The following is a 60,948-nucleotide window of genomic DNA, read 5'->3' on the forward strand; positions in this document are numbered from 1 at the left end:
TGGTATTAACCAGGTATTAACCTCTGTTCCAGTCCAGACGTCTATTTACTCACATGGGGTTTCACTGGTTCGTTGCACACTCCATCCCATTACTTAACGCTCTGCTTGGCCATGACCTCAGCTGTGAGACAGGTCATATCTCTCTCTTACACGGTTCACCTTTTACCCAGAAACCAGGAGGGAAACCCAAAGTGAATGAGACTCTGGAGAAAACACATTCAACACAAGTTTGTTTTTGCTGCACCAACATGTACATAGACAGATCTCTAAGTGGTGATTTGGGCTTTTGTCTAACTGATGAGTTTTAATGTTTTGTAGTTTATGGTGTTTGTATTTAGAGAAATATGGATGAGGAATAAGGTCATCTGTATGAAATTAATCGTCAAATTCTGACAAAATATTCATAATTCTTGTTTATTCTGACTTTACAGTTATCATTTATTCTCCTATGTCTTATAATATTGATTATTTTTCTTATGGCTCTAATTGTTTTTCAGTTTTAAATGCTGTTGACAATTTAACTCCATTTGGTGATTTTTAAATACATTTTATTTCCTTTGTTACAGCGAAAAAAATCCCCTGGGGAAAAAAAAGATTAACGATCAAGAGACTAGTGCAAGCTAATGCAATATGCAATGAAAAGTTTGTTTCCGCTGTTTTGAAGGAAGAACAATCATCACTTGAACAGCACAGTTGGCTAATGTTTCATAAAACACTAACATTGATCTGATGCATTGGATCAAAGCCTAACCAAACCAAACTCTGGCTCTAGAGAGGACCTTTCATGTTTTTACGCTACGTGGAGGCCACAGCAGATCGTCCTACACACATGGAAAGGGGGGAATGAGGTGAGGGGTATTTAGTTGGTTGCAATCTACAACCTCACCACTACGTATCACTAAAACCCAAGACACTGGTCCTATAAGCTAAATGCCAACATCAGCATGATAACATGCTCACAGGTACCTGAAATTATGATTTTTTTGCAGGTAATTTTTTACCATGTTCACATAGCATGTTAGCATGCCAACATTTGGTAATTAGCACAAAACGTAAAATGCAGCTGAGGATGATGGGAATGTCAATGGTTTGCATGTATTTGGTCATAAACCAAACCAAACTAGCAAGTTCTAACTTGTCAAATGTGAAGATTTGCAGCTTTTTTTCTGATTTCACTGTGAATTGAAAAACTTTGAGTTCTTGATGGTTGATCAGACAAAAACACCAAAGCAAATGATTAGTTGATTCCTAGAAAAAAAAAACAAATAATCAAAACAACAGATTAATCAATAATGAAAGTAATCATTAGTTGCATCTCTAATTTTACAACTGCTTAAACCTGTTTTTCTCAGACTAAGTTAATTTCCCTCCTCCAAGGCCTTGAACCAATGCAAATGTGTTTATGACTTTTTCCTGTTTGGCCCAGCCTGGACTCTCCTTAAAGAAAACATGTTTTGTTGCCAGCGCCTCTGGACTTTGATGCGTACTCAGAGCTGATGAACAGGTATCCTCCTACCTCCATCCTGTCAGCACCACTCACTGCTCAGCGGGGAAATTACTTTACAGGTTATTGTTCTGATAAAGATCTGCTGGTGTTTGGCCTCCAGCTCTGTTTTTCCTCCCCGGTCAGCCACTATGTACAAAGGTTTCCACACATGAAATGGTACTCCAGCACAAGCTGTTCAGCTGATGCTCTTGTTCATCGTGGATTACAGTGAGTGAAACAGAAGAACTGACTTGAAATCACAGCACAGCAAGAAACTGATGAGAGATGATTGAGGCGAGAGGTCAAACACACACTAATAAAAGGTGTAAAATGTCACCTGATGGCAGATAGTAGGTAGGAGAGAGCAGTGGTAGTCTATAAAATCCTTCCTAAAGGAAAAGCAGCAATACAGCAATATAAAAAATACCCCATACCAAGTCCTGAATTCAAAACCTTACTTCAGTGGTGAGCATTATGTTTGCCACAAACAGAGAAACCCATCACCCTTAATGGCTAACGTTATAACTTTAAATTTACTTTAATGTGCTGGAGGTTGACTCCACAACAACAACAACAACAACAACAACAACAACAACCTGGCAACCCAAAGGTTGTTGTTATTATCATCTTATAAGTGATCTAGAATTATTAGAAAACACTTAATTAATCATTAATAAAGCCATTAATTATAGCTTATAATAATATAATGTTGTCTAATCAAAAAAGTGGTATTTGGGGAGATCTGTGAAAACCTATCTGTTAAGAAACTTGGCAACCAGCAGGCAGGATGATGATTTCCTGGCTTTGTCAATGTTTTGGTGTGTTGAATAAAAAACCATCTCACTCATGGAAATGATGACTCAGACTGAGTGCAACAACGCCAGTTCCAGTTTTTCTCTGTGAAGATGAACTGGTTGTTCAGCTCCCCTGGTGCATTTGTGGGAAGCATTTGTTGCTATAATCCAGTTTTTTTACGGTGACAAAATGAGACAGGGTGTACTGTGGGTCTTATATTCCCCAACAGTTCATCAGTATGTATGTCTTTCTATGGCATTGTTAAAGAACAGTGATTGCTACCTCAGTATATCCAAAGGGGGTTTCTTATCAACAGTGAAATGAGGTAGGTCTACTTCACTTAGAGGAGCGATAAGTGGACATTGTTCCTGTCTTATAACAAAATTATCATAACAATCAGCCAGCAATGGTAGGGGTTGTTGATAAAACTCACTTTCCAGCCTGTATTCTCCCTGCTCAGCTGAAATTCAAAGCTGTTCAAAGCTAATAAATTCTCAATCCAAACAAGCAAATACTAGTTTCATTATTCAGTACAGTGATGAATTAACTCTTTGTGAGATGTTTCTGTTGCTTTGAGTAGCCACCAAAAACAGAAATAAGTGAAACTCCCAACAACAGGGGACATTTTTATTGCACATCACTTCACCAATCGTCTACTCAATACTGTTTATGTATTTCTCACACTCACATATTTTTGTATTTAACAATCAAGATTTAAAATGTTAAAGTTTCAGTGAGAATTAGCTGACGGCCGCGAATAGTAGTTAGTAGTATAGTTTGGGAGGATGAGGGTGTGTTCATGTCTCTTGGGTCTGATCCAGGATCAGAGGTCACGTAGACCAGGGTGAATGAAGTCATAAAACGTCTCAGTGCCTCCAACTAACCACAACTTCCACCATCTGTATGGTTCATCAGACAACTCCCCTCATGCAAACTGCTACATGTTTGTCAGGGTTACTGTAGGACTTTCAGTGGCAGGAAAACAACCTGACTTTAAAGCTAAGGATTATCTTCAGTCATCTCCTGACACCAGCAGTCATACCAGGAGCAAAGAAATGAGTAAATGTAATAATTTACTGAAGTAAAGTAGCATGAATTCTATGACCCCAGAGGAATTAACAACAAAACGCAATTAAGTATCAAAATAAAATAAAAAATGTCTAGTTGTTAACTTGGCTTTTTTGATGCCTGCAGCTGGAAATGACACAGATGGGCTTGTCACTGTATGAGTCACCCTTTTCACATTTTACATTGTTATCTGATCCATTGTTAATATGAAATAATTTTATTAGTGCAGCTGAGGTCACCTTACCTGATCTTCACAGCTGTTCAGCGATAGTCGAGCTGGTGAGTCCACTCATCGTGAACGCAGATTGACACTCAACAGTTACAGGTTTTTAAAAAAATATATTTTCACATTACATTTAGGAAAGAGTTTGCTTGATGGAAGTATCTGACTATAGCTTCATCATTTTATGATTCATCAGTGGGAATTTTTAGTGTATCAGAATCAGTTTATGTTCTTCCCCAAAGTTGCTGTGATGACAGAGCAGCCTATATGTAGTATTGAAGTATCTGTATAAGAGTGGGACAGTTTGACCCCAGAGGTTTAAACTGTTGCACCCATCATTGTTCCTTTCCTGGATCTGTGGTAGTGCCTGGTGTTTTAACAGTTTCACATTGATCTTTAAATCATTTCTACGTGAATGTCCTGTTGTTCCTGCTGGGTCACGACGATCTGCCAATCCCTGCATTGTTCCCTCTGGTCAGCGGAAAGCTGGGGCTTCCTGCCCGACAACGCTGCAGAGTAAAAGTCTGCACACATAAAACACAGTGTCAGTGTGTTTTATTCACACTCCTACTCATGTTACTCAGATGTAAAGAAAAGATGTGGTTGTCAGTTCATAGTTTTTCCTTTCTAAGGAAGCTTCTAGAGTTCCTCTGGTAAAATCCACAGAGGTCCAACACAGAGTTGAAGACATCTTACTTTAGTGGCAGTGAAAAAGTCAAACTAGGTTAACCAGAAGTTTATAGATACTGTTGAAACAATAAAAATAACAAACTTGAACTTATAACTCAAGGCCCACTTACCAGCTTTTTCCTGAGCTTTCAATCACATCTCATGGGCCAGTATGTGGATTTTGCTTTAATCATGTGATAACAGATGGTAATAGAACCCTTTTTTCTGTCCAAAGGTGGTCTTTGGTATCTGACGTCAACAGCATTGAACAAATTCCCTTCACCAAGTAGAACAATGAAGAAGACCATGAACTGTGATTGAGAGCTCAGGATAACATGGATAAAGTGGACCTTGAGTTAAATTACTATGTACAAGATCAAGAATGAATTAGATGCTCAATTTGACGACCATATTCACTCTCAAATGCTCCAAACAAGGGGCATAAAAATATACAATTTGATAGTTTTCTCCCAATAGAAGAAAACTTTTTTTACACACAAAATAAAATGCACAGAGACCTAGTGAATATTTCTATTTAAAGAAATGCTAATATAGTTACTGTTTAAGAAGCTAGACAATTATCAACTGAATACGTGCCTTCAAACATCAAAACGAAACTGCTTCAGCTGCAGGCAGTGGAAACTAAAACTAAAAACTAAAAAATGTTCCTGTTTCTCTGGCAGTTCCTGTTGCTTCCTAGAGCACCTGATAGAAACCAGATGCTGGAAAGTAAGATTTCTCCACTGCAGGGTTGTGGCAATTTCTAATTCTACACCCATTTAAAAAAACAACATTCATGACTCTAAAGAGAAAGAGCAAGGGTGGGAAAGCAAGATAGCCAAACTGAACTGAAACTAAACTTAATTTGACACCCTGCATTTAGACAGTGAGGTTAGATGCATGATTAGGCTCAATAATAACAGCCTCTCATGTTACATGTATGAAATTTCAGCCTGCACTCATCACATAATGACACCACCTATAATACAGTAAATTTTGGGCCTCCAACATTTGTGTTGAGGTTGTAGGCTTGCTGTGGCTCCGTTAATAAGATGAATGACTAAAAGGGTATAATGTTTCTTAGTTTGACTGTCTCAACCTCGCTGTCTTCAGGGACAATGAACACTGACACTGTGACTGTTTAGTTGGAGAATGAGCTTTAAAGTCCTCACCTGTATGGGGACAGTGGTTCTTTATCTTATGCTTGTTGTATTTTTGTATCGTTATAGTTATATAGTTTGTATGGCTTTAGTTTTGTAGTTTTTTTTTATTGTTTTTCTAAATCAAAATTGTTCAATAATCAGTTTGTCTCATTTTGGCTTCAAATCTCACCTTCCTGTAAGTGAGGTGTTTCTTCAGGAATAAAAGAAAAACATTTTTTAATGCCTGTATCAACAAACCACTCAGTAGAAAATTTACAATTTGATGAAATAAAACAGTATTTGTATTTGTGTTGTGGTGCCAGGTTCAAAAATCCCCTGACAGTTCTCAATCTTAAACACAACAGCGCCCTCAGCTGCTGGAAGGCAGATAATGCAGTTTATGAGGCTTCAGCTGTTTATTTCCCTATTAATCAGTATCGCTTTGTCTCTGCCCAGGCTCCCCTGACCCCCATGTTTACTCCATATCATTTTGGTCTTCAAATTTAATTAATCTCTAATTTGTTAGGAATTTGCTCCGCTAAAGTAGCGTACAATATCAGTTATGACAGGTCTTTTATCCTCCATCTTCTGACCCTGTCACTAGTATTATTCCACCTTGTAAGTACTGTAAGATTGCAACCAACAATTATTTTCATTATAATACATCTGACAGTTATTTTCTTTAATAATCAATTGATTGTTCAGTGTATGAATTGTCAAAAAATAATGAAAAATAACCCATCAACCCATCATTATTTCCTTAGCTTCAAGTTAACATATTCACATTACTTTTTTTTTGTCTGACCAACAGTCAAAAACCCAAAGATGATGGATTCACTATCATTGAAAACTGGGAAAACCAGCAAAAGTTCAGATTTTATGCCGATACAGTGAATTTTTGGTATTTTTGCTTAAAACATTTACTTAAACTATGACTTATTTATCAAGAATGTTGCAAATTAATATTGTCGATCAGCTAATCAAATACTTTAGAATAATAGTTGCTTTCTGCTGTAAACTGTCAAGTATGTTGGGGGTCACACGGGCCCCAACAACAAATGTTTGCCACAGTGTCCCAAGTAGGACCATGACCGTGACCAACAGGCCATAAAAAATCTTGTATGAGCACTGGTTGACGTTGATATGAACAGAAGAATCACCTTATTATTAGAAACTGAGACTCTTTGTGGCTAAAAACAAAGGCAAACAGGAATTATAAAATCAGATCAATGGGTGAGGTCTGTGAATAATAACTCCAGGAAAAACTAATGTAAGGGTGGATCAAAGCCGTTACCTCATATATTGTATAAATAAAATGAGACAACTTGTCACTTTGGCGCCATTTGACCAAACTAATAAAAGGCCCGCCCCTCTGTCGTCACCACCCAGAGCCTCCGGATCTCATTCCTCATTGGAGGATTCAGCTGTCTGTCGTTGATTCCTTCAAGCTTTAATCAGTGACAGTCTAGACAGCTGCGTCAAATACAACAAAGTTTGTTAGGAAATGACCGGAACAAGCATGATTTTGTCTTCAAAATAAAAGCACACAGTGGGGCAAATGAAAGATGCTAAAATGTAGCCTTTTAGGGTGTCAACAAAACAGAAACAATGTTCATTCAGCCTTTCTGTTTTTTCTTCTGCAGCTGGTAAAGTGGCCTGTAATTGCCTAAGCGAATTGTTACATTGCTTGACAATGCTGCAAATGGACATAAATATTTGTGCCCAGTGTAGTCCTACACTTGCATTACTGCAACCTGTTTTACAGAACATGCTTATGGTCATATGGTCCATGTCTTGAGTGCAAAAATTAACTTCATGGCTGCCTCTTTTTGTCACACTTTCTCACATTGATTGATGTAAGAGACAAAAGAAAAACCAAAAACAGGTGCAAAACGATGACAAAGAGACTCAAGGAGTCACAAAAGAACCATGACCGGACACAAAATGACTACAAAGTGGTGCAAATTGAGTACATGTCTGTGTCCACAGCCCCACTGTCTCATAATCTGTCCATGGTGAAGTTCACATGATAATGCATGTAATATAGATAAACCCCTTGATATAGAGGAAATCTATTATCTACAATCTATTCCACTACTGTATATATTTTAAAATATACTTAGTATGAAATATTAAGTTCCAACATTGTTCAGTAGTTTGTGATCTGAAACAGAATATGATAAGAGGATGGCATTACTATTTTTTTGTGCAGTGAAGAAAATTAATCCAAGTAAGGCTGCGTAACTTTCATTGCTCAAACTACTTAAGTCCAGTTCACAGTAGCCTATAAGATTATCAAAATATGATAACCAAAATCAATAACCTAAGAGAGGAGAAGAGATTGGAATAGAAAGAAATGTCTATTATTACACATTACATACGAAGCACAATTACTGATAGAAAGTTCTTCAACAAAAGGAGAAAAAATACACAGAATTGGAAATGTTGTTAATGCACTACAGTAGGCTAGCCTACAATTCAACGTGGCAGTTTTATTTTTGAAATCCCAAACCGGAAACGCGTTTTAAATTTTACTCAACTTGACACTGGGGGTTTAGTCAGCGGGGTAGGAGTTTTTTCTTCTCCTCCCAAACTTTTCCTACCTTCTCTGAAAGTCATGACAAGTCCCAGTGTGACTGGACGAAGAGAAGCCATAAGGTAAGAAGAGACAGCCCGAGGGATCGATTAACACACATAATACTGATACGCATTGATTAGCTGATTATTGCCTGACTGTTCGATTTTCTGAACAAACGACAAAACGATTTGCTATGTTTGTTTTAGTTTGTAGGTGCCTCCAAGTGTTATGGTGTTTAATTGATCACAACTAATGTTATTGTCTCTGCAGCGCCTGTAAGAAAGACTTTCAAAACTTTCAAAACACTTTTTTAAATAAAAAATAATTGTTGGCTGCAGAAAAACTAACAAAACAAAAGTTAAATGCTCCTGGAATATTTTCATGACATTTAGTTTCTTACAGCAGTGGGTTTGTGATTTTATTGTTCTTTATTGTGTTTTAATGTACTGCGGTTGTTGCCATAATCATCCGATGTCTCAATAGAGACTTGTAGTTTCTATTTTGAATTTTTTTCGTTGTGTATGTTGGCTTTTCCAAACCGTATCTATAATTGCCAATACTGGTTCTCTATGCATTTTTAGGGATTTTCCCAACCCCATTTGACAAATTAAATAATTGTTTTAGTCTCTCAAAACACTTTTTCTCAGTTTCACCTAAAAAGAAAAGTCTCTCTCTATTCTTAAAATCTAAATTGACTTGTCGTGAAACTTGTGTTTTCGTGTGACAGTCTGAGAAGACACATGTAGTTTAATCAGTTATCTAGATTTAATCTTCTGAAGAGATATAGATAAAGTATTTTGCCTTTGTGGCTGCTGCTCCTCAACTCTGGGACGGAAAACCTCTCACAAAGTCTCATAAAGGGCAAATCAGTTCTCATTTTTAAAAAGCATCTTAAAACTGATGTTAACCGTGGCTTTCTATTGATTTGATACCTTTTATTGTGAAGTCGTCCACTTAATTCAGCTTGTTCAAATTCCATTCTTGCCCTCTTTCCACTTTTCTTTTTCCTGTAAAGCACTGCTTTTTTTAGCTTCTGTTTAGAGAAGTGCCTCATAAATAAAGTTTGTTTGCTGGCTAACAGATCTAGATCAGATATAAAAGAAATCTTTTTGTTCTCAGATACTGTTGTGGGTGCGCCTTTTACAGTACATGGGACGGAAATCCCCCCCCCCCCCACCCCACCCCCCCCCCAAAAAAAAAACCTCCTCTATTGTCAGAAGTGTTGACCCCCCCACCCACCACCCCCGCTCTGGCTGGTCTCAATTCTGTTATTATGCTGTGCATCATCTCGGCCTCCTCAGTTTTCTAGAGCAGAATTTTTCATCTGTGGATGTTAAGATGTTGAGTCAGTTACACTGACACTGGCCTCTGCAGACGTGTCACTGCTGCTGGTCATATTTCGTCTGATGGACCGTGACCTGCAGCAAAGGTCACGATCCAGATATTTCCAGAAGCTGCAGTGAAGTTTGATACCAGAAAATTATTCAGTGATGCAAAGTGTAAACAATGCATATCATGGGCTTCGATGCAATTATAAAAAAGCCATTAATAGTGGGAAAAATCCACTGTAGAAGACGCAGAAATATCTAATGAAAATAAGTTTACTCCCCTTCCCGAGGGGTGGTGGAATGGGATTCTGAGAAATGCAGGAAATCTGGACCTGAAGTAGAGGCTCCTGGAATACATTTAACATGACAGATTCACAAGGTTTGAAAGTGTTGGAGGATCTGATGGCAGCTTGTTGGTTGTGGGGCTGGAACAGAGGCTTAAAAATATCAGGCTTCTAATAAATGATAAATATAATATAATAAATATCATCTGCTGTAAGATGGTACATGCAGTGCCAATGCAGGAAGTACAGTTAGAGTTCATTACAGTTTACACTGTTTTAACTGCAACTGGGATCTTTACGTCACCTTAACCAAGTGAGTAGTTGCACGACCTTAACCATAGTTTATTTTCAATAACCCTTTACACTAAATAAACATGAAGGAGTTATTTGTAAGTTTTGCTATTGCTACATAGCCAAAATTAGCATTAACAGATGTTCACTTACCATTGTTGTGTTTACAATACAAGAGGTCATAACGCAGCGACACTTCTTCAGGGCAGTCTGGACGCTACCGTGACTCGGTATTGGAAAGTGACAAGATGGTCCAGCCAAACCGGGGCTAGCAGGTTAACATGCCAACTTCAGAAGAAAAAAAGAAGTAATAGAAATAGAAGCAAAACAAGAGTCAACATTGACGTGGCTTTCCACAGCTGGAGACAGCTCTTGGTGAGTAAACAAATGAAGTTTGAGGCTGCACTTGCAACTGTACTTGTATTTGTTAATTAACTTAATACAAAGTGCACCAAACAGAAAAAACCCTAGATCAAATCAATATTTGGTGTGACCACCCTTTGCCTTTTTAAAACAGCATCAGTTCTCAAGTACACTCGCACACAGTGGTAGGTTGTTCAAGCGTCTTGGAGAACTTCTTCTGTGGATTTAATCTGTCTCAGTGTCTTCTGTCTCTTCACGTGAACCCAGACTGACTCCATGATGTTGAGATCAGGGCTCTGTAGCTGCCAGACCATCTGTTGCAAAACTCCTTGTTCTTCTTGTCTCTGAAGAGAGTTCTTTATGACTCTGGCTGTATGTTTGGGGTCGTTGTCATGCTCCAGAACAAATATGGGACGAATAAGACACCTCCCTGTTGTTACTGTGTGATATGAATCTAAACATGTAACTTGCACTTATTGTAGTTCATCGGGGTATATTGGACTGTGACCAGCAGCATGCTGTTGGGTGGTATTCAGTGGACTCTGCTAGAAAGTTGTGGTATGATTGAGAGTATGTTTCTACCTCAAGTGATGAATTAAGTAGCATGGGGTCTTCTTTATGAGTAAGAATAAGATGGAGTATGAGATGATCTGCTGGATTGTAGTGGCACCAGCAGTGATGCAGGTGTTGTACCGGATTGAAGTCAAATCGAAGTTTTCAATTTACTGATGCGGTCCTCTTCCATGGTCATGAACTCTGGGTAGTGACTGAAACAATTAGACTGCAGAAAGTGATTAAAACGAATTACATTTGTAGGGTGTGTGGGTTCACCCTCGTGGACAGGCTGAGGAGCTCAGACGTGCTGAAGGAGCTTTGAGTAGAAACGCTGTTCCTTCATGTTGAAGGGATTCACACGTGGTTTTAGGAGAGGCTTTGGTTGTGTCCGAAATCACTCACTCATTCACTACTCCCTACTCACTATCCAGAGAGTTCAATGTGGAGGACTATATAGTGAGCTCATCCGTGAAAAAAACACTTTCGGACACTACTCGGGTAATTTTCTCCGCACCGTTTTTCTGTCTTTCAACCCGAGCACAATGCATGATGGTCTATATTGCTTAGTTAGTGACCATCAGTTGTACACTACTTTTCACGATGCATTGTGGGATACTATGAGTCCATTAAATAGGGTATAATTCTCACTATACATTCGGACAGTACCACAAAATGGCAATAGTGGACTACATAGGGAGTAATGAGTGATTTCGGACACAGCCTGTGAGAAAAGACGGATTAAATGATAGTAGCTGTAGAGAAAGAGGAAAATCTATTTGTACTGGATAAAAGGCTAAAGAGAAAAAATACATAAACATAATAAATATTATATTCCATTTTTGCCAATGGATCCCCCTAAATCCTACACACTGGTCCTGTAATGTTGTCTTGGGCGAAGAAGAAACACCAAATCCTTTTCCTGAACACAGGACAATCTAATGTACAGTGATAAGATGAGTAATGCAGGTGATGAACAGAACTTCAAACTAAAATCATCCTAAATTTGTGTTAAGCTCTTAACAGTTTTCCGAGGCTCTCTCAGGGCAAACTGTCTTTCTGCAACAAGACCCTGGGGTTTGACTTACTGCAGTTGCCTTAAAAATAGATGCTCTGCAAGTTTAGTTCGCAGAGGTCAGTGTAACACTCTGATACTCTGAACATTTCCTCTCTGCAACTTTTGAGAGGAGTATTAGTGCTGTTATTTTTTTCTGTCATAAACACTCCCCAATTCATGCATTCCCACCTTGTTTACACCTTGGGACAGATTGAGGACACTTTATTAAATTACAGCTGAATTAAATTTGGGTCGGTCCTCATGCTCATGAGTCCTGCTGCTTAATAAAATACATGCTGTCGTATTTTTAGAGCTATTACAAGTGGTTTTAATTTTAGCGCCTCGAGACTGTGAGTTACTCAATTCACTGAGGTGACATGATACAGTGAGCAAAGGAAAAGCTGCACTCGCTAGTGTTGGGCCTAGAGTTTAATACAGTAAAAAATAAAAAGATCCTGTTTTGAAAGGCAGTATAGTGGGTTAGGGTTCGGGGTTATACTGGGCTGCAGTTGCTACAGTGTTCTGCTGTATTGGTGGTCAGAACATTCACCTGTGTCAGCGCTTTGAAAATTTGGGAGTGCTCGAAAAAGAAGAAGATTTCAATGTGACAGATATATTATGTAAGTAATGCACAGTATTTTTAATCATCATTTGACCAATTAAGTAATCAAATGACCGTTGTTGTCCGATGACATGAGTTGTCAACATAGAAATGTTTCCCATCTCTACCATTTATACCTCAGAACATGAACGCAGCATGAGTTTGGCTGGAGATTGCGTTGTCTTTGTTTTGGATTTTGTCAGAATAATTTCAAGCACATCTCCTTCACTATGTCTCTTCAGTCATTGTCTGTTTGGTAAATATGAGCGTGCAGTGAGCATTTTAGGGGCATCACCTCACTGGAATCTTTTGCATTGAATTTCATGTTTTTTAAGTAGCTTTCAGTAGCAGCAGCAGCAAACTAAGTACCACTGGTTGAGTTAAAGGGGAACTCCAGAGATTATTACACATCAAAGTTTACAGGTCTTGGAGAGTACTACTGCATATGAGAGAAAAGTTGTATAAAGTCTCTTGTAGCTCAGGGAGAACTACGCAGAGTCTGAACTGCAGCGTTGGTTGGGTCTGAAGACCATAATTTTGAAAATGAAAAAGTTACAAAGAAGTGAAGCTCATCAGACCTCCGTATTCCGATCCTCATCTACTCTGGTGGCTTTAGCTTTTCTAGTATTAATGCTTTGTTCATGTCATATCATTTAAAACGTAATTGAGAGAAGATGTGGAGAAAAACTTGAGTCTGAGATATTGGGAATTTCCGACTGGTGATATCTCCTGTTTAGTGAAAACAACTACAGGCATGTTAACAGCTGGCTGTTACATCAAAATAAAATACAACATTCATACCATTGATTTAGCTCATTTTATATTAAGAGCTATACACTGTTTGGTTATATCTTGTTTCACATGCTATAGAACCGCTCCAAATACTTAACACAACAACAGAAGCTATAATATTGGCTGGTTTTCTGGAGTGAAGGTTAGCAGTACGTGTGAACACAAAATAATCTGTATTTTACATTTCTAACCATTCTGCCAACACTGAGTAGCATAACACACTCAAAGGTTGAGCTGCGTGGTGGCATGCAATGTAGCCACCAGGTTTTGACTAGAAAGAAGAAAGTGTGGGATAAAAAACATGAAGATATGTCTGGTTCTGCTGCAGGGATTTTAAAACTTTATTTAAAAAAACAAAACAAAAAAACGTGAGTCCGACAGTGTTATCGGAGAGCAAACTACTCAGTGGAGTAGTTTCTGAGTGCAGCTTGAACACTTCCATTTAAGTCAAAGCTGTTTGTTTATAGTTTAAGGAGTAATCTTGAGACCACGCTGTATTTTATTTATTATTAAAGCACTACGCTGATATCCACTGATCGCAATCACAACACTACTTCCAGGACATTTTTAAAGGTTTAAGTATATTCATTCATTCTCTGCTTTATGAAAGTCACAGCGGTTTGTTTACCTTTTTTAAACTTCAAGCATTTCTTTTTCTGAGGCAACAATTAGTTTTAAGTGTCAGGCCTGCATGAAACCTGATAGCAGGGGGCTTTCATCATAATTAGCAGGCATCCAGGCTTTGAAAATGGAAATTGCCACTTTCTGCTTCATGGCAGATTCTCTGATTGGAGTGGCTTCCCAGATTGTCCCTGAAAGCAGGAGAAGCTCTTCAGAAGTCCAGCTCAATGTGTTTGAAAGAGGCAGCTGAGAGTTTTCCACATGCAGTCCTGGTTTTTACAAGGTAGAAAAACACTTGTCTAGACCATGGACAATTAAGGTAAAACAATGGCTTTGGAGTTGGCTACAAGCTCGACAGGAAGAGCACACAATAGAAAACAAGACAACTGCGCACTGCAGAATTTAAGAATAGGAAGTACACAAATATTTAATAGTGAAACAAATATATGGTTGTGTAGTCGTTCTGTAAAAATCTTTTCTTGCTGAAGATGGTAGACACTTTGACCTTTTACAGGAATCAAGACCGGCTCTGTCGCTCATAATTTTATTTGCCCCAATTGTCACAGGATCATGAGTTAATTATCTCAATAAAACAATTTTTGGAGGGTGTATTCTGTTCTTCCCCAGATTGAGTTTGTTATCTGGAGATATCAGAGAGTTTGAAGTCCTTTCAAGATGACTTATTCATGTTTTTGCAGAACTCCAGCTTAACTTAATCACGTTGAATTTGGTTGCCGGTCCATGCTTGCTTATTGTCATCATCAGGTCATTCCTCTTGGCTTTTGAATAAATTCAATCAATTGTGATCTTTCATTTTGACATGATATAATTCTGTCCAGCTATTAGACCGGGACAGACTCGGCAGTCACGTTGGATCTCACCAAAACTCAGTTATTGTGAAAAAGTCATCAGAGGTTTCAGTTGTGGTCTTGATCAAAAGTGGTTTAAAAGTTCGGGACAGCTTGCAATGGCCTTTTTAGAAAAAAAGAAAAAAGAGTGTCTCAGAGTTTATTTTAGTATAATGAGATTAGGGTGATCAGAAGAAAACAGTTTTTTGGTATTAAGCTGTGATCTCAAGATAACAGACCACCCTTGTGTTCTGTAGTTTCGTTTACTGATTGCTGTTATGGAAATGGAAAATTAGCCACAGGTCGTGTCTCTGAACGCATCTGTAGTCAGCTTTTGCTGCAGGCTCTGCTCTGCTCTGCTTATCTCAACTGTGAGGATGAGGAAACATTAGGGATGCCACGGCGTGGGAAATTTCTCGGTGTTGTCACAAGTAATAAACCTGTGACAACACCGGCCGTTTTACAAGAAAAGACACGAGTCGGCTCAATATCTGGAGATTAGAAGTACTACCTCCAGATGCTGCCACCTTCATCAGGCAAAGTGATGATTGTTATCAGGTTCCCATTCGGTATTGGGTTTAAATTTCAAATATTGCCAAGTAGGCACTTTGGCTTTTTGCTTTGACACCAAATCCTCTGCTACGATGAATGTGGGTGCTACCGCTGACATGCAAAAATGAACCAAATAGGTCTTAAGACTTAAGACCGTGTATCATTGGTGACACACTGATTGTGGCAACCCAAGGACACATTGTTTAATAAAGAATTAAAAGTTTATTAAAGGAAAAAGGCTGCTGATATCTTATAATTTGGATAATGTCAACAAATCTTGCACAAAAAGACCGAAATCAACAGCGTGCTAGTTTTGTCTATTGATACTGTCTGAGTTACCCACCATGTCTGTGGCTCTCAGCCCCGATGTTGAAGAAGAAATCTTTGAAAACAAATATACACCTTTGTTTTTAAAATGGGCTCCTACAAAGAGCTGTGCACAGTACGTACTAGCTATTGTTACTCAAACATGAGTAAAAAGTGTATTTCTTGGGGAATAGTTTCAGCTTCAGATTAATGCACATTTGTTTCATGTACTTGAAAGTATTTCAGGCAGCAGGATGGTGTAGGTGGGAGTCAAAATAAACTGCAGTATCCATGTTTATCCTAATGAAGAAACATCAGCAAATGCGAGTGTTTCTCACTGAGGTGTTTTTAAATTGTTTTCAATAAGACAAATAAGTACAGAATATAACCAGGTTTATCTTTTAAAATTGTGCCAGTTACTGTTAATAATGTCACCCCAATTGCCTCTTGGTTCTTCATCTATGGTCTGCTGTTTGATGGAGGGTTCACACTTGAGGTCACATTTGCCTTCGAACAATCGGTTATGCTTCTCATAAATGTAAAATGACTAGGGAAACAAAATGGGACTACAGTATGAATTTATGTGACCATCGGTGAGGTCTGCCACTGTGGTCCAATCAGACGCTCCTCCTACTGCTATCTCCCCTGCCTGAGAAACACTAAATGAAAAACAGGGTGCTAAAAATACCCACGTTAACTCAAGTACTGGCAGGGCTTTGGGAAAGAGACACTAATCAAACTCTGTGCACTAACATCAGGGTGGGAAAATGCCAAAATAACCAAACACTGTTAGAGTTTGGCAGCGTCTGGTGAATTTTACTCTACCAGACACTTTGGCAAGTAACTGACCTTTATTTATAGGTTGTAATAAGTGACCCTAAAAGGCCTTTTGACTGGTGAAATGGTGAAAGTGGCAGACTGGTTTTGACTCTTGTGGCCTGAGCACCAAAATGATGAGATTCTTGTTCTGCCTAAACTGACCGCTTCTCCCTGAAAGAACCAAACCACAACTGCTTTTGGAAACACTGAACTGCATGTCACTGTGATGCCACATTTCTGGATCAAACAATGAAAGTTCTGTGGTTGAATTCAGACTTTTTCTGTCGCCGTCTTGAAATTGTCCACGCTGTTTCCGCTTTTGAATCCGATGCCTGAGAAACTTCTCTAAGGGCGAAGTGAGGGCGAGGCCTTGAACTCCAGCTCTAAACGGGAGCCTGGTTTCCCAAAAAACATCGCAGCACAGAGATCACCTCTGTTCACGGGCTCATAATGGAACGAATGTTGTGTTTAGCACTGAGATGCCTGTGGAAAAGCACCCCTGCCCTATGAAGTCATAGAAGAAGGCAGCTCCACCACTGCCATGTTCAGTTCAGCTGCAGCTGAAAACAGTCTTTTATATCCCATCTTACTTCTTTCTCTACCTTTCCTGTTCTGTTACTTTTTGATGTCATCTGTGTAGTTTTCCATACTCTTACTTCATGTTTTCACAGCGGTCTTTTTAGTCTCGTAAATGTTGTTTATAATAAATTAGAGCTGCAACAGTCAAATAATTGATTAGTCAATTGAAACAAAATTAATTTTTGATAATCAATGTTTTATACATTTTTTTTCTGACAAAATGCCCAAGAGTTGCTGGTTCCAAAGTCTCAAATGTGAGGATATGATACATTTCTTTGTTGTACATGATACTAAACTGAATATTTTTGGGTTTAGGCCTGTTGGTTGGACAAAACAAGAGGCCACATTTACACAATAAATTACTTAATCAAGAGCCTAATCTGCAAATTAATTGATAATGAAAATAACAGTTAGTTGCATCCCTAAAATGAATTGTTGTCCATATGCAATAGCAGAGGCCAGGTAAACTGTTGGGACAAAATAAAGTCAGGAAATTATGTAAGAGTCAGGGCAACAGAAGTAGAATTGATTTTATGAAAAGAGTCTCCTTTGCAATTTGGCTGAAATTACCGGCGGAGTCGACTGCAGGGCATCGATGTTCAATTGAGTTTCATAATGCATGGCAGACATCAAACTGCATCTCACTGAGACTACAGGAGTAATGACCGGCCTGAATCTGAGAAGCTAACTGAATCACTACATTATGGAAAACTGAATTAGAGCCCACACTGATGAAGGTGTGTTTCCCAGGAGCTTTGGGAGACATTTCAAAGCGTTTCAAAGAGCTATGTAGATCCTCTGCCTTGTCATTACTTCGACCCTCTTCATCAACAAGATGCTGAACTGGTATAATTTCCACCAGTGAAGGAAATAACATGATAACAGACACATATTTCAGTTGTTTCTGGGCAGAAAACGGCAAAGGCTGACATCTGGTCTTGTTCTGTAGTTATGAGAATCAAACATCTGGAGGCTCCAGTTGCTACTGTTGTGAAGAAGACAAATGGGTCACAGTCTCCCCTTAAACATAAATCTGCAGACCAGGTATCTAGGTCAACTTAGAGAGAAATTCAGATGCCTTGAGCTGGTTTGTTTTTGTTATTTGCTTGGACAGAAAAAACAACAAGCTGATGTGATTAAAGAAAAGAGAAACAAGAGAAAAGAGGGAGACTAATTTTTGCAGTTGTGATGGAAAATTCATTTGAGAGAAAAAAGCTTCTGATATTTAAGCCAAATATAAACTTCTACTAAGGTTTGATTTGTCACTTTGGAGAAACAAGCCTGGAGAGTTTGTTTCTCGCCACAGAGGGAAAACAAGGTGTGCTTGGTGCAAAATGCAACGTGACATCAGAGCAGGAAACTGGCTAATTGGGGGAAAACTCGATTTGAGAGCTCTGCTCTGCTCCAGGGAGGGGCAGCCAGTCAGCAAGCATGCGACTACCTCTCTCAGCTGACTGGATGCTGCTGCTGCTGCTGCTGGGATACAAACTGTGTGCAGTTTGAAGCTTTCTAGGCTGCAAACTGATGCCAACATCATTGTCTCCTCAAAGGAAACGAATCATGTTGCTTTCCCAAGAATTCATTCATGTCCAGTCAGGTCTTTGGTTCTGTGGTTTTCCATGTTTGAATCTTTACTGGACGAAAAACCACAGAGCAGTTTTCCCAACAAATGCAAATTGTTGTTTCTGGCTCCTCGTTTTTTTGTGTCTGAAGATAGTTCTTTATGACTCTGGTTGTTTGGGGACGTTGTCATGCTGCAGAATACATTTGGGACCAATCAGATGCCTCCATGATGATATTGTATGATGGATAAGAATCTAAACATATAAATTGTGTAAAACTTTTTTTTTTTATTTCAAGTTATTTTTTCGGGCTCTTTTGCCTTTTATTATAGTTACAGTGAGAGAGTGACAGGAAAGTTGGGGAGAGAGAGGGAATGACATGCAGCAAAGGTCCACAGGTCAGACTCGAACCCAGGCTGCTGCGGTAAGGACCAAGCCTAAATGGTACGCGCTCTACCAGGTGAGCCACAGAGGTGCCCAAAAATTGTGTAAAACTTTTGGACAGCACTGTAGTTCTGCTGGGCATATTGGACTGACACCAGCAGCATGCTGTTGGGTGGTTTTCAACCGAATTGTAACGAGGGTCAGCACCTCCAACTCTGAGTCCATGGCACTCTGGTGGTGTGACTGATCAAAATCAAGATAAGACTCAGAACCAAGATACTATTGTGCATGTAAATGTGCTCATTGTTGTTGAAGACTGGGAAATAACAAATATGGAGGATGTGAAACGTTCATGAATTCACCTTCTTCTGAATGAAAGTGGTGACTTCATACAGATTTTTAGGGGTGCGTTTAGAGCGTTTTTGGGAAACGAGAAAAGAGATGTAGCAGGTTGAAGGCGAGTGGGTTCACCCAAAGTATTTAATCATAAAACAACAACTCAGATGGGTTTAATATCACAGACTGAGGTGACTGATGGTGGATCCGAGTGGGATTTTTCTGTAAGCGTCTCTCTTCATTAGGGGACTCCAGTGCTCTGCCACCAGACAATGCCTCTTCATCTTGAAACTCTCCATGTGTTGGACTTTCCCCTGCAACTTTATTGAATTCACTTTCTGACATTTTGTGACATTGCTCAGGGGGGGTTAACAACGAGGCCTCACAAAACTTTTCAAAAACAGCATCGCAACCAAGGAGGCATAATGCCTCATTGTGGAGGCTGAATGTGGTTGATTGTGTTTGCTGGAGAATCTGGAAGGAAGAGGGAGGGGAGGTAGGACGCATGTGATGTTTGAAGTCACTGACTGTGATAGGAAGAAAAATTGATTGTTTATATAGTCTATACAGTGTCAGGTGGAAACACTTCATGTTAGCGATGTGACGTCAGTGTGTGATTTATGATAAAGGGATTAGAAGCAGGAGATGGCGTCTGGTGGCACAGTCCTGTGTATCGAGTTGAAAGAGTGTTGCTGCGTGTGTGTGTGAGCTTCAGCGCACACAAACACTTCAGTCCTCGCCAAAAGTGATAACACGTTATCTAACCTCCGTGTGATGCATCATGTGATGTCGGCCTCAGTGCTGTTGTTGGCTGTACGATGCCACGATGTGCGTGTGTGTATGTGTCACACTGGTTGTATTTGTTCAGCTCTCAGTTTTCGCTTGTCTTCTCTCCGGTGTTTTCCTGCTGCCTTCAGGAAGCAGCTTTCAGGACGGCCTGATGGGTTTCCTGGCATGAACCCCCCCCCCCCTTCCTTCTGGGAGACAATGGGAGGTCTCCCACAGGGGCATGGAGGGTTTATGTGTGTGTGTGTGGTGATGAGGGGGGATTTATTGGGGGAGTAGTGGGTTTCCCTTCAGGAAACTGCAGATTTATCCCAGCAGCAGAGAGGCCCTCCTGTGTGTGTGTGTGTGTGTGTGTGTGTGTGTGTGTGTGTGTGTGTGTGTGTGAGTGTGTGTATTTTTGTGTCTGTTGGGCTTGAATGTCCTCATGAGGATAATGACATGGAAGAAATCTCGCCTTCACAACAGATTAAGTTCAGGATTATGATTTGGGTTTAGGTTTAAGATTAACTGGGATAAGAGTTAAATGTTGTGAAAATGGACGTTTGCCTCGAGATCCTGTTTCTTGCTCCAGAAAGCAATAAATAAGTTGAGGTTCAAAGTTAATTCTTGACCTTGGAAACATCAGTTAGAGAACAGTCTCCACTCAAAGTCTATTAAGTAGCTGTCCTGTGGACTTTTTGATAATATCACATGATCTTCATCAGCATATAGTTGTCAGTAAATTGTATTCATTGTTCAGTGTTGGCTTAAAAGCTGCAATCCAAAGTTCATTCTTGACCTTGTGAATCAAAAATCTCAACTCGAGGCTAGGACATCGACACTGATCTCCTGATTTGATTTTGACTCATTCAGTCCAGAATCAATTTGTTTCTTTTCGATTCTTGATGATTCAGTTACACCAGTGTTGCTTCAAGTGCTTCTCAGAATTATCCTCAAGTTTAAAGGTCCCATATTGTATAAAGTGAGATTTCCATGTGTTTTGTATTATTAAGCAGGTCTTGGCTCTATATTAATACCGTGAAAGTATCAAAGTGCTCAGTCTAAAGAGAAATGCACACAGCCTGTATTCAGAAACTGACCCTTAGAATGAGCCATCAGGACAGTCAACGCTCTCAGCCATGACCCAAGCTTGGCCCACTTAAACCGAGAGAGGCTAAGAGCCTCTCTTCTGATTGGCTCACTGACTTGTTGTTACTAGACCTCCAGAGAGAAGCCTGAGAGAAGAGATGTAAAACTACATTGAGATGGTTTTTGGTTCTTAAAACCATAAATATATCTTCTCATAAATATCAAAACGTCAAATGAAACGCCAGAAAAGTGTAAAATATGTGACCTTTAAATTTGTTTTACATTCAACAAGTGAGCAGCATGGTTGTTTTCTTTGACTATAAACTTATGTTCACATTATGGGCTGAATTGTAAACACATTTCCTGGTTATTAAACTGAGGACGACTGAGGAAGATTTATTTTCTTTGGCAAATGCAAAATGACTAGAAAATGATTTTTTTTAGGTCTACATGTGTAAAACAGTTGAGGAAGAATAATAAAAAGAACCCTGCACCACTTACAAGGTTGTTGAGCATTTCTTTTAAATAAAACTACCAGTACATGCATCCACAGACAGGACAGAAACAGGAAGTCTGTTCACTAATTCATTTGCACTGATATCTGCCGACAGCTGCTAGCTGATCCCACACACTGTTTTTTATCTTCTTCTTCTTTTTTTTTTTTTTTTTTTTTTTGAATCCAGCTCCACTCGAGGTCCATTCAGTAGCATTTCTCCTGCTGATGAAGGTCATGCAATATGATCAAAAACAGTAGTAGCTACTAAATAGACCTTCAGGTGAAATTTAATTTGTTAGGAACAAGTGACGTCACCATTAAAGAAATTGAATATGGTTATAATCAGTAAATTGCTTACTGCTTCAACTGAACATTTTCTTTAAATTATTGATTAACTTGAAGAGATTTTCAATTGATTAGTCTGTAACAGCCCTCATCCTGTCTGTTTTCATTTAGTTAAATTGGCACCATGAAAAATATGCTGAATTAGCTATTAACAGGTCTTGATTGTAATATGCCAATCGATGTCCTGACAAAAACCACTGAATTTCTTTGATAATGAAGAAAACCTAAAAACGTGAGAATTTTCAGGCAAGGTCTGGAGTTATAAGGAGCATCTTTATTCTGTGGTTTCCAAGCAGATTTTTGGATGTTTATTCACATTTATTCGGACATAATGTCGGTTAGTCACGCTGAATATAAAAATGTGTATCATAGGAAAGAAAACAATCATATCTATTGTCAATTGCATTGACCAATAAGATGAGAAACCAATAAGCCTTGAAAGAAAATTAAAATCAGAATTATGGTAAAAGTTGGTGGGGGGACTGGGAGTTAAAACAGTGAAGGTCCTCACAAGTATAATAATCCAACTGTGTATGTGTGTATGGTATGCACAGAGTGGAGGCCTGCGTTTCCGTGTGTCCAGATTTCTGAATGGGCTTTTTCTCATGTAAAGCAGTCAGATAGTAAAAGTTGCTGTCAGTGAGAGAGGATGTTGGCTTTCACCCCCCCCCCCCCCCCCCCCCCCCCATTTCAGTCAGATTGTGTCTATTACTCTCTCTGGCTTCCCTTCTCGGGAAAAGGGTGGCGTTGGAGATGAGGTCACTGTTTCAAAACATGGCCCTGAGCCTCAAACCAGCACAACATTTCCTCCTCCATGAAGTGAACTGAATGCAGGACGACCCAGTGTTCTCCTCTTTATTTAATAGCACATCCATGACTCTGCTCTGGGACGACAGGGTACTCGTCACATGTTCTACTGAACCCAGAAGGAAAATCTGAATCAGTAACAAACTGTTCTGTATGTGATATTTTTAGGAGACACTTCTGATCACTTATGTACTAATCAAGGGTGTAGGTTTAGTCTCAACATTGGTAGGGACGCAACAACCCCGTCACCCCTCCGAAACAAAGAGATTGGCTTTTTAATGCCAACCAAGCGAACTTACATTCAGGAATGCCCATACACAAAAGTAATATATGTACATGTGTTGAATTTCAATATATTAAATATATGTACTATGACATTTTTGCCTTACTATACTATGACTTTATATGCCTTATTATACAATGACTTTTTATGCCTTACTATACTATGACATTTTTGCCTTACTATACTATGACATTTTTATGCCTCATTAGACTGATTTTTATGCCTTACTATACTATGACTTTTTATGCCTTACTATACTATGACTTTATATGCCTTATTATACTATGACTTTTTATGCCTTACCATACTATGACTTTTTATGCCTCATTAGACTATGACTTTTTATGCCTTAGTATACTATGACATTTTTGCCTTACTATACTATGACTTTTTATGCCATACCATACTATGACTTTTTATGCCTTACAATACTATGACTTCTTTTCTGCCTTACTGTTCTATGACATTTTATGTCTTAGTATACTATGACTTTTTTATGCCTTACTATACTATGACTTTTTTATGTCTTAGTATACTATGACATTTTTATACCTTACTATACTGTGACTTTTTATGCTTTACTATACTATGACTTTTTATGACTTACTATGACTTTTTATGACTTACTATGACTTTTTATGCCTCACTATACCATGACTTTTTTTGCATCACCATGTTATGACTTTTTTAAACCTTACTATAATATGACTTTTCATGCCTCACCATATTATGACTTTTTTATGCCTTAAGCTTATTATACTTAAGTATGCCTTATTATAATATGACTTTTGATGCCTATGACTTTTTAAGCCTCATTAGACTGACTTTTTATGCATTACTATAGTATGACTTGTTATGCCTCAGACTGACTTTTTTATGCCTTACAATACTATGACTTTATGCCTCACCATAGTATGACTTTTTTATGCTTTACTGTACTATGACTTTTTTACCTTACTATACTATGACTTTCTATGCCTCATTAGACTGACTTTTTATGCCTTACTATACTATGACTTTTTATGACTTACTATACCATTACTTTTTTTGCCTTACTATACCATGACTTTTTATGCATCACCATGTTATGACTTTTTTAAGCCTTACTATACTATGATTTTTATGCATCACCATGTTATGACTTTTTTAAGCCTTACTATACTATGACTTTTTATGCCTCACCATAGTATGACTTTTTTATGCCTTACTGTACTATGACTTTTTTGCCTTACTGTACCATGACTTTTTTGCCTTACCATACTATGACTTTTTATGCATCACCATGTTATGACTTTTTTAAGCCTTATTATATTATGACTTTTTATGCATCACCATATTATTTTTTTATGCCTTACTATACTATGACTTTTTACGCCTTACTATACTATGACTTTTTAAGCCTCACCATATTGTGACTTTTTTTGCCTTAATATACTATGACTTGATATATGCCTTATTATATTATGACTTTTTATGCATCACCATGTTATGACTTTTTATGCCTTACTATACTATGACTTTATATGCCTTACTATACTATGACTTTTTTGCCTCATTAGACAGACTTTTCATGCCTTACTATACTATGACTTTTTATGACTTACTATACTGTGACTTTTTGTGCCTCACTACACTGACATTTTTGCCTTACTATACCATGACTTTTTTTGCCTTATTATACTATGACTTTTTATGCATTACCATGTTATGACTTTTTAAGCATTATTATACTATGACTTTATATACCTTACTATACTATGACTTTTTTTGCCTTACTATACTATGACTTTTTATGCCTTACTGTACCATGACTTTTTTATGCCTAACTATACTATGACTTTTTATCCTACACCATATTATGACTTTTTTATGCCTTACAATACTATGACTTTATATGCCTTATTATACTATGACTTTTTATGCATCATTAGACTGACTTTTTATGCCTTACTGTACTATGACTTTTTTGCCTTACCGTACTATGACTTTTTATGCCTTACTATACTATGACTTTCCATGCCTCACCATATTATTACTTTTTTATGCCTTACTATCCTATGACTTTTTTATGCCTTACTATACTGACTTCATATGCCTTACTATACTATGCCTTTTTTTTACCTTACTGTACTATGACTTTTTTGCCTTACTATATTATGACTTTTTATGCCTCATCATATGACTTTTTTATGCCTTGCCTACACTATGACTTTGTATGCATCACCATATTATGACTTTTTTAAGCCTTATTATACTATGACTTCATATGCCTTACTATAATATGACTTTTTATGCCTCATTAGACTGACTTTTTATGCCTTACTATACTATGACTTTTTATGACTTACTATACCATTACTTTTTTTGCCTTACTATACTATGACTTTTTATGCCTCATTAGACTGACTTTTTATGCCTTACTATACTATGACTTTTTATGACTTACTATACCATTACTTTTTTTGCCTTACTATACTATGACTTTTTATGCCTCACCATAGTATGACTTTTTTATGCCTTACTGTACTGACTTTTTTGCCTTACTGTACCATGACTTTTTTTGCCTTACTATACTATGACTTTCCATGCCTCACCATATTATTACTTTTTTATGCCTTACTATCCTATGACTTTTTATGCCTTACTATACTATGACTTTTTATGACTTACTATACCATTACTTTTTTTGCCTTACTATAATATGACTTTTTATGCCTCACCATGTTATGATTGTTTAAGCCTTACTATACTATGACGTTATATGCCTTACTATACTATGACTTTTTATGACTTACTATACCATGACTTTTTTTGCCTTACTATACTATGACTTTTTATGCCTCACCATGTTATGATTGTTTAAGCCTTACTATACTATGACGTTATATGCCTTACTATACTATGACTTTTTATGCCTTACTATACTATGACTTTTTAAGCCTCATTAGACTGACTTTTTATGTCTTACAATACTATGACTTTTTATGCCTCACCATAGTATGACTTTTTTATGCCTTACTGTACTATGACTTTTTTGCCTTACTATACTATGACTTTTTAAGCCTCATTAGACTGACTTTTTATGTCTTACAATACTATGACTTTTTATGCATCACCATATTATGACTTTTGATGCCTTACTATACTATGACTTTTGATGCATCACCATGTTACGACTTTTATAAGCCTTATTATACTATGACTTTTTATGCCTCATTAGACTGACGTTTTATGCCTTACTATATTATGACTTTTTATGACTCACCATATTATGACTTTTTTATGCCTTACTGTACTATGACTTTTTTGCCTTACTATACCATGACTTTTTATGCCTTACTATACTATGCCTTACTGTACCATGACTTTTTTGTCTTGTTATACTATGACTTTTTATGCATCACCATGTTATGACTTTTTTAAGCCTTATTCTACCATGAATTTTTATGCCTTACTATACTATGACTTTTTATGCCTCATTAGACTGACTTTTTATGCCTTACTGTACCATGACTTTTTTTTGCATTACTATACTATTACTTTTTATGCATCACCATGTTATGACTTTTTTAAGCCTTATTCTACCATGAATTTTTATGCCTTACTATACTATGACTTTTTATGCATCACCATATTATGACTTTTTTATGCCTAACTCTACTATGACTTTTTTGCCTTACCGTACTATTACTTTTTATGCCTTACTATACTATATTTTTGCCTTACTATACTATGACTTTTTTATGACTTATTATACTATGACTTTTTATGCCTTACTATTCTATGACTTTTTATGCCTCACCATATTATGTGTTTTTTATGCCTTACTATACTATGACATTTTTGTGCATCACCATATTATGACTTTTTTAGGACCTATTATACTATGACTTTATATGCCTTACTATAATGACTTTTTATGCCTCACCATAGTATGACCTGTTTATGCCTCATTATACTATGACTTTTTATGCCTTACTATACTATGACTTTTTTGTGCTTAACTGTACTATGACTTTTTTGCCTTACTATACTATGATTTTTTTATGCATCACCATATTATGACCTCTTTGCCTTACTATGCTATGACTTTTTATGCTTCACCAAATTATGACTTTTTTATGCCTTACTATACTATGACTTTTTATGCATCACCATGTTATGACTTTTTTAAGCCTTATTATACTATGACTTTTTATGCATCACCATGTTATGACTTTTTTAAGCCTTATTATACTATGACTTTATATGCCTTACTATAATATGACTTTTTATGCCTCACCATAGTATGACCTTTTTATGCCTTACTATACTATGATGTTTTTGCCTTACTATACCATGACTTTTTTATGACTTATTATACTATGACTTTTTATGCCTTATTATACTAAGACTTTTTGTGCCTTACTATACTATGACTTTTTTATGCTTTACTGTACTGACTTTTTGCCTTACTATGACTTTTTATGCCTCATTAGACTGACTTTTTATGCCTTACTGTACTATGACTTTTTATGCCTCACCATAGTATGACTTTTTTATGCCTTACTATGCTATATCTTTGCCTTACTATACTATGACTTATTTTGCATCACTATATTATGACTTTTTTGCCTTACTATACTATGACTTTTTCATGACTTATTATACTATGACTTTTTATGCCTTACTATACTACGACTTTTTATGCATTATTATACTACGACTTTTTATGCCTCACCATAGTATGACTTTTTTATGCTTTACTGTACTATGACATTTTTATGACTTTTTATGCCTTACTATACTCCGACTTTTTATGCCTTACTATACTCCGACTTTTTATGCCTTACTATACTCCGACTTTTTATGCCTTACTATACTCCGACTTTTTATGCCTTACTATACTACGACTTTTTATGCATTACTATACTATGATGTTTTTCTGACTTTTTATGCCTCATTAGACTGTCTTTTTATGCCTCACCATAGTATGCCTTTTTTATGCTTTACTGTACTACGACATTTTTGCCTTACCACACTATGACTCTTTTGGCTTACTATACTATGACTTTTTTATGCTTTACTGTACTATGACATTTTTGCCTTACCACACTATGACTTTTTTGGCTTACTATACTATGACTTTTTATGCATCACCATATTGACTTTTTTATGCCTTACTATACTATGACTTTTTATGCATCACCATATTATGACTTTTTCAAGCCTTATTATACTATGACTTTATATGCCTTACTACAATATGACTTTTTATGCCTCACCATAGTATGACCTTTTTATGCCTTACTGTACTATGACTTTTTTGCCTTACCATTTTATGACTTTTTTATGCCTTACTATACTATATTTTTTCCTTACTATACTATGACTTTTTATGACTTATTATACTATGACTTTTTAAGCCTTACTATACTATGACTTTTTATGCCTCATTAGACTGACTTTTTATGCCTTACTATACTATGACTTTTTATGCATCACCATATTATGACTTTTTCAAGCCTTATTATACTATGACTTTATATGCCTTACTACAATATGACTTTTTATGCCTCACCATAGTATGACCTTTTTATGCCTTACTGTACTATGACTTTTTTGCCTTACCATTTTATGACTTTTTTATGCCTTACTATACTATATTTTTTCCTTACTATACTATGACTTTTTATGACTTATTATACTATGACTTTTTAAGCCTTACTATACTATGACTTTTTATGCCTCATTAGACTGACTTTTTATGCCTTACTATACTATGACTTTTTATGCCTCACCATTTTGTGTTTTTATGCCTTACTATAATATGACTTTTTATGCCTCACCATAGTATGACCTTTTTATGCCTTACTGTACTATGACTTTTTTGCCTTACCATACTATGACTTTTTTAAGCCTTACTATACTATGATATTTTTGCCTTACTATACTATGACTTATTATGCATCACCATATTATGACTTTTTTGCCTTACTATACTATGACTTTTTCATGACTTATTATACTATGACTTTTTATGCCTTCCTATTCTATGACTTTTTTATGCTTTACTGTACTATGACTTTTTGCCTTACTATACTATGACTTTTTATGCATCACCATATGATGACTTTTTTATGCCTTACTATACTGTGACTTTTTATGCATCACCATGTTATTACTTTTTTAAGCCTTATAATACTATGACTTTATATGCCTTACTATAATATGACTTTTTATGCCTTACTGTACTATGACTTTTTTGCCTTACCATACTATGACTTTTTTATGCCGTACTATACTATATTTTTCCCTTAATATACTATGACTTATTATGCATCACCATATTATGACTTTTTTGCCTTACTATACTATGACTTTTTATGCCTCACCATAGTATGACCTTTTTATGCCTTTTTTATGACTTATTATACTATGATATTTTTGCCTTACTATACTAAGACTTTTTATGCCTCACCATAGTATGACCTTTTTATGCCTTTTTTATGACTTATTATACTATGATATTTTTGCCTTACTATACTAAGACTTTTTATGCCTCACCATAGTATGACCTTTTTATGCCTTTTTTATGACTTATTATACTATGATATTTTTGCCTTACTATACTAAGACTTTTTATGCCTCACCATAGTATGACCTTTTTATGCCTTTTTTATGACTTATTATACTATGATATTTTTGCCTTACTATACTAAGACTTTTTATGCCTCACCATAGTATGACCTTTTTATGCCTTTTTTATGACTTATTATACTATGATATTTTTGCCTTACTATACTAAGACTTTTTATGCCTCACCATAGTATGACCTTTTTATGCCTTTTTTATGACTTATTATACTATGATATTTTTGCCTTACTATACTAAGACTTTTTATGCCTCACCATAGTATGACCTTTTTATGCCTTTTTTATGACTTATTATACTATGATATTTTTGCCTTACTATACTAAGACTTTTTATGCCTCACCATAGTATGACCTTTTTATGCCTTTTTTATGACTTATTATACTATGATATTTTTGCCTTACTATACTATGACTTTATATGCATCACCATATTATGACTTTTTATGCCTCACCATATTATGTTTTTTTTTATGCCTTACTATACTATGACTTTTTCATGACTTATTATACTATGACTTTTTATGCCTTACTATACTATGATATTTTTTATGCCTTACTGTAATATGACTTTTTTGCCTTACTATACTACGACATTTTTGCCTTACCATACTATGACCTTTTTATGCCTTACTATACTATGATATTTTTTATGCCTTACTGTAATATGACTTTTTTGCCTTACTATACTACGACATTTTTGCCTTACCATACTATGACCTTTTTATGCCTTACTATACTATGATATTTTTTATGCCTTACTGTAATATGACTTTTTTGCCTTACTATACTACGACATTTTTGCCTTACCATACTATGACCTTTTTATGCCTTACTATACTATGATATTTTTTATGCCTTACTGTAATATGACTTTTTTGCCTTACTATACTACGACATTTTTGCCTTACCATACTATGACCTTTTTATGCCTTACTATACTATGATATTTTTTATGCCTTACTGTAATATGACTTTTTTGCCTTACTATACTACGACATTTTTGCCTTACCATACTATGACCTTTTTATGCCTTACTATACTATGATATTTTTTATGCCTTACTGTAATATGACTTTTTTGCCTTACTATACTACGACATTTTTGCCTTACCATACTATGACCTTTTTATGCCTTACTATACTATGATATTTTTTATGCCTTACTGTAATATGACTTTTTTGCCTTACTATACTACGACATTTTTGCCTTACCATACTATGACCTTTTTATGCCTTACTATACTATGATATTTTTTATGCCTTACTGTAATATGACTTTTTTGCCTTACTATACTACGACATTTTTGCCTTACCATACTATGACCTTTTTATGCCTTACTATACTATGATATTTTTTATGCCTTACTGTAATATGACTTTTTTGCCTTACTATACTACGACATTTTTGCCTTACCATACTATGACCTTTTTATGCCTTACTATACTATGATATTTTTTATGCCTTACTGTAATATGACTTTTTTGCCTTACTATACTACGACATTTTTGCCTTACCATACTATGACCTTTTTATGCCTTACTATACTATGATATTTTTTATGCCTTACTGTAATATGACTTTTTTGCCTTACTATACTACGACATTTTTGCCTTACCATACTATGACCTTTTTATGCCTTACTATACTATGATATTTTTTATGCCTTACTGTAATATGACTTTTTTGCCTTACTATACTACGACATTTTTGCCTTACCATACTATGACCTTTTTATGCCTTACTATACTATGATATTTTTTATGCCTTACTGTAATATGACTTTTTTGCCTTACTATACTACGACATTTTTGCCTTACCATACTATGACCTTTTTATGCCTTACTATACTATGATATTTTTTATGCCTTACTGTAATATGACTTTTTTGCCTTACTATACTACGACATTTTTGCCTTACCATACTATGACCTTTTTATGCCTTACTATACTATGATATTTTTTATGCCTTACTGTAATATGACTTTTTTGCCTTACTATACTACGACATTTTTGCCTTACCATACTATGACCTTTTTATGCCTTACTATACTATGATATTTTTTATGCCTTACTGTAATATGACTTTTTTGCCTTACTATACTACGACATTTTTGCCTTACCATACTATGACCTTTTTATGCCTTACTATACTATGATATTTTTTATGCCTTACTGTAATATGACTTTTTTGCCTTACTATACTACGACATTTTTGCCTTACCATACTATGACCTTTTTATGCCTTACTATACTATGATATTTTTTATGCCTTACTGTAATATGACTTTTTTGCCTTACTATACTACGACATTTTTGCCTTACCATACTATGACCTTTTTATGCCTTACTATACTATGATATTTTTTATGCCTTACTGTAATATGACTTTTTTGCCTTACTATACTACGACATTTTTGCCTTACCATACTATGACCTTTTTATGCCTTACTATACTATGATATTTTTTATGCCTTACTGTAATATGACTTTTTTGCCTTACTATACTACGACATTTTTGCCTTACCATACTATGACCTTTTTATGCCTTACTATACTATGATATTTTTTATGCCTTACTGTAATATGACTTTTTTGCCTTACTATACTACGACATTTTTGCCTTACCATACTATGACCTTTTTATGCCTTACTATACTATGATATTTTTTATGCCTTACTGTAATATGACTTTTTTGCCTTACTATACTACGACATTTTTGCCTTACCATACTATGACCTTTTTATGCCTTACTATACTATGATATTTTTTATGCCTTACTGTAATATGACTTTTTTGCCTTACTATACTACGACATTTTTGCCTTACCATACTATGACCTTTTTATGCCTTACTATACTATGATATTTTTTATGCCTTACTGTAATATGACTTTTTTGCCTTACTATACTACGACATTTTTGCCTTACCATACTATGACTTTTTTATGCCTTACTATACTATGACTTTTTACGCATCACCATATTACGACTCTTTTATGCCTAACTATACTATGACTTTATATATGCCTTATTATACTATGACTTTTTATGCCTTACTATACTATGATATTTTTTATGCCTTACTGTAATATGACTTTTTTGCCTTACTATACTATGACTTTTTATGCCTTACTATACTATGACTTTTTATGCTTCACCATATTATGACCTTTTTATGCCTTACAATACTATGACATTTTTGCCTTACCATACTATGACTTTTTATGCCTTACAATACTATGACATTTTTGCCTTACCATACTATGACTTTTTTATGCCTTACTATACTATGATATTTTTGCCTTACTATACTATGACTTTTTATGCTTCACCATATTATGACCTTTTTATGCCTTACAATACTATGACATTTTTGCCTTACCATACTATGACTTTTTATGCCTTACAATACTATGACATTTTTGCCTTACCATACTATGACTTTTTTATGCCTTACTATACTATGATATTTTTGCCTTACTATACTATGACTTTTTTATGATTTATTATACTATGACTTTTTATGCCTTACTGTACTATGACTTTTTTGCTTTACTATACTATGACTTTTAATGCATCACCATATTATGACTCTTTTATGCCTAACTATACTATGACTTTTTATGCCTTACTATACTATGACTTTTTTATGCCTTACTACACTATGACTTTATGTATGCCTTATTATACTATGACTTTTTATGCCTTACTATACTATGACTTTTTATTCCTCACCACATTGTCTTTTTTATGCCTTACTATACTATGACATTTTTGCCTTACCATACTATAACTTTTTTATGACTTACTATACTATGACAGTTTTGCCTTACCATCTTATGACTTTTTACCTAACTATACTATGATATTTTTACCTTACTATACTATGACTTTTTTAAGCATTATTACACTATGACTTTTTATGCCTTATTATACTATGACTTTTTATGCCTTACTATACTATGATGTTTTTTATGCCTTACTGTAATGACTTTTTATGCCTTACTATACTATGACTTTTTATGCACCACCATGTTATGACTTTTTTAAGCCTTATTATACTATTACTTTTTATGTCTTACTATACTATGACTTTTTATGCCTCATTAGACTGACTTTTTATGCCTTACTGTACAATGACTTGATATATGCCTTACTATACTATGAATTTTTTATACATCACCATATTATGACTTTTTTATGCCTTACCATACTATGACTTTTTTATCCCTTACTATTCTATGACTTTTTATGCCTTACTATACTATGACATTTTTGCCTTATTATACTATGACTTTTTATGCCTCACTTTACTATGACATTTTTGCCTTACTATACTATGACTTTTTTATGACTTACTATACTATGACATTTTTGCCTTACTATACTATGAATTTTTTATGACTTATTATATTATGGCTTTTTATGCCTTATTATACTATGACTTTTATGCCTCACTATACTATGACTTACTATAGTCATAGTATACCAAGGCATAAAAACATGTTTTGCAGCTCTTACAACTTAAAGCCTTGGCCACTCATGGTTTGAGTTAGTATATACTGATGAAACATTTTAAGGATGATTCTGATTCATTACAATGCAAGTCTTATTTTTTGTCATTTTGGCCATCATTTCTATTGATAATCGTAATAATATTGTACTTGTGTGTTGTAAACCAGGGGCTACTTAAGTGGTGGAGTTCATAAGGCTGAATGTCACTAACTGGTCAGCATAGATGCTGCAGATGCTTCAGCTTGTGTACTGCACCATTTATAAAACAAGGAAGTATTAAGTGTGATTAGTATTAATTTTAGGATGAGGGTCAGACATTTTTGGTTAATTATTATTACTGGATTAGTTTATAAAGAGAGAGAGAATCAGTGGACAAGAGAGAAAGGGAAGGTTGAGAGAACTAGAGTGTGAATGAAAAAATAAAGCCAGTGAGACAGAGAAATCAAATGTTATTTATTAGTAGCGTCATGAAGTTTTCAGTTTCTTTTTCATTCATCCAACTCAAACATCAGAGTCATGCAACAACACATGCAAAAAGCAACAGGATGGCTCTGTGTCACTGTTTCCTTGGGTGTGAAAATTGTTTCAAATAACTTTTAGTACATCATTGATCTGGTTTGCCGCATCTATATGAGCTTTTAGATGTGGCAAAAATGGAAAAACAAATGTACAGAAGGGGTTTTTAGTTTGAAAAGCACAAGTTAATTTCTGATATGAGGGAACATGATGAAGGATAGATGATATGAGACCCACACAGTAAAATTATCACCAAAACTGTGTGCTGTAAACATCCATCACAGTTTACAGACCGACATCCTTGTTCAACAGTGACTTACCATGACTTTCCGTTACCTCCAAATATAGTAGTGTGGACAACCTGAATACATTGTTCGCTTTTTACAACCTCTATTCCTTGACCTAAGGAAATAAAGACAAAATTATCAAAACACTTTTTTTATGGGTCCAAAAATTTCCTAACAATTGTATTTGCTACTAATTATAGGGAAAATAGGAAAGGTCATTTAGTTATTATTCATTTATCAGTGGAAACTGTTTGTTGAACTGTCTGCTTGGTTATAGACAAATTTCACATATTTATTTCATGATTACCTGAGCTGCTGTGGACTGATCAAAAGATTCTATTGTTAGCTGTTTGCAGTTAATGAAATTAAATAATTGGAAGTGTAAAACATTTTCACCTATTCAGAAATTACAGACCCAAAATATAAAGCATTATACATAAGCCTTCTGCAGCAGAAAATGACACTGGAATGAATCTTAAACCAATGGAAATGAATATAGAGTTGGATCACAAGGAATAAACAATATTCTATGACTCCACTCACTCAATGAAATGCGACTGTGTTGTTGGGTGTGAGCTGCTGCAGTTATGATTGTCATGTTGCATTAAAACTGAATCAAGAATGTCATGTGAATTCAGTTTGTTGCCATGGATACACAGACATCTAAAGCTGTTTAGTCAGTCTGAAGAACAATGCAGTTCATCTGTTCACAAAAGAACCCAGTTCGATGTTTACTAAATTAAAGTGGTATTCCAAAAATCAGTTCACTGAAATTTGTAGCTGTGAACATATTCTTTGTCTGACTGGTGAATCATGTGACTCTGTGTGTGTGTGTGTGTGTGTGTGTGTGTGTGTATATGTGTAGACTCATATGCTTAAGTAAATCAGATTTTTTGATGTTTGTGAAACATTGTGGTCATATGTGTGTGTGTTTATACAGGTTTTGCAAGTTTTTACTTTTGTGTTTTCATTGTGTGTGTGTGTACTTGAAAATGTGTTTATGGGTACTACAATTTTGTTTTTTGCTTGTGCGAGTGTCATTGAGTCTTGGCACTCAGTGATGTGTATGTTCATGCCTGTCTCTCTCTCTCTCTCTCTCTCTCTGTTTGTGTGTATGCGTTGGTGAGACTCTCAGCTGGTCACGACTTGGGGTGTAGAGAGAAGGAATGCAGCTTCTCACTGCAGTCTGTAATTTGCTGCCTGTCATCAAATCAGAGAGAAAAACAGCAACACTTGAGAAGAGCTGAGGGTGTGTGTGTGTGTGTTGGTGGTGGGTGAGAGGAGAAATGAGAATCATGTGAGGAGGGGAGGGTAGAAACAAGAGAGCAGGAGATCTGGAGGGGAACTGATAAGGGAAAAAGAAAAAGAAATGAAGAACAGTAAGAATGAAGGAACCAAGAGCAGAAAGGAGGATGATGGTGGCATGAGAGGAAGAGCAGAGAGAGCAGAGTGTTGGGATTGTGCTGTTAATCACTGTTGTTGGTTTCGCAACCTAATTAACTTTGCAGCACACTGCTATTCAGTTTTATATATAATGCTCCACAGAAGTAAATACTTCTCAGCATTTTATAAAATTACTGGTTGTAAAAAGCTGCAGTTTATACTCCTTGTGCTTCTTTCAGCTGCCATCTTTTTGTTTGTGTTTTTTATTTATTTATTTATTTATTTTCATAGTGTTTCAATGCCAATAGGCCTTTTCCTCTCACCATAACATTAACTTTTAAGGGTTTGGTTCTGCTTTGTCTTTCCATTGTGTTGCCTGTACTGAAACACACGTCCTGTTTTATTAAATGAGGTGTGTGGATTTAGCACCACCTTTATGAGCAGTGCCAAAATGTTTTTCCAGAAACAATAAAAAAATGAACAACAGTGGAAAGAAAAGCTGAACCTGTGTCTATAGGCTTCACAAGTCTGTCTTCCAACAATAGTCAGGTGCCCAAAGCAACATCGGAACAGGTTTTGCTTGGTGTGCCTTGCTTTGCTAAGTGATCCCTTCCTAATGTGCTTTTGACATGTAAGTGACAGGAGACAAAATCCAGTCTTTGTTTTGTGCAAAAATGTATTCCAGAGTTTATCTGGAGTTGACATGAGGCTTCATTACGTCTGAATTACTCAAATCAAAACCAGGCTTTTAGAATAAAATGTTATCCCTGTTCAGCTGCAGTGGAAGGATAGTGACAAAAAGAGGGAATCTGTAATAAAAATGTAAGGGTGGAAGATACCCACTCGAACTCATCTAAGCTTCAGATGAACTTATGAATACGTTTTTACACCAATGTATGAATGTTTCAAGTATTCATTTTGGCTCTTGACTATTGTTTTACGACAGACCTGTGAACCTATCCTTTAAGTTTTGGGTTGTTAATTTCTTGAACTGGAAACGGCCTAAAACCTAATAGAAGTAGTTTGAATATGTTTGTTCCAAAATCTCCAGCATTTCTGATCTGATTTCACACTAATTACAGCTCTGAGGATCTGCAGCATATCTGGGTAAAACTGCCTGAGTAAGTGCCTGCATACAGTCATAACTGTTGATGTGTGGAAAACATGTCGCCCTATGTTTTTGCACACCAATAATGATGATGTCACACCAAAACTGGCCCAGGAACACAAGTGCTCTTTGTTTCATGTTTAAAGACACATACTTTGTTGTCACTGATACAAACCATGGCACTGCTCTGTTGGAACTTTATTTAGACCTGTGCTTTATACAAGATAATTTATATGTGATGCCACAGCTCTTCATCCAGCTGTGAGTAAAAAACAAAGTGATACAAACATTAACTGGATTTTGGCAAAAACATCAGTGTGATTGCTCCTAACTGTTGTCTGAGCACAGATGAAGAGGTAAAGTTACAGAAACTGGAGTCAGACTTGTTTCAACTTCAGAATCTATTTAAATTATCCAACTCGGCAGGATTACATGTTACTGAAACTGCCCAATAAACAAGCTACTAGCGAATCATGCAGCATGTTTATGAACTCTGGTTAGCTTGTTTTGAATCCTAAACAAAACCAATACATAAACTCAAAGTACAGTAAAACACTTCTCTCTGGTTTTGACTGAAGTAAACCACAGAGGTGAGGTCACATCCTTGAAAGCCTTTAAGTGTTTGTGTAACTTGCCGTCTGATTGGTCGGGACGCTACAGCATCATGTTCACTGTGGTCTGACCTGAGAGAAGCAGCTGTCAGGACCACTGAGCAGAAACAGAGCAGCAGCTGATAAGATACAAAGCAGAAACATTTCTTTCAGTTAGAGAAGATTCTTCATTTTTTGTCTTCCCACCGCATAGTTTAATTAATCCATTGTCTGTAACGGCCCATAATATAATTAGTTCTAATTAGTGTTCTGCGTGTCTGAAAGTTTGTAGTCTTTACTTTGACAATGAAGTGTCTGTTGGCTGCAGTGTGAGCTGACAGATGATCTGTGTGTGTTGAATGTGTGTGTTTATGGGTTATCAGTAGTCAGTCAGTCGGAAGGACGACCAGCGTGTTGCAGCAGCATGTGTTACTGTAGGAATGTGCCTGAGGCTGCTGGAAAACACATCTGTGTGTGTGTGTGGCGCTACGGGTGTGAGTGTGTATGTTTGAAAGAAAATGAATGATTGCATGTATCTGAGGTTTTTCGTGTGTGTGTGTGTCTGTGTGTGTGTTAGTGGTGGTGGTGGTGGGGGGGGGTGTTGCATGTATCTTAAAGAAGAAACTGAGATTGGTTCTAAAGGTATTTTTGTGCACACAACACTGACTTTTTATGACCTGCGTAGACAGCAGCTCCTGTAATTTTCTTTGTAAACCCACACACCTGTGATTGTGAAGTTTGTGCAAGTGGATGTTCACCTTGTCACAGTTTACACTAGTCTCCTGGTGTCAGGGCTTTTCCATACTTGCTCCCTCAACCGGCAGATCCTGGCTAATATAGAGAGCCGTTGTGAAAACCTCATTCAAAATCGCACTGACATTTGTAACAACGTTAACTACAAAAATCCGGCAGGAACAGAGCCTTTCCCAACACTATGTCATGTGACTCGCTTCATATGTTTAGATAAATATGGTAGTTTTTTGAAAAACAATTTAACATTGTTTAGTCACTACATTATACTGCATATATAACAAAATCATGTCTGTTGTGCCATAGCTGGAAAGATTAAAGCTTAATATCAAAGGCACAAATCAAGTAACACAAAAGGCTGCTTCTTCCAGCAGTTCTCCAAATTCACTCTACACAGAGGTGACAATTTTACACAAAAACATATTTACTTATCGGGCCACCACAAGTCCCCAGTTCAGCTTCAGAGCTCCCTGGCAAAGAAGTGTGTGGTATTCTACTGGAGCGATGAACATAAAAAGATATCCACTCATTTAGTGTTTTGATGGTGGTGGTGAAGAGCACTATCTAGTGTGTGTTCACTTGGGTCGAGATCTGGTGACTGGAACAACATAGCATGTGATTCTCATCATTTTCCTACTCAAACCATTTAGTGACCTCCCATTGTCTTTATGGAAGCATTGGATTAATTATGTTTCTGCGCTTATTTAATCAAGTTTTCCTTCAATTTTTAACCCAATAATGTGGTATGTGTGTGTGTGTATTGTGAAGGCAGTGTGTTTTTTGGATTGTATGCTGACCTCTCTCTCTCTCTCTCTCTCTCTCTCTCAGGGCTGTGTGGAGCAGGGAGAGGAGGCAAACAGCCTGAACTCCAGCTGCATGAATTGTTCACTGAGCGGCTGAGAGAGGTACACTCCACTTTCAAAACTGCTTTATAAGTCTTTGTCATCATGATTATTTTTTGTAATAGTCTGTGACTTATGTTGTCATGATGTGGTGCCATACATACCACATATGTAGCAATTATTTGATTAGATTTTGGTGTGCCTTACTGCATGTATTTGCATATTAATGAAGTAGAACAAGTGTTTTTAAAAACTTCTAAGCACACATGTTCTTTTGTCATGTAGATCATGGTGGGACATGAGGCAATCCAAGTGCGTCTTGTCATTTCACTTTGTCCTCTCTTTTCCTCTAATTGGTGTAACTGTTATGTAATAAGTATCTACTTCATGCAGTCTTTTCCATTTTCCATCAGGAACACTTTCTAAACTAGTCCCTCTGTCCTGCTGTACAGGAAGCGTTAAATGTTTCCTGTTTGGATCAAATAGAAGAAGAACCAGGTTGTTAACAGGAGCAGTGATAGCTACTGTGTCTAAACTGACAAAGACAAGCACTAAATTTTAATTTAGAAATTTTGAACAGATTGTTTGTCTCTTAAAAGTAACCAAAAATGCACAACTTTTTTTTAAATAAATCAATTCCTTGGTTTAAAGGTAAATTTCACTTTTTAATGAGCAAAATTGTCCATGTTGACATGTTTCATACTGTCGTCCATTCACTTAGAGCTTCCCTGCCACGTCCACCCAGTTTTGTTTTTCAGCATTTTTTTACGTGTCCGAATAAATGGATATTACGCCTTGAGGAAATAACTGATTTCCAAGTGAAGCAGTGCTTGTCAGGGTTTAGTGGTCTTGTGGTGAGGACAATCCTGTGGTTTTCCAGTACAGCTGGATGGTGTGATGGTGTTGTTAATGGAGCGGCAGTCTTGAGGTTTTTGCACACTGTTCAGCTCTTTGTTGTTGACTTTGTTCTGAGGTGTTTCCCGAGTGCTGTCTTCACTGTGTGCCAGATGTTTACAGTGTACAAACGATATATATACACACTTAAAACACGTATCTTAGCTTTTAGTGACGTGTAATGACTCTTACAGGAAGGAACGTCTGAGTTCCACAGTGTAACCACTAGTAAAGAAGTTGAGAGGTTAAAGGCAGAAAACACACACACACACTCTCTGAGGTATGGATGATGTCAGGCTCAACGTCCTTCAACACCTCTGGAGAAGAAAAGCAAACAAGAGATCCATTGAAACAAAAGCTCTTTATCTGTGAAAGAAGAGAATTTCATCCTCTTTTGAATTCAGTCACAGGCTGTCACACGTGCTTAGGAGCCATGAGAGCACACATAAACCTCTTCAGGCCTTTCTGCACTTTGTAGTAAGTTTACAACACCTATAAAGACGCATCTATGTCTGCCATTAAAGTGAGAACATGGAGCCTCTCAGGTTGTTTAGAAGTTATGCTGTTTTTGTTGTTTGTTGTGTAAAGCTGCCTCCTCTTAAAAAAAAAAAACCAAAAAACAAAAAAAAAAAAACTGTTGACGGATGATGGAGCACATGATGTTGGCGCTAACAGAAAAATCGATGATAGAAAGTCCAAACATCGTGACACTTCTTGTCAGAAGATAACAAGTGATAGACTTCCTGTGATGTCTTCACCAAACTACTGTGTAGTGTTTTAGAAATTACATCCCTTTTCCTTCAACTAAGGTCCAAGTACATTCATGAGAAATTCATTCATCTTACTGTGTGTTTTCTTTGGCCAGGTGTTGATTTGAAGCTCTGTGTGTGCTGAAAGGTCCCAGTCCTGAAAAATGACTCAGTCTGTGCAAGTTAACCCAAAGCTGCCTGGTAAGCAACTGCATGAAGATGCCTTCGTTTTTGTATTTCCACTTCATTTCCCAATTTCTTTTCTAACTATGAACGTGGAAACATTTTGGGTAACCTTTGAAAAGAGATGTCGGTGTTGTATCGCGCTTTCATTTTTCACTTCATTGTAATAAATTAAATAATGTATTCTAACCTGTCAGTATGTATCGATGTTGCCAAATTACGTGTCCTTTTCTTTTCAGATCTGGGCTCTCCATTTATCTACACCAGTCAGGAGGAGGCTGACCAGTCAGGTTCCTACTCGGTCCAGACTCCATATGGTTTCCAGCTGGATCTGGACTTCCTCAAATATGTAGAGGAAATAGAGAGTGGGCACAATCTCCGCCGGGCACCCGTCAGCTCCCGCCGCTTGGGTCGAGGGCTCAAACTCTCCCAGAGGAGTCCGGGTGTGGGTGGGCGTACCAGTGGCTGGACATCCACAGAGTCTCTTTCATCCCCAGCCAGTGAAGATGGCAGAGCTCCTCCACCGCCGCCACCACGCAACCGCCTTGGGTCAGCACCCTGTGAGGGACTCTCTCTTTCACCTGTCACCCTCCTCACTGTTCCTCCGCTATCTGCCGGGGCCAAAGTGCCACCGCCACCACCTCAGCGCAACCCCAGAGTCGAGCGGACTCTCCTGGAAACCAGCCGGCGGCTACAGCAGGAACAAACCCACCAGCACCAGAATGGCGGGCGCTTCCAGCTCGCAGATCCTCCCAAACTGCTCTTACCCTCCCCATCCACTCAGCCTCTGCAGAGTAGCTTGACTAAACCCAGTCCTCAGACCTCTGGGCGCAGCACTCCAGCTGCTGGCACAGCAATGACTCCGATCCCTCCCAACCAGCTGCAGACAGTTAGAGAGCAGATGGCTACAGCCTTGAAGCAGCTGAAAGAGATGGAAGAAAGGGTAAAGGGTGTTCCTGCACTTGAGAAAGAGGTTGCCAAGCTTCGTGCAGAGAAAGACATGCTCCTGCTGGCCCTGCAGGAGAAGAAAGTGACCACGGAGATGGTCCAGCAGAAGCAACAGTCTACAGAGTCTTCTACTCAAACCACAGAGACCCTTCAAACCCAAACTGACCAACATATCCACAATCGACTGACTTCACCAACTTCACCTGGTCACAAAGGCCTCGGAAAATCTGGTGAGCTGAAGAGACTGACGGAGAAATTTGAGGTGCAGGGAGAGAAAACTCCAGCACATTCAAAAGTTTTAGTAAAAGCTCCAGAGAAAGTTTCAGTTGTTGAGAAGAAGTCAGTGGCTGTTGGGGACGACATGCCAATGGACTCTGTTGTTTTCTACTACAGCCAGGGTGTGAAAGATGCTTCTGAGGGCACCGTGGTGAATGTTTGTGAGAAAGGCATAGGAACAGAGGCCCCTCTGATTCACGAGGAGGGGGTACAGGTCATGGTGGAGACTGAAGAGGCTGAGGTTTGGGTCATGGAGTCACTACTTGGACTGACCAGCGAGGCACAGCGGGAGATCGACACCTTACAGGACACCATTAAATTCCAGCAGGAGACTATTGTGGCTCTAGAGGATCAGCTGAGCGTGGCCGATAAAGACCTGGGGACGCTTAGAGCCCAGATGGAAGAGCAAACCTCCAAAGTCACATTCGAGAAGGGGGTTCTTGCAAAACCAGACACAACAAATGCCCAGGTAGAGACACTGACTCCTGTGTTAAAGCATGCTGCGGTTCTGTGTCGCCCAGAGGTGACTGATGCGTGTGTAGGCGAGATTTTAACAGCAGATCAGACTGAACAGGGCACTCAGACTGATGCTTTAGAGAAACCAGCAGAACCAGCCCCTGTTGTACTGGTCAGCACTGGGTGTCAATGGGAGAGCTTGTTTGAGGAAAAAACGGAGGAGCAGAAAGTTACAGTGCCAAAGAAGAGACAGTTGACAATCGCTGAGTACAAGGTCTCTCCAGAAGAAGAGGTAATCGGCACATCGGAGAAGAAAGAGGGAGAGGAAGGACAAAAGGCTGCACCCAGCAACACCAAGACAGGTGGGAACTAGAGGGTTTACCTTCACTGTAAAAAAGTAAAACATGCTGCAGGTTAGGACATCATGTGTTTGCTTCAAATGTTTTTTTTTTCCCTCAAAAATGTAGAATTATTTGTCATTGTTGCAAAAACAAAGTGATGCATCATTAGTAACTATGGGGCAACCTGAGGTAAGTGGTAGAGAAAGAACATAATTTAATTTTTGCAAAAAGTGGAGCATAATGGAGCGACACACAATACCTCTTAAGGTAACAATTCATTTTACAGGTTCATAATGTCTGCATGATTTCAAAGAAGGACCCTGGGAAGTCTCATTTATTAATTTTTACTCTTCATATATATTACTCTCTTTACTCTTCATATATATTACTTGTCTGTAGGAAATGTAACTTTTTTTGACTTTTCAACTGACCTGTTGTAAACTGACTAAAAAAACTCACTAGGTTAAACTAGTAATTAATAAGTACTAATTGAAAACTCACTCTAATATAATTGCTTACAAATTACATGTTTTCCATGAAACTTTGAAGTTATTCAGAAATTACGCAAAGTAAAGCATTTTATAAGCATTTTCACTAGAGAGACAAATATCACATCATCTCTATTCAAGCAATAGAGACTCATAACATTTAGTGTGAAGTGCACATTTCTCTGGAGCACTGCTTTTGAACTATTGTTTGATCACTGTGCTTCCCTCATGGCAACAGGTATGCTGAAATCAATCATGAAGAGGAAGGATGGGAGTAACTCGGGTGAGAATCGCACCGCTGGCAAGAAGAGCCTGCAGTTTGTTGGTATTCTAAATGGAGGGTGGGTAACATGAAACTTAATTTTTATTTTTACTAATGTAAAAATAAAATAAGGGCGACAGAATGTCTAGAGGTTGGAAATAACACTTTGACCTGGTCACAGATTTGACAAGTAAGAAACAAAACCCTTTTCCTCACCAAAGGCAGGTTTGCTTTTGAAAACAAATCTAGCAAAGTGCCCTAAAATGTAGGGTGCACAAGTTGGAAATCTACACTCTGTACTATAGCAAATATTTTTTCTCCCAGGTATGAATCAACATCCAGTGAAGAAGAAGAAGAAGAGGAAGAGGAGGAAGATGGTAGTTCTTCTGGAGAAAGTGGAGAAGGCGAGTGTTTGGACAGCACGGAGGAGGATGAGGCAGCTCTGGAGGAAGAAACATCTGAGGAGGAGAGAAACGTCAACCTGGACGAGAGCGACACTGATGAGGAAACTCTCAGGGCCGAGAGTTATTCATCTGATGCTGTGAAAGAGAAGTAGGCTGTTATTAAGAGGGGAAAAAATACATTTTGTAAGCTGCTGTATTGATAACTCCAGTTTCAGGTCCCTGAGGCTACAGAAAATGGATTAATATAGTTTTGTGATTCAAGTGTAGTGCTGTTAATGTGAATGCTATCAAACCATGTTGCATAGCAAAGAGAAAGTCTTATGTTTACATACATACACTACTTAAATACATAAAATCCACATACGATTATAAGTCAAAGAGACATAAACTATTCCTGAAAGCAGTAAACTGTTTTGTGTTTCAACCTCACACATTTGTGTTTTTGTTGCAGGTTTGAGCTGAGCTCAAAAATGCGTGAAGCTTGCCTCATTCTGAAGAACCACCTGAACGATGATATTAAAACACTGAAGAGTAAGGAAGTGGTGCGTCCCTGCATGCTTCTTCAAATAATTTTACCAGAGTCAGACATTTAACTTTACTTTGTCATATTGTTTGGGGGTATTTTTTAACCCCAGCATATATTCATTACAAACAGTAGGAGCTTCATGTAACAAATTTCTGTTTCCCAACCTTTTTAACCATCTGTTCTTAAACATTTGGTGAAAAGGATTTCCCTTAACATTCAGTGGAATGTCATCCTACTCACTCAAATGCAGTGTATACACAGTTGTTTTTAGTTTCAAATTATGATCAGATCTGGACAAGAAATTAGCATTAATAAGATACAGTAATAATAGTTCATGCTTGTATGCAACATGCTTTAGATTTTTTTCCCCTCAGGTTTTCACAGTGCATATTTGATAATAACATGACTTTGTATCCTCACACTCAGCTCTCCAGCACCCACACTGTGCAGCTCGAGTGGTTCCGTATCTCCAGTGCCAAGATGGCTCAGCCTTCACGTGTCTCCGACTACCTGATGGCGTTCTCTGAGGTGTCGTCAGTGCTGCTGGAACACGTAGTCAACATGACCGATGGCAACGGCAACACAGCGCTCCACTATAGTGTCTCCCACTCCAACTTTGGTGTTGTGGGGCTGCTGCTGGACACAGGTCAGTGATAAACAATAATCCAAACTACATTATAGAGCAATGCCACACAGACTGCAACAATAATCCAATTAATAATCCAACCAGTTATTCCGCGACAGTATATTATGGACAAGACCAGCTATTGGTTTACCTGGGTTCTCCTGTTGCTTTGTGTGTTTAACGTGCAGAAATAGAAAAAAACGTGGCATATGCTTCCAAATTATTTCTTGACTAACAGAAGTTGGTTTCGGTGAGTCTTCATAGTGATGTTGGTGTCTTTCATCACTAAACAAAACTCAGCTGACTCATGCATGTGCTGCTGACAAGCATCACACCACGTGAAGAAGACAGTTTTGAAGGCTTGTGCTTTCACTCGAGATCTATTTTTCCATAATTGCAGTCTTCTAGCTAAAACAGACCAACCACATTTGACTTTTTTTTTTTTATCGAAAAACTCAACTTTTGTTCAGAAAATCTGTGTATGATAAAAAATAATATGGCACTGAGAATTATGTCGCATACAATTTCTTTAAACAGCAAAGACCTTAGTACCCAGCTGAGATCTAGTCTTTTAGCCCTTTACCACGAAGCCAGGGACATTAAGAGAAAACACAGTCCTTTATTAGGATAAACTGTAGATATATAGGAATTCTTTTCAGTGAACAGTTCATTTGGATTTTTTTCCACATAAATGTATCATTTAAAAAAATATAGAAGTTCTTTTAATGTAACGTTTTTTGCTCCATTGTTTGTATTGTGGGGAGATAATGTCTTGTAATCTCATGTGGGAAGGGACAGATGTTTGGCATGACGCAGAACTAAAACTGTATCATTCTACTGGAAGTTGTGATGTCTTTATGTGGCACATTTGCATATGTGCAATAAGTACTGATGTATACTGTGTGTGTGTGTGCACTTATATGCTTAAATACACAGTAATAAAAACATGTTCCCTACAGGTGTTTGCTGTGTGGATAAGCAGAACAAGGCAGGTTACACGGCCATCATGCTGGCTGCTCTCTCTACTGTGAAGGAAGAGGAGGACATGGCTGTGGTCAAGAAGCTCTTCAGTCAGGGCAATGTCAACGCTAAGGCGAGCCAGGCAAGTCATCATCACAGTCACAGAGCCCTTAAACTGGTCACACCGCTCATGTGTGATGTTTATTCTCTAAGTACAATTTATATCCTTCCATATTCCCGCAGTCATTCTACTGCAGTCATGTTTGGTATGTGGGGTTTGCCTGTTAAAATAATGAATTTAAAACATTGGACAGAGTGGATTTTTTGCAGTATTCCTTTGTGGAATATAAACTTGGCTTTTCACCTCTTCCTGCTGGTTAGTAATGTAACTTTTTTTCTTATTTGTTTTTAGTCAAAACGGAAACCAATTTGAAATGAATCTACTTTATGCTTGGAGCTATTTTGCGAGAAGGAAAAAGAAAAAACTGTGTTCAGAGCCTCTGTTTGCTCCATGTTTATTTCAATGAGTAGGTATTGTGAGCATTTCCTGAGTTGTAATTAAGTGGTGCAGACCAATGGAATAATTGGTTATAGGTTACATTTGATTAAAAAAATGTGAAGCTTAACGTGACACAGAAGTAATTCCTGAGAATCTATTGACTTTGAGTCGTTTTCTCTGGTTGATCTAATCAGGTTGTGCAGTAAATGTGGACAAAATGGACACGGCGCCTGACAGGCTCTGACACTGCCAAGTCATGGGACTCTGAATTTATAGTATCACTAGCTATAAATTCAATTACTGGTGCTTGTTGTGGCTGTGGGGAACAAAACACAAGGCACGCAATAAAATTTTAGAGTCAGGAATTTAGCTTTCACATTGGGAAGTTATGTGCTGAAAGGCATTTGCAAAAAAAAAAATACTTGTTTGAATTTTAGAAAATTCACTTTTGACTGACAAAAACAGGAGAGACACGGTTTTTAAACTGAAAAGTATACAAATTTATTACTGAAACAATAACACAAAATATACTTAACATTATGAGGTGTGTGAATCAGTGTTGTACCAACAGATGGATGAGCAGAGTTTGAGTGATGAGTGAAAAGTGTTGTACAATGTAAAACCTAAACTAACAAAGCCGAAGCCAACCAAACAACAACAGGGTGCTGCAGAGGGAAGAGAGAGAAATCACTCCCTGTTTACTATATAGTGCACTAAATTTGCCCTATGCCATTTTATTTTAGTGCCTGAAATCTGAGTCTATATAATATCCTCAGAGATTTCCACAATGCAAAGCTTCCCAATTCATAGATGCAAAAATTGCAGTCAACCTGTAACAGATGACACAAAACGACAATGAATGACTGTTTTGGGGAAGCAGCCTGCGAGAGAAGCAGGCTTGTTGTGGGAGAGTCAGGAATTAACTGAAATGCTCTTTAGCAAGGCACTTATGGCTTAAGGCTAAATTAGGGCAGTTTTGAAAGAGAGAAGGCATGTGTGTTTAGGAAACTGTAAAAAGAAAAGTAAAACAAAGCAAAAGCTTTCCTGGTTAATCTTTAGTTAAAGCTGACACTTTCCTCATTAGATAGCAGAACAATAGGACTAGTGTCAGTATTGTTACGAGGTTGTGACTTTTTTTGTTCGTTATGTCTTGACAGCATTTGAAAAACTGTGTTGTCTTAAAAAGAAATCATATTCATAATTCTATACCTTTGCAGGCCGGCCAGACGGCATTGATGCTAGCTGTTAGCCATGGGCGTCAGGAGATGGTACGGGCACTGCTCGAGTGTGGCGCGGACGTTAACGTACAGGATGACGAGGGCTCCACGGCTCTGATGTGTGCCAGCGAACATGGCCGAGCTGAGATTGTCAAACTGCTCCTGGAACAACCTGGCTGTGACATATCCATCATGGACAACGTAAGCTGTTTACATTTAGCCATTTAGCTGATGCAGTCATTGGGAGAAACTTTGAGTGACTTACTGTGAGCCTAATGCTCAAGCCAACTGCTCTGACTGCTGGAAACATCTGAGTGTTTTCTCGTCTGGGATTCAGCTTAATCTGTGCTCAGGAAATGGCTCCTCATGGGAAATTGGTCTATGCACTTTCCTCTCCTTGTCACCTCTCCTTTTCTCTTCTCTAGTTTTCTTTCAGTTAGCTGAATAGGCTGAAAGCTAAAGAGCCATTATCAGATTAGTTTCATCTGCCCTCCACTCAAATCAGTGCTGTTTACGGGAAACACAATCACTGGTTTACTTACAAGTCCCCGGGGGAAGAATTAGAAAGCCACAGCTCCTCTATTCACAGCAAAAGACTTGCAGATTTCAGTCACAATGCCTTGCAGGCTCTTTCACTAGTCTTTTGCATACTTTACCACATGGCCCATACACAAATCAGCAGCAACTGTCCATTTAAAGGAAAAGGTGAAACAAAAGTTAATCAGAAGTGACTTTTAGATTTTTAAAGATCCAGGCTGTAGGAGACTTATTATTTTGTCAACAGAATGACTACAATGGAAAATACACTCTGTGGAACATCTAGTTAAGACTAATTCAGTCTAATACCAAAGTCCTGCAGCAAATCCTCCTTCATGAAGGTTTAAATGTTCAGTTTTTATTGAAACTGTGTTAAAGAGGTGTTGATTCAGCTGTAAGATCACTCTGGAAGGGGTAGTCTGCGGTGATGTTGAACTGCAATGCGTTATTGTTGACAAGTGTTCGTATTGTATTGTCCACCCCATTCAAATCTACCAGGGTTGGCCAAACAACAGACACGCTGACAGTTCAACAGAACCATAAACTGCCGCCTCCAAAATGATCATACAGTTGAATCAACACCTCTAAAAACAGTTTCAATACAAACTGAACAATATAGCAGAAATCTTACCTGGAACAAAACTCTGCTTGTGAGATTTCTTGCTTCATTTGATTGTGATGTGAAGTGATTGTACAGTGGATTGGTCTGGATGCTTGGAGAGAGGCCAGGAAGACAGATATTTGAGTGTTCACATCTGTCCCAGAATGAGTTGGCCTTTCGGTGCCGGCAGCTCCTGGATTGTGTTTCAGTGCAGCGCAGCTGGACCAAGCGGTGGACCTGGGAGGGGGAATATTTGTAAAAGCCCGCACCTCCCCTATCCTCCTAAAACAAAGAACAGCATGACAAACCATGAGTGTAAAGCACAGTAGAGAAATTAACTCGGCCGTCAGTTTTGTTAATGCAGTCTAAAACAACAGTCCCGGATTAAATCTTACCTTCAGAGAGGTTGTAATGTTCATTCAGTCTGTGTTTAAACTGTTTTAGAAAGATGTTGACTAAACTGTATGATCATTCTTGATTACGTAGTTGTGCTGCTGTTGAACTTTATTGTGTTATACAAAGAGGCGTTTCTATTATTAAGCTTGTTGTCATTGATATAAATAGGGTGGATAGGATAACAGAAACACCAGTCCCTGTAAAGCAATTCAATTCCACAGCACCACAAACTGCTGTCTCCAAAAAGACCCTGAAGTTGAATCAACGCCTCTTTAAACTAGTTTCAATAAAAATTAAAAAAAAACTTTACAATATAACCTTTTAAGAAGGTAGTATTTATTGCAGTACTGCTCTGGACTACATTAGTTTTAGCTAGGTATATCTACCAACCTGGCAACTAAGTGCAAGTAAAAAGAACCAGTTCCAATGCTGAACCTTTTTAGTTTGACTTCCCTGTCATGCATTCTTTGAAATAGAGGTATAAAGGTAAATACAGGCTTTGACCCAAAAGGTTTTTCGTACAGACTTTTCTTTTGGTTTGGTATGCTCTAAGAAAGAAATAATGTTTAATCAACCTTATACTGTCTAGTTAGGTCTACATATGTGGAACATAACTGTGAGAGGTGCACTTAGCTGTGGAGCAGTTGGATCATATGGCTATAAAGCCATATGCAAAACTGGAGGAGCCTCCAATGCCATTGAGATCTTTCATTTAGAAGCATTATGGTTTCCCAGTAGTATGTTAAAGCTACACTGGACAAAGGGTGGAATGGTTGGAACCTGTTGCACAACAATTAATGTTATTTCTTCTATTTTTAAATCAAATGCACCTATTACAGGACTTGAGTCCAGCTGGAATGTTCCTTCATGTGTGCCCTTTAGTCAGCCAAAAATGTGATAATGATTTATTGGCTGTATCTGTTTTAACCAATATATGTACACAAAGGACATTTGACTTAAACTCTGGATGTTTTATTTTTTCCTTATTGTACTGAAAACTGAACTGAACCATGGCCCCAATACCAAGTTTTGTACCTTTACACCCCTACCATCAACCAAAGCAACCCACACTGTTTGTGTAAGAAGAAGCTGAATAAGATTCAGTTTCTGGCTTTCCAACATTATGTAAAATATATATTACTCCCTGCTTTAGTTACATAGGGACAAAACCACAGGATGCTACTAAACACGTCAAGCAGGATACAGCATAAATCTACACTAACAGGAAATCTAAATTTTAAAAAACAAAGAAATTCTAAGGATGCTGGATGGATCAATGTCCTGTATTGTTACTGGCCAATCAAAGATATATGATATTGACTTGAGTGATGGGAATGAATGGTGTAACATGCCCAGACAGAGGCACAGTTTTGCAGTACAGAGCATGTAAAAAAAATGAATTAAAAAAAAAGGCTGGAAAAAGTGACAGCCGCATGCAATGTCAATCACAAGGTCCATCTCAAACTGTAAAGCTCTCTGTTCTAGTGAGAAACTCACTCTTACTTTCTCTGCCCTCTTTCTGTTTGTCCCTCTCTCTTTCCTCTACTGCCTGCAGGATGGTAGCAACGCTCTGTCCATCGCACTGGAGGCGTCTCACAATGACACAGCTGTGCTGCTCTATGCCCATATGAACTATGCCAAGACCCAGACTGCTATGGTGAGTCCACTTTCCCATTCACTTCCTACACTACGGAGATGTGCCCACAGAGACACATAGGGAGTATGTGCATAATCTGAGTTAGTGAGAATGGGGTAGTCACATTTTGTACATTCGACTGTAATTTTGCTTATAAGTATCCTATAAATCATTTTATTTTACACTGTAACGCATAAAAGGAAACATACAAAAAAAAAAAAAAAAAACAGGGAAATAAATTTGACCTACCTCATAGCAAAAGGGTTGTCGTCTTTAGTTCTAATGCAGTGTTGCCTGGTGCTGTTTTGATCAGGTTTACCAGCCTGAAAAGGGAGAATAAATACAAACATTTGTAGTCAAGAGTTCACTTTGGCAGTGTTTCATTTCTGGGGTCACAAGCTGAAAGCTTTGAAACCAGCATCTTTAAATCTGCAGGGAAGTGGCACACAAGCAGGCTGTAGTTGGTGCAGGTCACATTCACAACATACATTTATAGTGAGCAGTGTCTCTTGTATTACATGTGGATAGGATGAATTCCACGGCAGCTCTCCAAGCATAAGTTTGGGTGTGGGCTGCACTGACTGAAGGTGCACTGCTGCCCCCTTCAGGTATTATTAAGCTCCTGTTAAAAGACATTAAGTGAATATTCCATTACCATATGACCAAAATATTGATATTAATAATTAATTAATTATTATTTTCATTAAATTAATCTAAAATTGCATTATGAATACAATTTAAGTATATTTTTGAATTAACATTATAATAATGAATAACTATTATAACTATTGATATGATTCTTCATATTAGGGAGGTTATTGTGCTGAAGACTTTTAGGAAGTGCTGTTCAGTGATGTCCAAGTGTTATATTTTCATTCCCTCAAACAAGTGAACGATGTTCAGTCAATGGCCACTTTATTAAGGAGAGCTGTTCAGGCTAATGCAATCCAATAGAATTGCTCTCTCATAAAGTTTACTTTTATTTTACAATGATGTTGTACTGGACTATAAATATATTCTGAGGTGTTTCTAATGTTCTGCCCCCCTCATGTGTGAAAATAGGGAGGACACAAAATTAGAAACATCAAAATAATGTTGTCTAAAACATCACCACTTTAACCAACCTTTGAATTTAACCAAAAACTGTTCATTGTGAGCTTTGTAAAAAAAAAAAGATGTATGAGCTGTTGTTTTGGACTCCATTAGATTGTACAGGTGTGCATTACAAAGAAGAGACTGAGTGTATATTCATTTTCAGAATAATAAATTCCTCTTTTAAAACTTAACCCACACATTGTGTCTTTCAGGGGAGTCCACAGGCCCAACAACGGAGCCCCACCAGCCCCCATAAAACCTGGCCTACAGACTGACCTGATCATGGCTGCTCACTGAGGCGGACGGATGAGCAAATATAACTGGATATGAGCTAAGAAAAGCTCCACTGGAATTTACTTAAATATATATGTACATGTATTTATATCTTGCCATATGTCCTGCATTTATAAGTACTGTTAATATGAGAATATTATTTTTCCATAAATGTCGTGAATGATTATATTATATACTTGACTAATATGAGCTCCTCGCATGTCTAAATGAGGTCTCTGGCACTTGATTTTTCTGTGACAGGAGATGAGGCCTTACAATTTATTATTTGCACTCCACTAATATTTTACTGTACAGGGCAACACACACAGTGATGGCATATGATGCACAACAAAAAAACCATCAACTGTTATTTTATACACAGGCCCAATCACTGAAACAACAAAATTAATCAGGATACATCATTATCTTACATAAATAAAAATAAACCCAAGTGTTGATGCTCCAAAAAAATGTATACATCTTTATGTCTTCTTACTTAACAACATACTGTATCTGGTGTGTGCTATGGACATCAAATTACAACACAGCTGGTGTGTTTTGTCCTCTTGTCTACGCCTCTCTGTCCTGCATTTGTTAACTGATCTGTGAACATCTTCACCTTCATAGTCTGCACTAACTGCCTGTGCATTGTTTGTCCATTTATATATATATATATATATATATTCATGTCTGAAATAAACATATTTACATAAAAGCTGATTTGAAATTTGTTTTTTTCTGGAAGCATTACAACCATTTCTTTAATGACACACACACACACTACTACACTACTACCTAACCAGCCTGTGAAGCATTAGCAATCCAAACTCACTGTTTAGCAAGCTAGAATTAAGGTATCTTAATTAGTAGCTTATTGTGAATGAGATGTAATATTATGGAACGGAGGGAGACTTACATTGTTCACTGTTCACTTGCGTTTTGAAGCCACTGCATCTGAAAAGAATAATAATAATAATTATTAGCCAATACATACACTTCCCATATACAGTTTATTAAAATATTTTATTTCTAGTTGGGTTGTTGCACAGTCCCTAAAATAGAACTAGGTTTGTACATTTAATAAAATGTACTTGGTGTTGTCAGTGTAACATCTCTATCCCTGCAGCCGCCCTCATGAGTATCTGGTGACAGTCACACCATGTTAACACCATGCAAGGCATAAACTATCAAGTCTATGAATTCATATTTGAGTATTTTATTTTTGGGTATCTCCTCCTTGTTTATGATTGTGTGCAGATTTTTGTAATGATTTGGTTTTAATGTATTTAGTAGTATCTTTAAAAGATTATCTTCTTCCACTACCATGAAAAATATACTCATGCATTGTTAGTCATGGCAGCTTTGTGACAGTCATGCCTCCCAAGATTACAGAGTTACGAATGTGAACCAGTTAATAAAAACGAAATGATGCTATAAACTGCTAAATACAAACTTTCTATTTACCTTTATGAATCATGCAATTTTCAATAAAGTAGCTGTAGAATAAGCAAAATAATGATGGCAGTCAGTTGGGTGAGTTTTGGTCTTGTGATACATATACTTTCATAACATACCCGTAACTCCAGCCTACACCTTTTTCGATCTGTAGAAAATCTTTTGTGTTGTATTGTTTGCTATTGTGGTTTTTGTCGGGTTTAATTGCCTTACATTTTCCCTAAATATCTGTTTACAGTAACCAAACAATGACTTAGGTGACAACTGATGGTAATATTGAATTATATTTCTGAAAACTTTCATGATATATATTGTATTGGAATATAATAAGAAATATAATCTCATTAAGGACTGTTCCCTCATAGTTTAACCAGTTGGCTATTTAAAGAGCACGACAATGGCTAACTGGCTTGTAAATGTCAACATTGTCTTCATGCATGAGAATCTAAGAAAGTGACAGAGGACAAATCCATACAGTTCTTGGAAGTAGAAGTGTGAAAAACTGATAGTTATACAGCCACAACATGAAGACACAAGACAACAATTTTAAAATGACAATAGGCAACTTTTTTGTTTTAACTTAGTAAAATAATGACACAAACGGTATTTACATTGGTTCCCTATAAGCCTTGCTCTCACAATGCAAAACCAAAACAGCAAAGAAAGCGAAGAGGGAGAGTGACAGAAACTGAGGTAAAACAAGAGTGAACCTTGGACAGTTATTTATTCAATGGAGAAAGCCATGGTTAGACTGGGACAGAAATTCAGCCATGGACTTATCTCCCAGAACCAAATTTACTGTCCACTGGTCCACCAAGCTTTGTCAGGTAGTCCCTATGGATAGTCCAAGTATGGAGAGAGCTCCAGGACTTGAGAGGGATCAAAACTGATCATTGACATCATTTCTTCTAGATCAGTATTAAGTGGAAGCCATGTTACTAAGACTATCACTAGTAGCCAAAAACAAAAAAATTCATTATCCATTTGATAAACGATCTAAACAAATGACATTTCCTGGTGGTGACCTTTCTAAAATGAGCAGTGGTGAAACTCCGAAACACTAGCGGAGAAAGTTGTGTTTATTGCCACTCACAAGTGATAATTTAGCCATCTACCCGGCATGCTGAATTATTGGTGGTTCACCTCAAAGATGTAGCTGAAGCAGATCAAAGACAAAAGGATCAGAAATTGATCAGGCTTCATGCAGCTGATACTGAACCTTTAAAAAGGTCCTTGATTATAACATGTACATATAAATATTTTTGAACATTTTCTGAACTACATTTTGACTAATTGCCTCATACTATAACCAATGCAAACGGTCTCCTTACAAATTCTAACAATGTTGTGGAAAGGATCACAATAGCATCACAAATAAGGAAATAAAGTGCATATTTTCATATAGTATGATATATAACCAAGTAAACATAAGTAATACCGTTACGTGTGCCCTGGTTGTGTGGTGACCTGTCCTCCCTCACTGCTACTCGTCTCCCTCCTCCCTCTGCCTGGTGCACACCTGGGTGCAATCAGCACTCAGGGAGAGAGGGAGGGGATAAGAGGGGCAGAGAGTACAGAGACAGGGAGGAGACACACACACAGACAGCTGTACCTGCGGTGAGGATTCTTTGTCCTCGCTTCCTTCTCCAGGCAGGGTTCGCTCCTCCACTCACATTTAGGTGCGGTGGGGTTTTAGTTATTTTAGTTAATTATGTTAATTTGGGCTGGAGATTACCGGTAGTCATGTTATTCGTCTTTTCTTTTAGATTAAGTTTGGTTTAGGTAGTTGAGAGCGACGGCCCACTGCGTGGTTCGCCCAGCGTCTTCTTTTCTTTTGTTTAGTTTGCCCGGAGTCTCCAGTCCTTTTTGTTTCCCTTGGTTTTTAGGTTTGTAAACCTTGAATATTTTCGGGGTTATTTCAACAAAGCTTGGGTAAAGTGCTATTCTTGTCGGGTGTCCTTCTTACATTATGTTGCAGCCTCCTACCCCTTTTGAGCCTTAGTTACCATCAGTTTTTTTCAAATAAAGAAGTAATACACAGACAGAAAAAGACTTGTTTGATGTTTATTTTCATAACATCTATACATGTATACATTATGAACAATCTTGCATTCAGTAAATTAAATGAATATCAACACTTATTCATTTCACTTTTTTTTTTTTTCACAGTTTTTGGTAATACATTCCTGATATCTGATATTTCAACAGCCCCACAAGGCTAAACATAAGCACTAAAGATATTAGTTCACGTAAAACACATCCCCCAAAAACTTTACTTCTTCAATGCAAGGGCAAGAAATTCCCTTCTAGTCTTGGGATTGTCATGAAATCCTCCCAGCATGACGCTTGTAACAGTACTGGCATTCATCTTCTGCACACCTCTCATCACCATGCACATATGACTGAAACGCACAAAGGACAGAGTTTAAATATTTGCAAAACTCCGAAGCACATTTACGATTCACACCAACTTTATTTAATAATTATTATATCATCACTTGGAGCTATGACATTAATAAATCTAGGTGATCAAAAAAAATATTTACTTGTTTACTATTACTAGTATAGCATCAAAGTAACCATGATACAGTGTAAAAAAAAAAAAAAAAAAGAAAACTCACACAGCCTCAATCACCACAGCCACTCCAGCAGGCTCCAACGCTTCAGTGATAGCTGAAGCAATCTGTTTGGTTAGACGCTCCTGAACTGTGGAGAAAATTTCATGTTATATATCACACATGAACATTAAAAAAAACAGACAGAAGAGAAGAAATAGATGTAATCACTGGTTATTTTTTTACCTTGAAGCCTCCTGCTGTAGATCTCAACAATTCTGAAAGATAACAGAAAGAGAATTACACAGATGCCTATGTTTGTGTGTGTGTGTGTGTGTGTGTGTGTGTGTGTGTGTGTGTGTGTGTGTGTGTGTGTGTATTGTCATCATCTACCTTGCGAGTTTGCTGAGACCAACCACTTTCTTGTTTGGGAGATATGCTATGTGAGCCTGAAACATTTAACACAGCATTGCTTATATTCAGGCTTGCTAAAATTATTATCGTCATACAAAATTTGCTGATTTACAGCCACCGTGTTATGCAGTACAATAGTATTTGCAAAAAATATAGATATATGATTATACATGAATATCATCATTGTTAAATAACTTTGTTATTAAATTACCTTGCCAAAGAAGGGCACCAGGTGATGTTCACAGAGAGAAAACAAATCGATGTCTTTGACAATCACCATCTCATCATGGTTTTCATCAAAGATTGCGTCATTCATGATATCTGTGGGGAGATTTAATGTGAGTTTGACAACATTTTGCATTAAAACTAGAGCAAATCAAGAGACAGAATGATTGACAATGTGTCCTTCATTTAACACCTCGCATTAAGCACAATATATTTATGAGGACAGGACAACACACCTTCAACATATAGTGTTTCTATGGAACAGTTTTTCAGTTATTCAAACAATTGCAACTAATTTTTGCTAAAATAAAGTATTAATATATCAAAACAATTAAGTTTAGCACTACTTTTTTTTTTTTTTTCTTAAAATGGTGAGATAAATAAAAATCTATCCTCACCTTGGGTTGTTTCCTTGTAGCCTTTAGTGAGAAACTGCATTGCTTTGGCTGCACGTAGTGGTGTACATAGAAGTCCCTCCCGGTCCACGTCCTCTCCAAGCTCACTCAGCATAGTGCTATAAGCTTTCTCAATGAGAGTCAGCTTGTTTGCATCTGCAGCCTCCTTCGAGTCCTTCACTTCTCTGCTGGAACCATTATGTTTAGACTCAATGTGCATGTTCAGGTATTCTGACACTACTCCATTCATATCTGAAGCATGGTGATACTCCATTCTGGCTCTTAGCTCTAGTTTCAGTGAATGACACTGCAGCAAACAATGACACAGGCCCACTGGTACACTGGAAGTGGTGTCAGAAAGTACATCGCCTTGGTTTTGAAGCTTGATGTGGAGCCCTGAGGCTGCAGCATCACAGGAGCCTCAAGACACCCATGCAGAGAAATCAGTTTCAAATTCTATGCCTCAAATGCCATGAAGCAACCATCAACTGATCCTGTGATTTTACTTTAAATACCTAGACATACAATGCTCTGATTTCACTTCACAGATGACTTCAAAACGATGAGATCAGAAACATTAATTTAAATATATATGCCAAGCCACATTTTGTTCATTTTGAAATGTGAAAATACAGCCTGTGAACCTGTTTTGATAAATATAATGATCAAATTGTTTCATGTACAAGGCACCACAGTACATAATGTTGGTTTTTATTCACTTTAAGTCAAGCTTTGTGATAAAAAATAGTTCTTGTGGATTTAGTACATTTACATTATTCAATTTATGAGTCATTAGGCAAACTGGTGACAGTCAGCTTAGCTTGGTGAGGTTGTGTACACACTCACATTTAACACCAAAAAGTACAGCACTGCTATTTAACTCAATACTGTATATGGATGGATTTGTTTTTTGTGTGTTATTAAAACAAAATATTGCAGAAAAGCTGAATGTAATAAATCACAAAGGAATACAGATAATAGCACTGGATATCAATTCCAATTAATTATTTTATGAATTATTTTTTGTCTTATTTAAACTCTTTATGAGGCATTTTGTCCCACAGGTAACGAAAAGGATTGCAGAATGAGTGAAAGTAGTACATATACACAAATTCGACCCATCTGTTACCACAACCTGGCAACCCACAACCTGATTCAAGTGGTATGCACAGCTGCTCTCTGTGCAGGCAGGCAGGACATTTGACTGTGAAATTGACTGTCCTTAAATGAAATGTTGGTAAAGTTTAACTAAACTTGTAGGAGGCTATGTAGAGACACAAAGGATGATAAATGTAATTGTGACATTAGGCGATATATTTCCAAAAATACATCGCAATAATGACTCAATAATGAAACACAGAGGTATAGAGTAAAGTATAGAAGAAGACGAATAGAAACAATAAAGCCAAAGTGCATTTAACATTAATAATTCTGGTTAGGACCCTGACTATTGTGCTGGGTTCGTGTAGGAGTAATATAAGATGTGGGTGGATGGATACCTTGCTTTAGGATGGATCAGCAGGGTAAAATGCTCAAGTATGACACCCAGATTTAGAGGCAAAGTCAATGCTCTGTATGTCCATCCACTGAGTTGCACCTCAAAATATCATACTACTCCCTGCAACTAAATGTTGCCAATGAATATAAAGTACTCTAGCAAATAAGCTGCACATTAACATAATTTGTAGGTTTATTTAACTATGTTAAGTCCTTGGGGCTATCTATCTGTAGTTATTACAACAGAGCTTTATGAATCTGTGCTTGCTTTTTTTTTTTTTTTTTTTAAAGTGTTTTTAATGTGTTTTTTAAGCGTGGCCAAGTAGATATCTGGTTTCTGATCAGTTTTGAATTCTTGGACGTGAAGTAAAACTTAAACACACAGGACATGCTTCACACAATCCATGCAGATCTGTGGAAAATCAGTGTGCAAAATTGACTATGTTTTCGCTCACAACACAAAGACGATACACAACAAGGAGCTCAGTTACTGAGCTTATGACTGAGCATAAGCTCAGTCAGCTCAGTAAATTATGTCGAGAGGCAGAAGATCTATGTTCCATTTGCTGCTCATCAAAGTTTCCCTTGTTAAGTGTGTTACTGTGCATAATGCTAACTGCTAAGACTAATGTGTCTAGTTGAGCACACCTCTCAAGTAATAATGTAATTGTCAGGATAAGAACAAATTTCATCTGCATTTATCTTAACTGGTCTGACAAAAACATCAATCCAAGGTTGAAGCAGTTTGTGTATTGACAAACACACTTGTATTCAAACCTATAATTCAACCAGGAATGTCAGTTTTAAACCCAAGACCTTCTTACTGTGAAGTGACAATCATGAACAAGTTTAGAAAAGGATGTATCGTTATTTATTCATATTTATGCTTTTAGTGGCTTTTAACTAACACCATTTCCCATAAGCCCTACATCTTCACAGGCTGAACTTCACAGCTCAACAGAGGAGGTGAATCCATGAGCAAGCAGGACAAAGTGAAGTAAACGCTGTAGAAGTTGTTAGACTCCAAAGATTACATTCAGAATTACAACTAGAAAAGGTAAAGAAATGATTTCAGAGGCGAGCATTGGTGAATTTTATGGATATGGAAGACACCAAGTTATGATGACTTATGTACCTGTGCTGCTGTGCTTGTAATTTCTTTCTGTGAGTTGTAGTTTTTTTTTCTGCGCTCACAAAGTAAATGTTATTTAACTTTGTTAAAATTACAAGGGTTTCAATTGATCGATATAAGAAATGCTTAATGAGAGATTGCATCAAGTTACTTAAGCTACTGGAATAGAGGCTAACCCAGACGTGATATATATCAGCCCGGCCAATTTATCATCCTAGCTTTTTTTCCTTGGATATAATAAGAAAAAATGTACAGATGGTCC

General features: G+C 37.2%; 2 protein-coding genes across 2 annotated transcripts; one reads left to right on the top strand and one right to left on the bottom strand.

Moving 5' to 3' along the window:
- Window positions 1–8,001: 8,001 nt before the first annotated feature.
- kank3 (KN motif and ankyrin repeat domains 3) lies at window positions 8,002–53,727 on the top strand. Its single transcript, XM_022770416.1, has 12 exons — window positions 8,002–8,041; window positions 39,634–39,710; window positions 41,407–41,491; window positions 41,713–43,515; window positions 44,221–44,323; window positions 44,569–44,796; window positions 45,100–45,190; window positions 45,601–45,820; window positions 46,759–46,901; window positions 48,476–48,676; window positions 51,565–51,666; window positions 52,953–53,727. Exons 3-12 carry the CDS (start codon window positions 41,455–41,457, stop codon window positions 53,013–53,015), a joined length of 2,991 nt encoding a protein of 996 aa, XP_022626137.1. The 5' UTR covers window positions 8,002–8,041; window positions 39,634–39,710; window positions 41,407–41,454; the 3' UTR covers window positions 53,016–53,727.
- Window positions 53,728–56,740: 3,013 nt separating this feature from the next.
- On the bottom strand, window positions 56,741–58,331 carry LOC111235183 (GTP cyclohydrolase 1-like). The gene is made up of 6 exons (XM_022763565.1): window positions 58,061–58,331; window positions 57,649–57,758; window positions 57,417–57,472; window positions 57,270–57,301; window positions 57,090–57,174; window positions 56,741–56,870 (listed from the first exon to the last, which is right to left on the bottom strand). Exons 1-6 carry the CDS (start codon window positions 58,329–58,331, stop codon window positions 56,741–56,743), a joined length of 684 nt encoding a protein of 227 aa, XP_022619286.1.
- Between the last annotated feature and the right edge of the window lie 2,617 nt (window positions 58,332–60,948).

The sequence above is a fragment of the Seriola dumerili genome, unplaced genomic scaffold, assembly GCF_002260705.1.
Source record: "Seriola dumerili isolate Sdu_G_001 unplaced genomic scaffold, Sdu_1.0 BDQW01000002.1, whole genome shotgun sequence".
NCBI classification, from domain to species: domain Eukaryota; kingdom Metazoa; phylum Chordata; class Actinopteri; order Carangiformes; family Carangidae; genus Seriola; species Seriola dumerili.

Excerpts from the sequence above, each read along its gene's own strand:
- kank3 (XM_022770416.1), top strand. The coding sequence starts at position 41,455 with ATGACTCAGTCTGTGCAAGTTAACCCAAAGCTGCCTG. Across the intron at positions 44,797-45,099 it reads TCTGATGCTGTGAAAGAGAA|GTTTGAGCTGAGCTCAAAAA; the intron begins GTAGGCTGTTAT and ends TTTTTGTTGCAG. Across the intron at positions 48,677-51,564 it reads ACATATCCATCATGGACAAC|GATGGTAGCAACGCTCTGTC; the intron begins GTAAGCTGTTTA and ends TACTGCCTGCAG.
- LOC111235183 (XM_022763565.1), bottom strand. The coding sequence starts at position 58,331 with ATGGAGTATCACCATGCTTCAGATATGAATGGAGTAGTGTCAGAATAC. Across the intron at positions 57,175-57,269 it reads CTACAGCAGGAGGCTTCAAG|TTCAGGAGCGTCTAACCAAA; the intron begins GTAAAAAAATAA and ends TTTTCTCCACAG. Across the intron at positions 56,871-57,089 it reads GCTGTGGTGATTGAGGCTGT|TCATATGTGCATGGTGATGA; the intron begins GTGAGTTTTCTT and ends TGTGCGTTTCAG.